Source organism: Phyllobates terribilis, unplaced genomic scaffold, assembly GCF_046119375.1.
Source record: "Phyllobates terribilis strain yellow unplaced genomic scaffold, ASM4611937v1 Scaffold_47__1_contigs__length_9908305, whole genome shotgun sequence".
Classification (NCBI taxonomy): Eukaryota; Metazoa; Chordata; class Amphibia; order Anura; family Dendrobatidae; genus Phyllobates; species Phyllobates terribilis.
This window is the reverse complement of record NW_027362807.1, coordinates 364,648-425,595: the sequence shown is the minus strand read 5'-3', so window position 1 is coordinate 425,595 and position 60,948 is coordinate 364,648. Positions and strand designations below refer to the sequence as shown.

Genomic DNA, 60,948 nt, shown 5'->3' with positions numbered 1-60,948 from the left:
CTAGGTTCTTCAAAGTAGCCACCTTTTGCTTTGATGATAGCTTTGCACACTCTTGGCATTCTCTTGATGAGCTTCAAGAGGTAGTCACCGGAAATGGTCTTCCAACAATCTTGAAGGAGTTCCCAGAGATGCTTAGCACTTGTTGGCCCTTTTGCCTTCACTCTGCGGTCCAGCTCACCCCAAACCATCTCGATTGGGTTCAGGTCTGGTGACTGTGGAGGCCAAGTCATCTGGCGTAGCACCCCATCACTCTCCTCCTTGGTCAAATAGCCCTTACACAGCCTGGAGGTGTGTTTGGGGTCATTGTCCTGTTGAAAAATAATGGTCCAACTAAACGTAAACCAGAAGGAATAGCATGCCGCTACAAGATGCTGTGGTAGCCATGCTGGTTCAGTATGCCTTCAATTTTGAATAAATCTCCAACAGTGTCACCAGCAAAGCACCCCACATCATCACACCTCCTCCTCCATGCTTCACGGTGGGAACCAGGCATGTAGAGTCCATCAGTTCACCTTTTCTGCGTCGCACAAAGACATGGTGGTTGGAACCAAAGATCTCAAATTTGGACTCATCAGACCAAAGCACAGATTTCCACTGGTCTAATGTCCATTCCTTGTGTTCTTTAGCCCAAACAAGTCTCTTCTGCTTGTTGCCTGTCCTTAGCAGTGGTTTCCTAGCAGCTATTTTACCATGAAGGCCTGCTGAACATAATCTCCTCTAAACAGTTGTTGAAGAGAGGTGTCTGCTGCTAGAACTCTGAGTGACATTGACCTGGTCTCTAATCTGAGCTGCTGTTAACATGCGATTTCTGAGGCTGGTGACTAGGATAAATTTATCCTCAGAAGCAGAGGTGACTCTGCACATTTGCATACACATACACTGTATATACAGTACAGACCAAAAGTTTGGACACACCTTCTCATTTAAAGATTTTTCTGTATTTTCATGACTTTCATGTGTTTGGGGTCATTGTCTTGTTGAAAAATAAATGATGGTCCAACTAAACGCAAACCGGTTGGAATAGTATGCCGCTGCAAGATGCTGTGGTAGCCATACTGGTTCAGTATGCCTTCAATTTTGAATTAATCCCCAACAGTGTCACCAGCAAAGCACCCCCACACCATAACACCTCCTCTTCCATGCTTCACGGTGGGAACCAGGCATGTAGAGTCCATCCGTTCACCTTTTCTGCGTCGCACAAAGACACGGTGGTTGGAACCAAAGATCTCAAATTTGGACTCATCAGACCAAAGCACAGATTTCCACTGGTCTAATGTCCATTCCTTGTGTTCTTTAGCCCAAACAAGTCTCTTCTGCTTGTTGCCTGTCCTTAGCAGTGGTTTCCTAGCAGCTATTTTACCATGAAGGCCTGCTGCACAAAGTCTCCTCTTAACAGTTGTTGAAGAGATGTGTCTGCTGCTAGAACTCTGTGTGGCAGTGACCTGGTCTCTAATCTGAGCTGCTGTTAACCTGTGATTTCTGAGGCTGGTGACTAGGATAAACTTATCCTCAGAAGCAGAGGTGACTCTTGGTCTTCCTTTCCAGGGGCGGTCCTCATGTGAGCCAGTTTCTTTGTAGCGCTTGATGGTTTTTGCAACTGCATTTGGGGACACTTTCAAAGTTTGCCCAATTTTTCGGACTGACTGACCTTCATTTCTTAAAGTAATGATGGCCAGTCATTTTTCTTTACTTATTTGCTTTTTTCTTGCCATAATACAAATTCTAACAGTCTATTCAGTAGGACTATCAGCTGTGTATCGATCAGTCTTCTGCATAACACAACTGATGGTCCCAACCCCATTTATAAGACAAGAAATCCCACTTATTAAACCTGACAGGGCACACCTGTGAAGTGAAAACCATTTCTGGTGACTACCTCTTGAAGCTCATCAAGAGAATGCCAAGAGTGTGCAAAGCAGTCATCAAAGCAAAAGGTGGCTACTTTGAAGAACCTAGAATATGACATATTTTCAGTTGTTTCACACTTTTTTGTTAAGTATATAATTCCACATGTGTTAATTCATAGTTTTGATGCCTTCAGTGTGAATGTACAATTTTCAAAGTCAAGAAAATACAGAAAAATCTTTAAATGAGAAGGTGTGTCCAAACTTTTGGTCTGTACTGTACATGATGCAATTTTGTTGTTCCTTCAAGGTCAATTGACTGATTACATGATTTGAAAGGTCCTTGAGCTAGTCGGGTGGAAGGTTCTTCGGCTGCTCACGCAGGACGTGCAGCCTCTGTGCAGGTACCTTCCTCTCTTGCTCTGCACCAAGCAGTTAGATAAGTGTGGGGATGAAGGAGACAGAGCAGTTCTTTCAATGGTCAGGAAGGACGCTGTGTCATTGTTCTCCTCCGTCACAGGATTTTTTCTTGCTAAAAGTGTGTCTTATATTCCAAAAATACAGTCAGTTTTAAAGTAATATCTTTCTCATTTAATTATACAACCGTCTGTTATCTGTTTTTGTACAGTTTGTCAATAACATATATAGTTTCTCTCCCCGTCTTTGTTGTTTTTGATGGTTAACAGAATACGATTTTCCAGAAAATAATTTTTTACACTCTAAGTATGATAATAACTAGCCTCTATGTGGGATTTTTCATGTTTAACGGAGTTGTCCACTACTTTGACAACCCCTCCTCATTCCTCATGTTTGATCCTGTTAAAATGAAAAAAAATTAGACAAACTTCCCAATCCAGCGGTGTCAGCATTTATGTTCCCAAGGCTCATGTGAGGTTGTTGGGAGCCTGGCGCCCAATCAGTGCTGGCGTTAATGTTTGGTTTGTTCGAAGGTGGGGACAGTAAGAGGAAGTCGGAGAGCAGCTGCTGCCCTGGCTTCCTGTTGATGTTCAACCTCACATGAGCCGTGGAAATGCGAGTCTCAACACAAGTAGAACGGCACTGACACTGAAGGTGATTATGAGTGTTTTTATTCTAACGAGGTCAAACATGAATGACAAAGGGTTGTCCTAGTAGTTGACAACTCCTTTAAGTTTTCAGTTAAAACAATTTCAACATTCTGAACATGAAAAAGGCTTCTCCCCTGTGTGACTTCTCTGGTGTATAACAACATCTGATTTCTGGTTAAAACATTTCCCACATTCTGAACAGGAATAAGGCTTCTCCCCTGTGTGAGTTCTCTGGTGCTTAACAAAATTTGATTTCTGTGTATAACATTTCCCACATTCTGAACAGGAAAAAGGCTTCTCCCCTGTGTGAGTTCTCAGGTGCTTGACAAAATTTGATTTATCGTTAAAACACTTCCGACATTCTGAACATGAATAAGGCTTCTCTCCTGTGTGAATTATCTGGTGTATTACAAGATTATTTTTCCAGTTAAAACATTTCCCACATTCTGCACAGGAAAAAGGCTTCTCCCCTGTGTGGGTTCTCCAGTGACTATTAAGATACCCTTTCTGGTTAAAACATTTCCTACATTCTGAACAGGAAAAAGGCTTCTCCCCTGTGTGAGTTCTCTGGTGCTTAACAAAATATGATTTATCGCTAAAACATTTCCCACATTCTGAACAGGAAAAAGGCTTCTCCCCTGTGTGGGTTCTCTGGTGTATAAGAGCATCTGATTTCTGGTTAAAACATTTGCCACATTCTGAACATGAAAAAGGCTTCTCCCTTGTGTGACTTTGATTTTCCTTAGTAGTTGGTAATAAATCAGAAGACAGGACCTGTTTCAAAGGATCAGATGACAGATCTTTGTTGTGAAGGAATGATGGTATATCTGGAGTAATAGCATTCACTGCAATTGTATCCTGTGGGATCTCAAGAACATCTGATTTAAAAATTGAAGATGTCAGCTGTTCCTCTGATCTCCTGGTACAGTCATCTGCCAAGAATAAAACCAATTATTAGTTTTGAACAAAAAATATCCTTGAATTTTATATTTTTGAACATTTCACCAAAACAGTGACAGTTCATAATCTAATAAGAAACTGTGAAGACCTGGGGTCTTCCGTGGGCACAATACTACTCAGGCAACACAGGGTGAGGGTAAAACAGCGTGGCAATACTTTGTTGAACTACTAAACAAACAATAAACACATAGAACAGTCTCAGGAATACCCAAGGTAGTGCAAAATTACAGTCTCACTCTTCCGCTGGCCCGCCTCGGAGTAGAACAGCTGCGACTTTGGAACATCCAGGGCCAACTATCTCAACCAGTGGCCCTCCGCTTTAGGTGGGCCCCCACACAGAAGAGGTAGCGGCAAGCTTAGGAAGCTGACATTTCATCGAGGAATAAGGCCAGGAGACCTGAGGGTCCCACCCTGGTCTCCGAGAATTTCCATGGGGCCAGATGACTGGCGGGTCCCAATCTGGTTTCTCCGAAAGTCTCCATGGGTTCCAGGCGACCGGAGGGTCCCACCTGGCAACCCCAAACAACATATACATAGGGCCAGGTGACTTAACCTGGTCTCCTCAAATGTATCCATGGTCTCTGTGATGGTCAATGGAGCAGATTCGTATCCTTCCAGTCAGGGCAATGTACCCTTAGGCCGGAATCATGTATAATTCAAATCTGTGTCTCTCTGGATGGAGCCATGCTACCAAGCTGATGTCCTGAAGTCTCTTTGATCTATGATTCTCTCTTTCAACTCTGACTGCTACAGAGGCATACAAGTGCTTCTCACTAAACTGGAATATCAAAAAGTTAATTTATTTCAGTTCTTCAATACAAGTAAAACTCATATTATATAGAGTCATTACAAACAGAGTGATCTATTTCAAGTGTTTATTTCTGTTAATGTTGATGATTATGGCTTAAAGCCAATGAAAACACAAAAGTCATTAGTCATTATCTCAGTAAATTATAGTAATTAACAAAAAAACACCTGCAAAGGCTTCCTAAGCGTTTAAAAAGGTCCCTTAGTCTGTTTCAGTAGGCTCCACAATCATGGGGAAGACTGCTGACTTTACAGATGTCCAGAAGGCAGTCATTGCCACACTCCACAAGGAGGGTAAGCCACAAAAGGTCATTGCTAAAGAAGCTGGCTGTTCACAGAGTGGAAGGAAAAAGTGTGGTAGAAAAGGAGGACAAGCAACCAGGATAACCGCAGTCTTGAAAGGATTGTTAAGAATAAGCCATTCAAAAATTTTGGGAAGATTCACAAGGAGTGGACTGCTACTGGAGTCATTGCTACAAGAGCCACCACACACAGACATATACAGGGCATTGGCTAAAAGTGTCGCATTCCTTGTGTCAAGGCACTCATGACCAATAGACAATGTAGATTCATCCAATAAGATATCAGTATTCTAGAAAGCCAACAGCATCATCATTAGCCTTCGCTTTCTTTAAGATGCCCATCATAATTTTATTTCAAGTAATTTTCTAACTTGTCAGCACATTCTACGTATGCTGTCACTTGGCTTTGTAAATTACAGATCTGGGCAGGTAACGGTCAGCGTTTTATAATCCCAGAGCGTAGGTGGATTGTCCAGGTTTTAAGTTCTATAGAAAAGGGCTTTCAAATCCCAAAGTCATTTGAAAAGTTTTGGGTGGAGAATGTTGTGGTTTAGAGGCAAAATGGTGATCACACGATTGTGATTCAGCCGACCCTACACTAATGATAAATCAACCACAGCCGATGACTGAGAATAATCAGTGACTTCTCTGCATTTAGTGGTCAGCACTCACCTGGGTAGTCATATGTAGGAATTTCCTCTTTACACCACTCATCACCCCTCACATATGTCTCTGTAATATTAATATTGGTCAGATCTTCACCCTGAAACCAAAAAAAAAAATCTGAGAGAGAAGAAATCACATCTACGATCAGCTCTAATCCTGCCATCTCCACCTTTCTCATTACACAAGTATAAAACATATAATACTGGTGGATAAAACAAGACTGAGCACAAGACCTTCACAGCCATTTACACATCATAGGGGAGAACACATGACACCTTCTCTCCATCTACCTGATGATCCTGAGGAACATTGGGATCTTCTTGTTTACAGTCCTGTGGAAGAAGAGGATGGGGACATCTCTCTGGTGTTGTCCTCTTACTGGATAGATCTGGAGGAAACACATACAGGGACTGAATTCATTCTTTACATACAGATAATTATAGGCCGTGTGTATTTAGTCCCGTCTATTACCTGGTGATGTGAGGGGCTGAGGAACATCAAGTAGCATGATGCCCTTGTACAGATCTTTGTGTCCTTCTAAATACCCCCACTCATCCATGGAGAAATAGACAGCGACATCCTGACACCTTATAGGAACCTGACACATACAGTACAGACCAAAAGTTTGGATACACCTTCTAATTTAAAGATTTTTCTGTATTTTCATAACTATGAAAATTGTACATTCACACTGAAGGCATCAAAACTATGAATTAACACATGTGGAATTATATACTTAACAAAAAAGTGTGAAGCAACCGAAAATATGTCTTATATTCTAGGTTCTTCAAAGTAGCCACCTTTTGCTTTGATGACTGCTTTGCGCACTCTTGGCATTCTCTTGATGAGCTTCAAGAGGTAGTCATCGGAAATGGTCTTCCAACAATCTTGAAGGAGTTCCCAGAGATGCTTAGCACTTGTTGGCCCTTTTGCCTTCACTCTGCGGTCCAGCTCACCCCAAACCATCTCGATTGGGTTCAGGTCTGGTGACTGTGGAGGTCAGGTCATCTGGCGTAGCACCCCATCACTCTCCCTCTTGGTCAAATAGCCCTTACACAGCCTGGAGGTGTGTTTGGGGTCATTGTCCTGTTGAAAAATAAATGATGGTCCAACTAAACGCAAACCGGATGGAATAGCATGCGGCTACAAGATGCTGTGGTAGCCATGCTGGTTCAGTATGCCTTCAATTTTGAATAAATCCCCAACAGTGTCACCAGCAAAGCACCCCCACACCATCACACCTCCTCCTCTATGCTTCACGGTGGGAACCAGGCATGTAGAGTCCATCCGTTCACCTTTTCTGCTTCGCACAAAGACACGGTGGTTGGAACCAAAGGTCTCAAATTTGGACTCATCAGACCAAAGCACAGATTTCCACTGGTCTAATGTCCATTCCTTGTGTTCTTTAGCCCAAACATGTCTCTTCTGCTTGTTGCCTGTCCTTAGCAGTGGTTTCCTAGCAGCTATTTTACCATGAAGGCCTGCTGCACAGAGTCTCCTCTTAACAGTTGTTGTAGAGATGTGTCTGCTGCTAGAACTCTGTGTGGCATTGACTTGGTCTCTAATCTGAGCTGCTGTTAACCTGCGATTTCTGAGGCTGGTGACTCGGATAAACTTATCCTCAGAAGCAGAGGTGACTCTTGGTCTTCCTTTCCTGGGGCGGTCCTCATGTGAGCCAGTTTCTTTATAGCGCTTGATGGTTTTTGCAACTGCACTTTGGGAACACTTTCAAAGTTTTCCCAATTTTTCGCACTGACTGACCTTCATTTCTTAAAGTAATGATGGCCAGTCATTTTTCTTTACTTAGCTGCTTTTTTCTTGCAATAATACAAATTCTAACAGTCTATTCAGTAGGACTATCAGCTGTGTATCCACCAGACTTCTGCACAACACAACTGATGGTCTCAACCCCATTTATAAGGCAAGAAATCCCACTTATAAATCCTAACAGGGCACACCTGTGAAGTGAAAACCATTTCCGGTGACTACCTCTTGAAGCTCATCAAGAGAATGCCAAGAGTATGCAAAGCAGTCATCAAAGCAAAAGGTGGCTACTTTGAAGAACCTAGAATATAAGACATATTTTCAGTTGTTTCACACTTTTTTGTTAAGTATATAATTCCACATGTGTTAATTCATAGTTTTGATGCCTTCAGTGTGAATGTACAATTTTCATAGTCATGAAAATACAGAAAAATCTTTAAATGAGAAGGTGTGTCCAAACTTTTGGTCTGTACTGTACAACGATACCGTCATCCCCCAGATCCCTTCATAGCATTACTGGATAATGTCCCAACATTCCCAGCAGTATCACCTCTCCAGTCAGCAGCTCAATCACCTTGTAGGTGAGTTCTAGGATCTTCTGGTCATTGATGTCCTCATGCATCAGAGGGTGAGGTAGAGGCCCAGTGATTAGGCTCAGGAGTCTTCCCCATCCTTCAGAAACAGGGTCCTGACAGCGCTCACTAGAGGTCTTCTTCACTATTGTGTAATTCTGGTTATGGAGAGACAAAGTAATAAATCTCACTACAGACATTTCCAGAGTCCTCACCTCTCCAGTCCTGTCCATCTGTTATTCCCATAGATAAGAATGATGTAATGTGACGTTATCAGAATATCTCACCTTTCCAGTAAGCCGGAAGAGGATCTCTAGGGTGAGGTGTAATATCCTCTCAGCCATCTTGTTTCTGTCCATATCCAAATTTGATGGGTAAATCAGGAAAATTCTCTTATCTTGAAGATCTTCACTGAGAGGATCTGATATTGTAGAGATCTGAATGAGAAGATGAGCCAATGTATAAACACTAAACTATGGAGGGCACCATCCAAATCAAAAAGGGGATCAACATGCTGCACACCACATAAATACACGTGAAAAGAGGAAAAGAGGTGTGCTATGAAGCAGTGATCACCCAACAATACTTCAATAAATTATCATACGTTATAATAAGTTACAATAAATTTTATTCATTACAGATATAAATACATACAAACAATGTCAAAAAACCCAAATAGTTAAAACACAAGTAAAATCAATATAGTGGGATTACCCACTAATTTGAAGCCCACCTGCTCCAAAAAAACATCCCTAGTTACAACAGAACAAGCAGTACCATAATACAACAAGTGCCAGTATTATCCCTGGTGATCAATATCGTACACATGCATATTAGCTATGACTGCCTGACATTAGTATTCAAGGAGGTGTACTATAGTCCAAACAGATGAAGAGGGAAGTATGTACCTACTACAGCAGAGTATATATTGAAAAATACAAAAAGTCCCAAGCATAAATGAAGTCCATATAGAATATCCGAGCTGGCAAGTACTATATACTCACATACCACAAAAAATACTATTCAGGGTATAAATAAATACAAAACCCTTTCATGCTGTAAGTATCCCTCCTGCACACAACAGCGCTAAGATCAATCACCTCCCTGAGCACAGAAACCTATGCTGGGATGATGCAGGCGGGCATTCAGTGCCCAACGTGTCACCACTACACGTGGCTTCATAGACCCCTGATGAAGCCACGTGTATTGGCGACACGCGTTGGGCACTGTATGCCCGCCTGCATCATCCCAGCCTAGGATTTTGTGCTCAGGGAGGTGATTGATCTTAGCGCTATTGTGTGCAGGAGGGATACTTACAGCATGAAAGGGTTTTGTATTTATTTATACCCTGAATAGTATTTTTTGTGGTATGTGAGTATATAGTACTTGCCAGCTCGGATATTCTATATGGGCTTCATTTATGCTTGGGACTTTTTGTATTTTTCAATATATACTCTGCTGTAGTAGGTACATACTTCCCTCTTCATCTGTTTGGACTATAGTACACCTCCTTGAATACTAATGTCAGGCAGTCATAGCTAATATGCATGTGTACGATATTGATCACCAGGGATAATACTGGCACTTGTTGTATTATGGTACTGCTTGTTCTGTTGTAACTAGGGATGTTTTTTGGAGCAGGTGGGCTTCAAATTAGTGGGTAACCCCACTATATTGATTTTACTTGTGTTTTAACTATTTGGGTTTTTTGACGTTGTTTGTATGTATTTATATCTGTAATGAATAAAATTTATTGTAACTTATTATAACGTATGATAATTTATTGAAGTATTGTTGGGTGATCACTGCTTCATAGCACACCTCTTTTCCTCTTTTCACGAAGATGAGCCAATGTAACATCATAAAAATCCTGTGTAATAATACAATTACTGTAGATAATAAGGTGAAACCTGAGATTTATTATTTTACGGTATTTAGTTTTCTTCTTTACAACTACTAATAAAACCTATATATTTTAGGCCACAGATAACAAGCAGTTTCTTCCTCGGAGTCTGCAGCCGAATACGTTTCTTATAGATTCATCTTCCATAACGCTAATTCTCATCTCATTTACCAACACTGGAATCGGCATTAGCAGGAGATATTCATTACATGAGAAATTACTACTTCATGAGGAAAACAACATCTTCATTTTCTACTTTGGTTCTAGAAACATATTTGACCGAAGTCCGTCACTGACAACATCATCATCCGTCTATATGAATGTTTCCAGTCTTCCCCAGTCTGTAATCTTCTATCATGTTAGATCTCATGTCTGATTCACACACAGAAGTTTGATGCATTTATAAAAGCTTTATTGTTTGCAAAAACACCACAGACAGAAATTATTTGACACCAAGTCTCCTTGTACAGTGTATTATGTGGTTTATTTCTGGCCTTAGGCTTTCTTATATTACAAGAAAAACACCAGAAAAAAAAAACAGAAATTAAAATGTTTCAAAAGAAAATTGTCAACAAAAATTCTTGTAAAACAAAAAAAAACATGCAAAAATCATAAGACACATTGTTATTTTTTAACACGTTAAACGTTTGTTTAAAATAAAATTCTTTTGGGCTCCAGAACATAGATGTTCACCACAGGGATGGCACAGGTGCGGCTATAATAAAAACCCTGTCAGTTTAACCACTTGCTGCTGTCAAAAGCAAACATGGCATCTCAGAAGGTTTGACTTAGTTCGGCTGAATGCCCAAGTACTCCACAGTATGTGGCTGCCTAGTTACTATGATATTTAAAGCGCACCTGTCAGCAGGATTGTGCTCAGTAATCTACATACACAGTCATGTGGGCGACATTACACTGATTAATATGACACCTTTGTTAATGAAAAACCTGCCTCCTATTTTACCTAGCCCCGCACTACTAGATGCATTATGTAAACTAGGCAGGTCATTGAAGGCACAGTGAGCTGTCATAAGAGTATACAGATGAATATGTAAGCAGAGCACCAGATAGAGCACCCCCCACAGGCCGCCCTGAAGCAAATGTATATCATTATCTCCAAACTGAAAGTAAAGATAACACAGCAAGCACAGGACGGATTTCATCACCACAAGTATCATTTTAATCAGTGTAATGCCACCCACCAGACAGTGTATGTAGTTTACTGAGCAGGCCGATGAAAAATCCAACAACCTTTATTGGGACTAGGAGAATATAACACCAAACATAGCTATAGTTCCTTAGAGTCTTCAAGGTAGACACACAAAAAGGGACAAATCCGGGGCGCCACCCGGTAATCCAACGCCAAAGAAAATACAACAACAGTCTCAGACTAAGTCCTCAAATCCAGCAGAGTGGCAAGACATCACAATCCCATGTGGCAACTGATCTCCAATCGTTCATACACGGATTTCCAATAGTCCATATACGGCACCAGGATCTGGCCTCAGCAACAGATCCTTGCCCTTCGCACAGCACCAACTAACTTCAAACATGTATCTTATTGTTCTCCTTCTCTTGGGATCAGCCCCCTGGTTGGGTAGAGATACCCACACCCCACCGCCTTAAACATTTAGTCCAGGCAATTCAAAGAATGAAGAATCTTCTGCAACTCCAGTCTCCAGCAGGTCTGCAGACTTGTGTATTTAAGGGAATCCCCCAGAAGACAGGAACAAAGACACACATGCCCCCACCAGATGCAGGACAGAAAATGATGACATAGGCCTGATTACAGCATGGTCCATGAAAACAGGCTGGGGGGGACACTGTCACAGGTTCTATCTGTTTATTTCCTGTTTTGTGGTTCAATAAAATATTGCCACACTGTTTTACCCTCACCGTGTGTTGTCTGAGTGGTATTGTGCCCACAGGAGTCCCCAGGTCTTCACAAAATATACTTCTCAAAAAAATAAAGGGAACACTCAAATAACCCATCCTAGATCTGAATGAATGAAATATTCCCATTGAATACTTTGTTCTGTACAAAGTTGAATGTGCTGACAACAAAATCACACAAAAATCATCAATGGAAATCAAATTTATTAACTAATGGAGGCCTGGATTTGGAGTCACCCCAAAAATTAAAGTGGAAAAACACCCTACAGGCTGATCCAATTTTGATGTAATGTCCTTAAAACAAGTCAAAATGAGGCTCAGTATTGTGTGTGGCCTCCACGTGCCTGTATGACCTCCCTACAACGCCTGGGCATGCTCCTGATGAGTTTGCGAATGGTCTCCTGTGGGATCTCCTCCCAGACCTGGACTAATGCATCCGCCAACTCCTGGACAGTCTGTGGTGCAACGTGACGATGGCGGATGGAGCGAGACATGATGTCCCAGATGTGCTCAATCGGATCCAGGTCTGGGGAACGGGCGGGACAGTCCATAGCTTCAATGCCTTCATCTTGCAGGAACTGCTGACACACTCCAGCCACATGAGGTCTGGCATTGTCCTGCATTAGGAGGAACCCAGGGCCAACCGCACCAGCATATGGTCTCACAAAGGGTCTGAGGATCTCACCTCAGTACCTAATCGCAGTCAGGCTTCCCGTGGCGAGCACATGGAGGGCTGTGTGGCCTTCCAAAGAAATGCCACCCCGCACTATTACTGACCCAAGCCAAACCGGTCATGCTGAAGGATGTTGCAGGCAGATCACTCTCCACGGCGTCTCCAGACTCTGTCACGTCTGTCACATGTGCTCAGTGTGAACCTGCTTTCATCTGTGAAGAGCACAGGGCGCCAGTGGCGACTTTGCCAATCCTGGTGTTCTGTGGCAAATGCTAAGCGTCCTGCATGGTGTTGGGCTGTGAGCACAACCCCCATCTGTGGATGTCGGGCCCTTATACCACCCTCATGGAGTCAGTTTCTGACCGGTTGTGCAGACACATGCACATTTGTGGCCTGCTGGAGGTCATTTTGCAGGGCTCTGGCAGTGCTCCTCCTGTTCCTCCTTGCACAAAGGCGGAGGTAGCGGTCCTGCTGCTGGGTTGTTGGGGTTACAGCCCCCACCATGTATGCCTTTAAATCAGAGATATATGTCATACAAAATAGTTAATAAATAACATTTCTCACATGTCTGGTTTACATCAGCACAATTTTTGAACCAAAATTTTTTTTGGTTTGGTCAACTTTTAACCCTTATAACTTCCTGTGATTTCTCATCTTCCAACAAAATTTACAAACCCATTTTTTTAGGGACCACATCACATTTAAAGTCACTTTGAGGGGTCTATATGACAGAAAATACCCAAAAGTGACACCATTCTAAAAACTGCACCCCTCAAGGTACTCAAAACCACATTCATGAAGTTTATTAACCCTTCAGGTGCTTCACAGGAATTTTTGGAATGTGGAAGAAAATAATGAACATTTAACTTTTTTTCACAAAAAGTTTACTTTAGACCCAATTTTTTTTATTTTTGCAGGAGTAATACACAAATAGTTAAATATTTATACATACATACACACACATGTATCCTGAACCACAAAGGAGCAAGTATGTACAAGTAGAATGAGGCCAAGTGTATAAAGCAATATACCTAGTGCCTAGTGCAGCATGTCAAAGAACCTGGGGTAGCCTAAAAATAATAACATATAGGTGAGCTTTATTGTATAGCATAAGAGGATTATAGATATAAAGTGTCCCTACACAGGCGGCGAGCCAACTGATGGGACCAGGGAATGAATCCCTCTGGTAAAGATACAGAGTCAATGACTAATGAAGGAAGTGTAATGTAAGGTACGGAGTATTCCAAAGAGAGGGAAGGGGAAGGGGAAACAATGGACACAACACCAGATCAATGGCAGACAGTGTTATATATAAGAAAGGGGCTTAATGACCGGCTGTGGAGAGAAGTGCCCAGAAGATGCTGGTTAGATGTTAGAGGACGTGTTCAACATGAGGGCCAGGTCAAAACCTGTAGACAAGCAGACAAGATAGGTAATATGCCTTATACTTCTGCTCTAAGGGGTCCAGGGTACCGAGCATGGCGCCCACTCTGTACCCTGGACCACTTAGGTAATATGCCTTCTATTGATGAGCGAGTATGTTTTGTTAACCCTTTCGCCGAGTATACTTGGCCGAGGACCGAGTATTTAAAGCTTGCTCGGGCTTTAAGTTAAGTTTTCGTCGCTCCGTGAACATGATTTGCGACTGTTTGACAGATTTAATACATGTGAGGAATGCCTGTTTTTCCAGCATTCCTCATATGTATTAAATCTGTCAAACAGTCGCAAATCATGTTCACGGAGCGACGAAAACTTAAAGCCCGAGCATGCTGAAGATAATAGGTGCTCGGCCGAGTATACTCGGCGAAAGGGTTAACAAAACATACTCGCTCATCACTAATGCCTTCTATAACCTCATGTTCGGTGTTTCTACTTTGGGTTTTGGCTTGTAAAAATCAGATTTCATTTGAATAGATTCTGGGCTCCATTAGCTGAGCCCCTGAGGTGGCAGAAACACCCCCCCCCCGGTGACCCCATATTGGAAACTCCACTGCCTAAGAAATTCATCCACGGGTGTAGTGAATAATTTGAACCCATACGTGCCTTACAGAATTTTATAACATTGAGTCATGGAAATATGGCATTTTAGTGGTAAAAATGCAATTTTTGTATTTGCTACAAATTTGTCAGGTACACAAGGGTTAATAGGTGAAACTGAACCCCATAATTTATTAAATAATGTCTCCTGAAAGCGGTGATGTCCCATATGTCGTCAGAAATTAGTTAGCCCACACCTCAGGGGCCACTCATTGCCATGGTGACTCGATGTCATCATAACAACACCTGGGTGACCAGAGCTAACAAGTTATTTAGGTCATGTGCAGTGCACGATCTACCTAACTTGTGTCAGTGCAGCACTGACAGTTATAAAGCAAAGCTTATACTTACATACACACACACATATATATATATATATATATATATATATATATATATACACACAGTTGTGGTCAAAAGTTTACATACCCCAGCAGAATTTTTCATTTTTTGGCCTTGCTTCAGGGAATATGAATGATAACAAAAAAACTTTTTTTCCACTCATGGTTATTGGTTGGGTGAAGCCATTTATTGTCAAACTACTGTGTTTTCTCTTTTTAAATCTTAATGACAACCAAAAACATCCAAATGACCCTGATCAAAAGTTCACATACCGTGGTGATTTTGGCCTGATAACATGCACAGAATTTGACCCAAATGGGTTTGAATGGCTACTAAAGGTAACATCCTCACCTGTGACCTGCTTGCTTGTAATCCGTGTGTGTGCATAAAAGCTGAGTGAGTTTCTGGGATCCAGACAAACTCTTGCTTCTTTCATCCAGCCACTGACGTTTCCGGATTGTGAGTCATGGGGAAAGCAAAATAATTGTCAACTGATCTATGGGAAAAGGTAGTTGAACTGTACAACACAGGAAAGGGATACAAAAAAATATCCAAGGAATTGATAATCCAGTCAGCAGTGTTCAAACTATGATTAGCAAATGGAAAATCAGGGGCTCTGTAAAAGCCAAACCACGGTCAGGTAGACCAACAAAAATTTCGGCCATAACTGCCAGCCAGGAAAATTGTTCGGGATGCAAAGAAAAACCCACAAATAACATTAGCTGAACATCAGGACTCTCTGAAAACTAGCGATGTGGCTGTTTCAAGATGCACAATAAGGAGGCACTTGAAGAAAAATAGGCTGCATGGTCGAGTCACCAGAAGAAAGCCATTACTGCACAAATGCCACAAAGTATCTCACCTAGAATACGCCACTACTACTACTGGAGGCAAATTTACACTCATCAGCCCGGATGCTGCGCATGGGACGTACTTGGACGTTCCAACATAACAATGATCCAAAACACAAGGCCAAGTCGACATGTCATTGGCTACAGCAGAACAAAGTGAAAGTTCTGGAGTCGTCAACTCAGTCTCCTGACCTCAATATCATTGACCCACTCTGGAGAGATCTCAGGCACGCAGTTCATGCTATACAGCCTAGGAATTTACAGGAACTGGAAGCTTTTTGCCAAGAAGAATGGGCAGCTTTATCATCTGAGAGAATAAAGAACCTCATCCACAACTACCACAAAAGACTTCAAGCTGTCATTGATATTAGAGGGGGCAATACACGGTATTAAGAACTGGGGTATGTGAACTTTTTGATCAGGGTAATTTGGATGTTTTTGGATGTCATTAAGATTTAAAAAGAGAAAACACAGTAGTTTGACAATAAATGGCTTCCCCCAACCAATAATCATGAGTGGAGAAAAAGTTTTTTGTTATCATTCATATTCTCTGAAACAAGGCCAAGAAAGGAAAAATTCTGCCGGGGAATGTAAACTTTTGACCACAACTGTAAGAGATTTCAAGAATGTGGAATGTTAATTGGAAGATATAAGAACTCTAATCATCAGGCAGTAATGGGCAAGCTGAAAGGATATATAGGAGAGATGAATGTATGTGATCCCTATGGTATGTTATTTTATTATTGTATGTACTGGTTTCTTGTTTTGTCAAAAAAAACCTAAATTAAAAAAATCTCAAAAATGTATTGGATTAAAAAAGAAAAAGACTAAGAAAAAGGCTTCTCCACTGTGTGGGTTCTCTGGTGCCTAACCAAAGTTGATTTCTGGTTAAAACATTTCCCACATTTTGTACATGAAAAAGGCTTCTCCCCTGTGTGAGTTCTCTTGTGCTTAACCAAAGCTGATTTCTGGTTAAAACATTTCCTACATTCTGAACATGAAAAAGGCTTCTCCCCTGTGTGGGTTCTCTGGTGCTTAATCAAATCTGATTTCTGGTTAAAACATTTCCCACATTCTGAACATGAAAAAGGCTTCTCCCCTGTGTGAGTTCTCTGGTGCTTAACCAAAGATGATTTATCGTTAAAACATTTCCCACATTCTGAACATGAAAAAGGCTTCTCCCCTGTGTGAGTTCTTTGGTGCTTGACAAAATCTGATTTATAGTTAAAACATTTCCCACATTCTGAACATGAAAAAGGCGTCTCCCCTGTGTGAATTCTCTGGTGCTTAACCAAAGCGGATTTATAGTTAAAACATTTCCCACATTCTGAACATGAAAAAGGCTTCTCCCCTGTGTGAATTCTCTGGTGCTTAATCAAAGCAGATTTATCGATAAAACATTTCCCACATTCTGAACATGAAAAAGGCTTCTCCCCTGTGTGAGTTCTCTGGTGGATATTAAGATGTGCTTTCTGGTTGAAACATTTCCCACATTCTGAACATGAAAAAGGCTTCTCCCCTGTGTGAATTCTCTGGTGCTTAACCAAAGCTGAATTATGGTTAAAACATTTCCCACATTCTGAACAGGTAAAAGGCTTCTCCCCTGTATGAATTCTCTGGTGCTTGACAAAATCTGATTTCTGGTTAAAACATTTCCCATATTTGGAACAAAAAAATCTATTCTCTGCTGTGTGTATTTTTTGATGTTTAAGAAAATACTTTTCAAGAGTAAAACTATTTCCATTTTCTGAACATGAAAATGGCTTCTTTCCTTTATGAGCAGTTTGTTTTTTAATGCTTATTTTTTTATTTTGATTTTCCTTAGTAGTCGGTAATGAATCAGAAGACAGGACCTGTTTCATAGGACTAGATGACAGATCTTTGCAGTGAAGGGATGATGATATATCTGTAGTAATGGCATTCACTTCAATTGTATCCTGTGGGATCTCAAGATCATGTGATTTAAAAACAGAAGATGTCAGCTGTCCCTCTGATCTCCTGGTACAGTTATCTGCCAAGAAAAAAACAATTATTAATTTTGAATAAAATATCCCTGAAATTTATATTTTTGAACATTTCTACTTAAAATGTCTGTAGAAATGACAAGTTATTGACAGAATGACAGTGAAACGCGAAAACCTCATAGGATGAACCAGTAGAGCGTGGTGTTCAACTGCTTGTTCATTCTGTCTCCAAAATATGGAATAAGAAGCCATCAAACAATGTTATGTAGGCAAAAATGATACCAAATAAAAACTTCTTCTTATCCATAAATCAACCCAGCAAAGTCCGCTCTCCCAAAGTCAAATCTCCCCCTCACTTCTGAGCCTTGCAGTGCGCCCAAACCACATTCAGCATCCATGTATTTGACATTACTATAGTGAGAAGAACCCACTTAATTTACGGTGTGTGTCTCCTGGAGCACAATCTGGACACTATGTGTTGGGCAATAAAATGGCCAATGTGCAATTTTCACTCTCCAACATCCACTGCGTGCTAATTTCTGGAAAGAGCCTGTGGAATCAAAATAATCGCTACGTCTATAGAATAATTCACTGCGGGTTATAATTTTCAAAATGGAGTCACTTTGTTATATTAAAGAAGTTCTCCAGTACTTTTTACAATTGCCCCAATGTCCCCCAATGTATTTATCATGTGACCATAAGTCTTTTTGTAATTACCTTCTGCAGTCCTTCTTGCCTGTGCGCAGTGCTATCGCTGGCCGTTCTCAGGCATCACGTGACCCCCGATAGCGTCACTCACAAGCAAGAAAGACAGCAGAAGGTAATTACAAAGATTCTTATGGGCACAGGGTAAATACATTGGGGGACCTTGGGCAACTGTAAAAAGTACTGGACAACTTCTTTAAGGCTTCTGTAAATAGTTTCTTCCATCTCCTCTGGGATCTGCTCCCCTAATGTCTGCTTCTGTCACCAGGAGCCGCCTTAATCATTCTGCAGGTAGCACTGGTGATGGAGGAGACGTTGGAACCAGAAGCTCTGGGCAGCACAGGCTCTGTCCAAACACTAAGATTAGGGTTGCTGGGACCAGTAGTACCATCCAGTCTGGCAGTATGGGTGTGTGTGCTGTCCAGCTGGAGTAATCTGCTCCCTGCTTCAGCCATTTGGAGAGCACCACACCCTACTAAAGCTGGAAGCATATTGCTGGAAGCTGCCAGATACAGCCTTGTTCTCCTCTGGTTCAGTCCTCTGTGCTCAGCTCCCGGCTTGTGTATTTGTTTACTGACTACTCTTGTGTCTTCTGATTTTGTACTTTCTCTGTCCTCCTGGTTATGACCCGGCTACCTGACTATTCTTTTTGGGGTTAAAGGGTGATGAGCAAAGCAATCCATGGGATCAAGAAAATGGCATATATAGCACCAAGCCTGTTTGTGGTAGCCATCTTTTGAGCTGCCAGGTGACCATGAACAGTGTCCCCAATACATTGGGTCTGAAATATATTCCAGCAAGATCTGCATTCAAATAGTTAAATGGCGCTCCTTCCCTCCTTATTCCTTCCCTTGTGCCCAGACAATAGTGTACAACCTTATATAGGGGATTGTTGGATTCAAGAGAAGTTGGAAAATAATTTGTAAGGTCCATTTGTTTCCTATTATCCTTTGTGAAGAATTCCAAAATTATCACCAGATAAAGTGACACACGTCAGATTTGAAAAATGGGCCCTGATTAGGAACATAATACTGGCTGCAGGAAGGGGTTAAATCAGAGGATTTTGGGAACTAACTGCTGTAGTCAAAAACTGTGAGTATAGACAATAACATCTACTGAAATGATCAAACTCGACAGTCTCCATCAGTAAGTAGTGAGTAACTAGTGGTGAAACCTCTCTGGGGTAATTGGAGTATGGGACTCGATGGCTCCTGACAATCTAAACTATCGTAAGGGACAATATTTTCTATCAGATGAGTTTCAAGAAGAAATATTAGACGTTCAAAGAGAACTTTTTATAATACTGCAGAGCTGAGGGGTCTTAAATTTAGACCTCGGGCATTGGGAAGAGACAATGGAGATCTTTCTTAAAGACTACCAGGGAGTTACAGACTCACATAAGTGAGGAAGGCCGATCCCACCACAATCAAACTATTACATAGAATGAACTTGTAAAAAAAGAAAGAATATAAAAACATGTAACATCCCCAACAACAACGTATGTATGAGGGGAGAAATCCAACACTAAACTGGAGTCACACTCATTTATGGTGGACCATTGGAGCTACTATGAATCCTGACCAGGAGAGTAGAGAAAGTATTAGCACCCCCATTTCAGGAGAGATTGTGCAGTAATCTGAATTTCTTAGGATCGAAAACATAATGGAATTTATGACGTGGAGTGAATCCATGAAACCAGGGCTGGAGCCAACACATCTCCTGCAGGCGTGAATAAATGTATATTACAGCCATCAGCCACGCACAGCTTAGAGATATATCATGGCACAGGTGTAATGCTTTTTATGTAGTTTAGCACAATCCTGTTTGAATTTAGTTGGTTTAAAAAGAAATTGAAAAGTCAGGATAAAGGGAAACTCTGTTGTTATTGTACAGAAATTCACACTTGGCCTCACTGCACATTTAATGTTGTTGATAATAAAAGCGAAGTTTGGCCAGAAAGACTGGACCTGGTCTTGTAGGGACTATATGAGGACATTCAGCAGCACAGAAGGTAGATTCATCCAATAAGATATCAGGGATCTAGGAAGCCAACAGCATCATTACCCTCCGCTTTCTCTTACAGGTCCATCATAATTTTGATTTTCTCACTTGTCAGCACATTCTACGTACGCTGTCATTTGGCTTTATAGTTTACAGATCTGGGCAGGTAACGGTCAGCGTCTACTAATCCCAGGGGGTAGGTGGATCCTCCAGGTTGTAAGTTCTACAGAAAAGGTCTTTTACAATTACACAAAGTAATGTGAACATTTTCGGATGGAGGAAAATGTTGTGGCCTAGCGGTAAAATGGTGATCACACGATTGCGATACGGCCGGACTACACCACCGATAAAGCAGCCACAGCCGGTGACTGAGAAGAATCTGTGACTTCTCTGCATTTAGTGGTTACTACTCACCTGGGTAGTCATATGTAGGAATTTCCTCTTTACACCGCTCATCGCCCCTCACATATGTCTCTGTAGTATTAATATGGGTCAGATCTTCACCCTGAAACAAATATTATAAAAGTCACAGACAGATGAGAAGTCACATCTATGATCAGCTCTAATCCTGCCATCTCCACCGTTCTCATTACACAAGTATAAAACATATAATACTGGAGGATAAAACAAGACTGAACACAAGACCTTCACAGCCGTCTACACATCACAGGGGAGAACACATGACACCTTCTCTCCATCTACCTGATGATCCTGAGGAACATTGGGATCTTCTTGTTTACAGTCCTGTGGAAGAAGAGGACGGGGATATCTCTCTGGTGTTGTCCTCTTACTGGATAGATCTGGAGGAAACACATACAGGGACTGAATACATTCTTTACATACAGATAATTATAGGCCGTGTGGTTTTAGCCCTGTCTATTACCTGGTGATGTGAGGGGCTGTGGAACCTCCATCATGATGTCCTTGTACAGATCTTTGTGTCCTTCCAAATACTCCCACTCCTCCATGGAGAAATAGACGGCGACATCCTGACACCTTATAGGAACCTGACACATACAATGATACCGTCATCCCCCGATCCCTTCATAGCTTTACTGTATAATGTCCCAGCATTCCCAGCAGTGTCACCTCTCCAGTCAGCAGCTCAATCATCTTGTAGGCGAGTTCTAGGATCTTCTGGTCATTGATGTCCTCATGTATCAGGGGGTGAGGTGGAGGCCCTGTGATTGGGCTCAGATGTCTTCCCCATCCCTCAGACACAGGGGCCTGACAGCTCTCACTAGAGGTCTTCTTCACTACTGTGTAATCCTGGTTATGGATAGACACATTAATACATCTCACTCCAGACATTTCCAGAGTCCTCACCTCTCCAGTTCTGTCCATCTGTTATTCCCATATATAAGAATGATGTAATGTGACGTTATCAGAATCTCTCACCTTTCCAGTAAGCCGGAAGAGGATCTCTAGGGTGAGGTGTAATATCCTCTCCACCATCTTGTCTCTATCCATATCCATCCTTGATAGGTGATTTAAAAAAATTCTCTTAATATAGAAGCTCTTCACTGAGGGGATCTGATATTGTAGAGACCTGAATGAGAAGAAGAGCCGATGTGACATCCTAAAGAATTCTGTGTATTAATACAATTACTGGAGACAATAAGGGAAATATATCAGTAGATGTGTAGATGTTGTATTCTCTAGTCTTTTATGGACTGGAACATAAGTTGAATTGCTGACTTAGACATCTCCTCCATACTTCCAATCACTGACTAAGTTGGCCACTGCTTCAGTAAGAATCACCCAGAAACCCAAGCAGCAATGGTATTTTTATTATTTTTACAACATTCTGCTTTTGTCCCTGACGTACTAATAAAACCTATATATTTTAGGCCACAGACAACAAGCAGTTTCTTCCTTGGAGTCTGCAGCTGAATACGTTTCTTATAGACTCATCTTCCATAACGTTAATTCTCGTCATATACATTACACGTGACATGAGAAATAACAACTTCAAGATGAGGACGACATCTTCATCTTCTAATACGGCTCTAGAAACAAATTTGGCCAGAGTCCGTCACTGACTACATCATCACCAGCCGTCTACATGAATGTTTCCCGTCTTTCCCAGGTTGTAATCTTTTATCACATTAGATCTCATTTATAAGAGCTGGTTTGTACGAACACCAAGACAGGAGTTATTTGATGCTAATGTCTCCTTGTACAGTGTTTTTTTTCCTGGATATCATGTTTCTAAAAGCATTTTCCTGTAGGTTTCCATATATTACATGAAAAACACCAAAAAAAGAAAACCAAGTGGTTAATACATAAAATAAAATTGGGGTTGGCGGGACTGTGACAACATTATACAGTATGTGGGTAGATGGCGGTACTGTGGGAACATTATAGTGTATGTGGGGGGATGGCGGTACTATGGGAACATTATACTGTATGTGAGGGGGATGGTGGTACTTTGGGAACATTATACTGTATGTGGGTAGATGGCGGTACTATGGGAACATTATACTGTATGTGGGAAGATGGCGGTACTGTGGGAACATTATACTGTATGTGGGTAGATGGCGGTACTGTGGGAACATTATACTGTATGTGGGAAGATGGCGGTACTATGGGAACATTATACTGTATGTGGGAAGATGGCGGTACTGTGAGAACACTATACTGTATGTGGGAAGATTGCGGTACTGTGAGAACATTATACGGTGTGGGGAAATAGAGGTACTATGAGAGCATTATATTGAGAGGCTTAATGACCGCAGTCGCTCCTGTGACCGGGCCCAGCCAACATCAACCGCTGCTGCAGCTGGATGTGTGTTCTCGGACTGACATTCAGCTTAGTGCCACAATACACGCTGCTGACCAATCAGAGGCCAGCAGCTGACATCGGCATGTACGTCATTAGAGGCGCGTGGAAGTAACATCGTGCTCTCCTGTCGCTTCCAGCTGAAGTCAGCGGCAGCTCCAGAAAAGAGACACCACGCGGCGAGGGAGCGGAGAGAAGGTGAGTATAATGTTTTTTGTTTTTTTTTTAAAATCAGCGAGTACACGGTGCCCTGGGCCATACTACTAGATGTAAGAGTATGAGCTGTGCATTATACTACATGGATGACTATGGGCTGTGCATTATACTACTACATGTAAGACTAAGGGCTGTGCATTATACTACATGGATGACTATGGGCTGTGCATTATACTACATGGATGACTGTGGGCTGTGCATTATACTACTACATGTAAGAGTATGGGCTGTACATTATACTACATGGATGACTGTGGGCTGTGCATTATACTACTATGTATGACTATGGACTGTGCGTTATACTACATGTATGACTATGGGCTGTGCATTATACTACATGTACGGACTATGGGCTGTGCATTATACTACATGTGTGGACTATGGGCTGTGCATTATACTACATGTACGGACTATGGGCTGTGCATTATACTACATGTGTGGACTATGGGCTGTGCATTATACTACATGTGTGGACTATGGGCTGTGCATTATACTACATGTATGGGCTGTGCATTATACCACATGTATGGACTATGGGCTGTGCATTATACTACATGTGTGGACTATGGGCTGTGCATTATACTACATGTGTGGACTATGGGCTGTGCATTATACTACATGTATGGGCTGTGCATTATACCACATGTATGGACTATGGGCTGTGCATTATACTACATGTATGGACTATGGGCTGTGCATTACACTACATGTACGGACCATGGACTGTGCATTATACTACATGTACGGACTATAGGCTGTGCATTATACCACATGTATGGACTATGGGCTGTGCATTACACTACATGTACGGACCATGGGCTGTGCATTACACTACATGTACGGACCATGGGCTGTGCATTACACTATATGTGCAGACCATGGGCTGTGCATTACACTATATGTACGGACCATGGGCTGTGCATTACACTACATGTATGGACTATGGGCTGTGCATTATACTATATGTATGGACTATGGGCTGTTCATTATACTACATGTACGGACTATGGGCTGTGCATTATACTACATGGATGACTATAGGCTGTGCATTATACTGTATGGAGGATTATGGGGAGTGCATTACACTTCTGTTATGGGGCCTCATCACTTCTATGTTCGCCCCTGGTGAGTGTAATAGTTTATGTTTTTCTATACACTAAAGAACAGAGGCAGAACAGGGGACATATACCAGGTTGGTGTCAAGGAAAAGGGACATACATATACAGTGGGTACGGAAAGTTTTCAGACCCCTTTAAATTTTTCACTCTTTGTTTCATTGCAGCCGTTTGGTAAATTCTAAAAAGTTCATTTTTTTTCTCATTAACCCCTTTACAACCCAAAGTGGTTTGCACGTTAATGACCAGGCCAATTTTTACAATTCTGACCACTGTCAATTTATGATGTAATAACTCTGGAACGCTTCAACAGATCCCCCTGATTCTGAGAATGTTTTTTCGTGACATATTGTAATTCATGATTGTGGTAACATTTCTTCGATATCACTTGCATTTATTTGTGAAAAAAAACTGAAATTTGGCGAAAATTTTTCAATTTTCAAAATTTGAATTTTTATGCCCTTAAATCAGAGAGATACAGTACAGGCCAAAAGTTTGGACACACCTTCTCATTTAAAGATTTTTCTGTATTTTCATGACTATGAAAACTGTACATTCACACTGAAGGCATCAAAACTAGGAATTAACACATGTGGAATTATATACTGAAAAAAAAGTGTGAAACAACTGAGAATATGTCTTATATTCTAGGTTCTTCAAAGTAGCCACCTTTTGCTTTGATGACTGCTTTGCACACTCTTGGCATTCTCTTGATGAGCTTCAAGAGGTAGTCACCAGAAATGGTCTTCCAATAATCTTGAAGGAGTTCCCAGAGATGCTTAGCACTTGTTGGCCCTTTTGCCTTCACTCTGTGGTCCAGCTCACCTCAAACCATCTCGATTGGGTTCAGGTCTGGTGACTGTGGAGGCCAGGTCATCTGGCGTAGCACCCCATCACTCTCCTTCTTGGTCAAATAGCCCTTACACAGCCTGGAGGTGTGTTTTGGGTCATTGTCCTGTTGAAAAATAAATGATGGTCCAACTAAACGCAAATCGGATGGAATAGCATGCCGCTGCAAGATGCTGTGGTAGCCATGCTGGTTCAGTATGCCTTCAATATTGAATAAATCCCCAACAGTGTCAGCAGCAAAGCACCCCCACACCATCACACCTCCTCCTCCATGCTTCACAGTGGGAACCAGGCATGTAGAGTCCATCTGTTCACCTTTTCTGCGTCGCACAAAGACACGGTGGTTGGAACCAAAGATCTCAAATTTGGACTCATCAGACCAAAGCATAGATTTCCACTGGTCTAATGTCCATTCCTTGTGTTCTTTAGCCCAAGCAAGTCTCTTCTGCTTGTTGCCTGTTCTTAGCAGTAGTTTCCTAGCAGCTATTTTACCTTGAAGGCCTGCTGCACAAAGTCTCCTCTTAACAGTTGTTGTAGAGATGTGTCTGCTGCTAGAACTCTGTGTGGCATTGACCTGGTCTCTAATCTGAGCTGCTGTTAACCTGCGATTTCTGAGGCTGGTGACTCGGATAAACTTATCCTTAGAAGCAGAGGTGACTCTTAGTCTTCCTTTCCTGGGGTGGTCCTCATGTGAGCCAGTTTCTTTGTAGTGCTTGATGGTTTTTGCAACTGCACATGGGGACACTTTCAAAGTTTGCCCAATTTTTCGGACTGACTGACCTTCACTTCTTAAAGTAATGATGGCCACTCCTTTTTCTTTACTTAGCTGCTTTTTTTTTGCCATAATACAAATTCTAACAATTCTATTCAGTAGGACTATCAGCTGTGTATCCACCAGACTTCTGCACAACTGATGGTCCCAACCCCATTTATAAGGCAAGAAATCTCACTTATTAAACCTGACAGGGCACACCTAAGAAGCGAAAACCATTTCTGGTGACTACCTCTTGAAGCTCATCAAGAGAATGCCAAGAGTGTGCAAAGCAGTCATCAAAGCAAAAGGTGGCTACTTTGAAGAACCTAGAATATAAGACATATTTTCAGTTGTTTCACACTTTTTTGTTAAGTATATAATTCCACATGTGCTTTAAGTGTGAATGTACAATTTTCATAGTCATGAAAATACTGAAAAATCTTCAAATGAGAACGTGTGTTCAAACTTTTGGTCTGTACTGTATGTCACACAAAATAGTTAATAAATAACATTTCCCACATGTCTACTTTACATCAGCACAATTTTGGAACCAACATTTTTTTTTAATTAGGGAGCTATAGGGGTTAAAAGTTGACCAGCGATTTCTCATTTTTCCAACAAAATTTACAAAACCATTTTTTTAGGGACATCACATTTGAAGTCACTTTGAGAGGTCTTTATGACAAAAAATACCCAAAAGTGACACCATTCTAAAAACTGCACCCCTCAAGGTGCTCAAAACCACATTCAAGAAGTTTATTAACTCTTCACGTGCTTCACAGGAATTTTTGGAATGTGGAAAAAAAAGAAATTAACATTTAACTTTTTTCACAAAAATGTTACTTTAGACCCAATTTTTTTTTATTTTTGCAGGGATAACAGGAAAAAATGGGCCCCAAAATTTGTTGTGCAATTTCTCCTGAGCATCGGGTTGTCATAGCAACATCCTGAAAGCCGCGGCAGACAACGTTGGACGCCGGCAGGAGAGGTGAGTATCGGCGATCACCTCCTCTTGCCCCCACAATGCTGCGATCGACTTTGATCGTAGCATTGCGGGGTTTAATGTGGCGGGGGCTCCCAGCACATAGCATTGGGTGTCAGCTGTGACAATCAGCTGACACCCGGCGGCGATCACGCCTGCACAGCCTGTGTGCGGGCGAAATCCACAGGACGTACTAATACATACTTGGCTCTTAAAGCCCAGGGTGCGGGTACGTATTAGTACGCCCTGGGCTTTTAAAGGGTTAAAGTACACTCTGCACCCCATCTTGACTGAAAAAAAAAAATGTAGAAATTTTTGCTAATTTATTAAAAAAGAAAAACTGAAATATCACATGGTCATAAGTATTCAGACCCTTTGCTCAGTATTGAGTAAAAGCACCCTTTTGAGCTAGTACAGCCATGAGTCTTCTTGGGAATGATGCAACAAGTTTTTCACACCTGGACTTGGGGATCCTCTGCCGTTCTTCCTTGCAGAACCTCTCCAGGTTGGATGGTGAACGTTGGTGGACAGCCATTTTCAGGTCTCTCCAGAGATGCTCAATTGGGTTTAGGTCAGGGCTCTGGCTGGGCCAGTCAAGAATGGTCATAGAGTTGTTCTGAAGCCACTCCTTTGTTATTTTAGCTGTGTGCTTAGGGTCATTGTCTTGTTGGAAGGTGAACCTTTGGCCAAGTCTGAGGTCCAGAGCACTCTAGAAGAGGTTTTCATCCAGGATATCTCTGTACTTGGCCGCATTCATGTTTCTTTCAATTGCAACCAGTCGTCCTGTCCCTGCAGGACGTCCTGTCCCACCACCATGTTTCACTGTTGGGATTGTATTGGGCAGGTGATGAGCAGTGCCTGGTTTTCTCCACACATACCGCATAGAATTATCACCAAAAAGTTCTATCTTTGTCTCATCAGACCAGAGTATCTTATTTCTCATAGTCTGGGAGAACTTCATGTGTTTTGAGCAAACTCTATGTGGGCTTTCATATGTCTTGCACTGAGGAGAGGCTTCCGTTGGGCCACTCTGCCATAAAGGCCCGACTGGTGGAGGGTTGCAGTAATAGTTGACTTTGTGGAATCTTCTCCCATCTCCCTACTGCATCTCTTGAGCTCAGCCACGGTGATTTGGGAGTTCTTCTTTATCTCTCTCACCAAGGCTCTTCTCCCACGATTGCTCAGTTTGGCTGGATGGCCAGGTCTAGGAAGACTTCTGGTGGTCCCAAACGTCTTCAATTTAAGGATTATAAGGCCACTGTGCTCTTAGGAACCTTGAGTAATGCAGAAATTCTTTTGTAACCTTAGCCAGATCTATGCCTTGCCACAATTCTGTCTCTGAGCTCCTTGGGCAGTTCCTTTGAGCTCATGATTCTCATTTGGTCTGACATGCACTGTGAGCTGCGAGGTCTTATATAGATATGTGTGTGCCTTTCCTAATGAAGTCCTATCAGTTTAATTAAACACAGCTGGACCCAATGAAGGAGTAGAACCATCTCAAGGAGGATCACAAGAAAATGGACAGCATGTGACTCTGAGCAAAGGGTCTGAATACTTATGACCATGTGATATTTCAGGTTTTATTTTTTAATAAATTTGCAAAAATTTCTACATTTCAGTTTTTTTCCAGTCAAGATGGGGTGCAGAGTGCACTTTAATGAAAAAAAAAAAATGAACTTTTTAGAATTTACAAGATGGCTGCAATGAAACAAAGAGTGAAAATTTTAAAGGGGTCTGAATACTTTCCGTACCCACTGTATATATCAGGATGGGGGGTGGTCGAAATCTCGTAACGGCACACTAGTTATGCCTCTGCTTATACTGTGTGGGGGGATGGCGGTACTATGGGGGCATTACACTGTGTGGGGCATCATACATACTGCATAAGGGGCATAATGGGGGCATTACACTGTGTGGGGCATCATACATACTGCATAAGGGGCATAATGGGGGCATTACACTGTGTGGGGCATCATACATCCTGCATAAGGGGCATAATGGGGGCATTACACTGTGTGGGGGGCATCATACATCCTGCATAAGGGGCATAATGGGGGCATTACACTGTGTGAGGGCATCATATATATTGCATAAGGGGCATAATGGGGGCATTACACTGTGTGGGGCATCATACATCCTGCATAAGGGGCATAATGGGGGATTACACTGTGTGGGGGCATCATACATCCTGCATAAGGGGCATAATGGGGGATTACACTGTGTGGGGGCATCATACATCCTGCATAAGGGGCATAATGGGGGCATTACACTGTGTGGGGGCATCATACATACTGTATAAGGGGCATAATAGGGGCATTACACTGTGTGGGGGGCATCATACATACTGCATAAGGGGCATAATGGGGGCATTACACTGTGTGGGTGCATCATACATCCTGCATAAGGGGCATAAGGGGCATAATGGGGGCATTACACTGTGGGGCCAGTAAAGGGGTCCTGTACTATGAGAACAATACGTTTCCTCCCTTCCTGTCTCCATAGTTGGGTCGTATGTATCTATTACAGGAAACAGAACAAAAACCTTATGATTCTTATAAAGGGGCAACACAAGACCCCAAAAGAGTCTCGGTGCTGAAGGGGTTAATGCCCCCTGCGCCCAGTAATGGGGTCTCCACATACCTCCACCTGCAGAGCCGCCACCACATATATCGCTGCTCTGTGCGTACAGGACCTGTGATGAGGTCACAGGAGGGGAGGAGTCAGGGGTCACATGATCAGGGGCCTCAGTGGATGCAGGACTCTGCTGTGCTGGTTGTCATGGTGCTGGATGAGCTGAAGTTTATGTGTGGGGTCAGGAGGGGTTTACAGTGTGGATGTAGCAGAGCCGTGTGTACGAGGTGTACGGAGCGGAGCCGCGTGTGTACGAGGTGTACGGAGCGGAGCCGCGTGTGTACGAGGTGTACGGAGCAGAGCCGTGTGTGTACGAGGTGTACGGAGCAGAGCCGCGTGTGTACGAGGTGTACGGAGCAGAGCCGCGTGTGTACGAGGTGTACGGAGCGGAGCCGTGTGTGTACGAGGTGTACGGAGCAGAGCCGCGTGTGTACGAGGTGTACGGAGCAGAGCCGCGTGTGTACGAGGTGTACGGAGCAGAGCCGTGTGTGTACGAGGTGTACGGAGCAGAGCCGCGTGTGTACGAGGTGTACGGAGCGGAGCCGCGTGTGTACGAGGTGTACGGAGCGGAGCCGCGTGTGTACGAGGTGTACGGAGCAGAGCCGCGTGTGTACGAGGTGTACGGAGCAGAGCCGCGTGTGTACGAGGTGTACGGAGCAGAGCCGCGTGTGTACGAGGTGTACGGAGCAGAGCCACGTGTGTACGAGGTGTACGGAGCAGAGCCGCGTGTGTACGAGGTGTACGGAGCAGAGCCGCGTGTGTACGAGGTGTACGGAGCAGAGCCGCGTGTGTACGAGGTGTACGGAGCAGAGCCGCGTGTGTACGAGGTGTACGGGGCAGAGCCGCGTGTGTACGAGGTGTACGGAGCGGAGCCGCGTGTGTACGAGGTGTACGGAGCGGAGCCGCGTGTGTACGAGGTGTACGGAGCGGAGCCGCGTGTGTACGAGGTGTACGGAGCGGAGCCGCGTGTGTACGAGGTGTACGGAGCGGAGCCGCGTGTGTACGAGGTGTACGGAGCGGAGCCGCGTGTGTACGAGGTGTACGGAGCGGAGCCGCGTGTGTACGAGGTGTACGGAGCGGAGCCGCGTGTGTACGAGGCGTACGGAGCGGAGCCGCGTGTGTACGAGGCGTACGGAGCGGAGCCGCGTGTGTACGAGGCGTACGGAGCGGAGCCGCGTGTGTACGAGGCGTACGGAGCGGAGCCGCGTGTGTACGAGGCGTACGGAGCGGAGCCGCGTGTGTACGAGGCGTACGGAGCGGAGCCGCGTGTGTACGAGGCGTACGGAGCGGAGCCGCGTGTGTACGAGGCGTACGGAGCGGAGCCGCGTGTGTACGAGGCGTACGGAGCGGAGCCGCGTGTGTACGAGGCGTACGGAGCGGAGCCGCGCGTGTACGAGGCGTACGGAGCGGAGCCGCGCGTGTACGAGGCGTACGGAGCGGAGCCGCGCGTGTACGAGGCGTACGGAGCGGAGCCGCGCGTGTACGAGGCGTACGGAGCGGAGCCGCGCGTGTACGAGGCGTACGGAGCGGAGCCGCGCGTGTACGAGGCGTACGGAGCGGAGCCGCGCGTGTACGAGGCGTACGGAGCGGAGCCGCGCGTGTACGAGGTGTACGGAGCAGAGCCGCGTGTGTACGGAGCGGAGCCGTGTGTGTACGAGGCGTACGGAGCAGAGCCGCGCGTGTACGAGGTTTACGGAGCAGAGCCGCGTGTGTACGAGGTGTACGGAGCGGAGCCGCGTGTGTACGAGGTGTACGGAGTAGAGCCGCGTGTGTACGAGGTGTACGGAGCAGAGCCGCGTGTGTACGAGGCGTACGGAGCAGAGCCGCGCGTGTACGAGGCGTACGGAGCAGAGCCGCGCGTGTACGAGGCGTACGGAGCGGAGCCGCGTGTGTACGAGGCGTACGGAGCAGAGCCGCGTGTGTACGAGGCGTACGGAGCGGAGCCGCGTGTGTACGAGGCGTACGGAGCGGAGCCGCGTGTGTACGAGGCGTACGGAGCAGAGCCGCGTGTGTACGAGGCGTACGGAGCGGAGCCGCGTGTGTACGAGGCGTACGGAGCGGAGCCGCGCGTGTACGAGGCGTACGGAGCGGAGCCGCGTGTGTACGAGGCGTACGGAGCAGAGCCGCGTGTGTATGAGGCGTACGGAGCAGAGCCGCGTGTGTATGAGGCGTACGGAGCAGAGCCGCGTGTGTACGAGGCGTACGGAGCAGAGCCGCGTGTGTACGAGGTGTACGGAGCGGAGCAACGCGTGTACGAGGTGTACGGAGCGGAGCAACGCGTGTACGAGGTGTACGGAGCAGAGCCGCGTGTGTACGAGGCGTACGGAGCGGAGCCGCGCGTGTACGAGGTGTACGGAGCGGAGCCGCGCGTGTATGAGGCGTACGGAGCAGAGCCGCGTGTGTACGAGGCGTACGGAGCGGAGCCGCGTGTGTACGAGGTGTACGGAGCGGAGCAACGCGTGTACGAGGTGTACGGAGCAGAGCCGCGTGTGTACGAGGCGTACGGAGCAGAGCCGCGTGTGTACGAGGTGTACGGAGCGGAGCAACGCGTGTACGAGGTGTACGGAGCAGAGCCGCGCGTGTATGAGGTATACGGAGCAGAGCCGTGTATGTACGAGGTGTACGGTGAGCTGAAGTTTATGTGTGGGGTCAGGAGGGGTTTACAGTGTGGATGTAGCAGAGCCGTGTGTGTACGAGGTGTACGGAGCAGAGCCGCGCGTGTACGAAGTGTACGAGGTGTACGGAGCGGAGCCGCGCGTGTACGAGGTGTACGGAGCGGAGCCACGCGTGTACGAGGTGTATGGAGCGGAGCCGCGCGTGTATGAGCCATATGGAGCGGAGCCGCGCGTGTACGTGGCGTACGGAGCGGTGCCGCGCGTGTACGAGGCATACGGAGCGGTGCCGCGCGTGTACGGAGCGGAGCCGCACGTGTACGAGGTGTACGGAGCAGAGCCGCGCGTGTACGAAGTGTACGGAGCAGAGCCGCGCGTGTACGAAGTGTATGGAGCACAGCCGCGCGTGTACGAGGTGTACGGAGCGGAGCCGCGCGTGTACGAGGTGTATGGAGCGGAGCCGCGTGTGTACGAGGTCTACGGAGCAGAGCCACATGTGTACGAGGTCTACGGAGCAGAGCCACATGTGTACGAGGTCTGCGGAGCGGAGCCGCGTATGTTTGAGGTGTACGGAGCCGCGCGTGTACGAGGTGTACGGAGCCGCGCGTGTACGAGGTGTACGGAGCCGCGCCGCGCGTGTACGATGTGTACGGAGCGGAGCCGCGCGTGTACGAGATGTATGGAGCGGAGCCGCGCGTGTACGAGGCGTACAGAGCGGAGCCGCGCGTGTACGAGGCGTACGGAGCGGAGCCGCGCGTGTACGTGGCGTATGGAGCGGAGCCGCGCGTGTACGAGGCGTACGGAGCGGAGCCGCGCGTGTACGAGGCGTACGGAGCGGAGCCGCGCGTGTATGAGGCGTATGGAGCGGAGCCGCGCGTGTACGAGGCGTACGGAGCGGAGCCGCGCGTGTACGAGGTGTACGGAGCGGAGCCGCACGTGTACGAGGGGTACGGAGCGGAGCCACGTGAGTAGTGTAGCAGTCCTATGTATCGTCAAACTCAATTTGACAGGTGCCACGCCTCCTATTAAAGTGTATCAAAGTGTGTAGCCGCACCCCTCCTCCACATCCCCTATCAGGTCCTGTGTTGTATCTTCAGCATTCTCATTTTATATGAGTTTTATAGCCTCAACATTTTATTCTCATTTTATATGAGTTTTATATCCCCATACTGTTAATTTGATAGTGTGGATCTTATTGCTTGGGCATATTAACTATATGGCCAAGTTACAACTACCGCCAAGTATATAAAGTGTGTGTTTTATATGGATGTAAAAAGCAAAGACACAGTAAAAGTATTAAAAGATTTTATTGTTCTAAAAATAAATACATCTCAAAGACATTTCAATAATATAAAAATCCTTACAGAATAGTATAAAAAGTATCACAAGTACAATTAATATACATCATTACAATTCTTACAAAATAATATAAAAAGTGTTACATTCACATGTACCAAACTGCATGTAATAATAATAATATACATCATTACATTTCTTGCAGATTAATATAGAGTGTTACAATTCAGTCAGATCATTTATCCAATACATCACTTACATCGTGAGCCACATGGATTGTAGTAATGGTAAAGACCTTTTTTTAGGCAGCAAAGTTCCTTGTGCGATACCTAATGATGGAGAGTGTAAAGATTGAATAGCGCGGGTTGGTGTGGATAGCGTCCGGGGTGTAGATACATTGCTACCTTCACTGAGGCTGAGTTCACACGATGCGTATTTCATGCGTTTCCGCGGCGTTTTTGCAGTTGCTCAGTGCCTGGATCCCCTTCCCTGCTGCACTTCAAGCTCACTTGCCATCTTTGAGCCTGTTACAGAAGAAGAAGTTACCCAGCTCCTCGCTTCTTCTCAGCCTATAACCTGCAACAGTGACCCCATTCCTTCACATCTCCTGCAGTCTCTCTCACCGGTGGTCACCGCTCACCTGACTAAAATATTTAACCTCTCTCTTTCTTCAGGTATCTTTCCCTTTTCATTTAAACATGCCATCATAACCCCTTTATTGAAAAAAACATCCCTGGACCAGAACTGCACTGCTAACTACAGACTTGTCTCTAATCTTCCTTTTATCTCTAAACTCCTGTAACGCCTGGTCCACTCCCGTCTAATCCGCTATCTCTCAGATAACTCTCTCCTCTACAATCTGATTTCCGCTCTTTACACTCCACTGAAACTGCCCTCACTAAAGTTTCTAATGATCTACTAACAGCTAAATCCAAAGGTCACTGCTCCCTGCTGATTCTCCTGGATCTCTCTGTAGCATTTGACACTGTGGATCACCAGCTCCTCCTCACTATGCTCTGCTCTATAGGCCTCAAGGAAATCGTTCTCTCCTGGTTCTCCTCCTACCTCTCTGACCGCTCCTTCACTGTATCTTTTACTGGCTCCTCTTCCTCTCCTCGTCCCCTTACTATCGGAGTTCCGCAGGGCTCAGTCCTAGGCCCCCTTCTCTTCTCTCTATACACTGCCCCTATTGGACAAACTATCAGCAGATTTGGGTTCCAGTATCATCTCTATGCTGATGACACCCAATTATACACTTCTTCCCCTGACATCACCCCTACCCTAATACAAAATACCAAGGATTGTTTGTCTGCTGTCTCTAACATCATGTCCTCCCTCTATCTTAAACTGAATCTCTCCAAAACTGAACTTCTTGTGTTTCCCCCCTCTACTAACCTAACATCGAAATTACCTTGGAGGGCTCAACCATAACTCCCAAGCAGCACGCCCGCTGCCTTGGGGTCATTTTCGACACTAACCTTTCCTTTACTCCCTATATCCGATCACTCACTTGCTCTTGTCACCTACATTTTAAAAACATCTCCATAATCCGATCTTTTCTCACCTTTGAAACTGCTAAAACTCTGACTGTCGCTCTTATTCACTCTTGTCTGGACTACTGCAACTCTCTTCTGATCGGACTCCCTCTTACCAAAATTTCACCTCTCCAATCCGTTCTGAATGCGGCAGCCAGGGTCATATTTCTGTCCATCCGCTTCACCGATGCCTCCACCTTGTGCCAGTCATTACACTCGTTACCCATTTGCTACAGGATCCAATATAAACTCATTGCTCTCACCCACAAAGCTCTCCACAGTTCTGCACCACCTTATATCTCCTCTCTCATCTCAGTCTATCGTCCTACACGTGCCCTCCATTCCACAAACGACCTAAGACTAACATCCTCCATAATCTGAACCTCGCACATCCGTCTCCAAGACTTCTCTCGTGCTGCGCCAATTCTCTGGAATGCTCTACCCCAGGTGATCCGATTGATGCCTAGCCCCCATATCTTCAAGCACGCTTTAAAAAACCATCTATTTAAACAGGCCTACCACCTCAAATACCCAGTAAATTAACTTCCCTGTTCCCTCCTAAATACTATTCAGAATCTGCTCCCAACTGTTTCTGTCTCTACACCCTCCATGCACACGATAACTGCACTCGATACTTGATTATTGCACTTAAACATATGGGTTGATGACCTGATCATGCAGCTATATATGAAAATCCTGATTTACTATAATTGCCAGATCTGAAAGAACAAGCACTTTTCACCTATTGTGTCCCCCCTTTTCCTTGTAGATTGTAAGCTTGCGAGGAGGGACCTCACTCCTGATGTAACTGTTTTAACTGTCTCACCTTGTATTGAATTTATTGTCTGTACATGTCCCCGCTTAATTGTGAAGCGCTGCGGAATATGTTGGCGCTATATAAATAAAAATTATTATTATAATTATTATTATTATTATTATTATTATTAAAAAGCACCATGTACTTTGTGTTTAAAGTTATTGTGCGGTTTTTCTTACCCTGACAAAACATGTCTTGTATCAGGTAGAAAATGCTGAGATTTCTGTGGTGTTCATACTTGGTAAATGCTTTTTCTATCTCACAGTTTTCGCTAGTGCTCTCCATGAGATCATCAACAATAGTCAAATTTACCTTGTCAGGAGGGAATAAACCATCATCGACAAATGTATGTGGCAGACCCTCTACAAATCTAATGTGGGGAAAAGAGAGAGAGATTTCATCATATAGTTTTTGCCAGCACGAATAAAACCAAACAATACTATCGGGTTTGTGAGAAAAATGAGTTTCAATATTATGTAACAGCTGTTTTACAAAATGGCTCTTTCCAGAATTAGACGGGCCTGCTAGAATGCAGGAGAATGGGTGTTGTAGCCGTGGATCCATCACAATCCCCAACTAATAGCCAAATGGCAGGGTGGTGAAATCGTCTAATAGGCGCCGCTTTGTGTAAACGCACTCTTGTGTTTTGCGCAATGGCCTTGTTTCAATGTACCAGTACTTTTTATTTCTCACAATGCCTGGCTGTTCTACGACAATACGCTTCTGTATTTCTGTGTCAGAATTACGCGGGTAGTCCAGAACTAAATCTTTCAGACTGCTAAAATTAATAGATTGAGTGTTTCCGACATTTAGTGTTATGCCCTTAACTTTTAAGACTGTTTTACCAGTGTTGAGTTTGTATCCGTAAGTTTTGGGACCCGCAGATACAAACTCTGTGATGTGAGTGTCATCGAGTATATCACTGGTCAGTTCCCCCAGGTAATCGCCTAAAGTCGGCTGCCACTCACCTTCCCTCTGCACAAAAATAACTGAATCTGTGTCGTTATAAAGACACCTCTCCTGCAGCTGGTCCAGCAGAGAATAGAGCTCTAGCCGGGCATACGCGGTTGTAAAACACGCTATAAAAATGTTTGTGTTTTTGTTGACGGTGTGATGGCCTTTTGCATATTTCCAGTTAATGGTCGCAGTTTCATCATCAATGTAATGTAACATTGAAATGTCGTAGTAAGGTAGAAACACATACTTAAAAAGCTTATCGGGGTCACTAACAATGCTGGTACATGATAAATTAGATCGCAGACCAAACTTTCCCCATAAAGAATTTAAGAAAAGTTTAGAGATTCTTCTCTTAGCCGGATTCACACCTATATTTTCAGGCCGTAATTGTACACCTTCTTTTTCAAGAAAGGCGTCAATGTACTGCTTTTTTCTTGACTACATCAGTGCACCAGCTAGGATAACCTGAGGCCTCCTGCTTATCACAAAGATGTAATTTAATGTAGAGCGCAAACAGATCATCAGTTGTGTTAGGAAAATGCCATATTTCATAGATGTGAGCAATCCTGTACCCCTTTTCTACAGCCATCTCAAGTTCTATAGTGCACCATGTACCGGTCAGGGCGCGTTCTTCATCACTATGAGTGCAAACCTCGGTCTGCAAACTTACAGCAGATGTGTAGCAAAGGGGAAACATTAATTTTTTGTTGAGTTTTACAGGCAGCACAGGGAAAAACAAATTTCTTGGCTGGTAGACCTTGACTTTAGCAATACCAAAGTATTTTTTAATGAAGCCGAAATTGTCATAGAGGATATCTGAGTGACCTACAGGGTATGTTTTAGTTTTGTTTACAAAGGGATACAGACTGCTGAAATCATAGTAATGCAATGTCTCTCCATCCTCCAAGCGGTGATAGAGTTTAGTGCCGTTGGTTCGGCCGCCATAAAGAGCATCTCGTGGGTCTAAAGGTGTTGGGAATTCCAATTGGAGAAGAAATGTTTGAAGGTTAGAATCTTTTTCAACCATTTCATTCCAGTCATGCTCCCACATCACTCTTACTGTGTACCCGCAGCACTGTAAGTAACGCTTTTTAGCTAAAAATGCAGAATATAACAGCCCATAGGAAGTATTTGTTACCTTATTTGTGTCATTATAACACATGGGGCAGCCGTGGTAAAAAAAACCCTGAAATTCAAATGCTACGTGTTGCTTGTTAACATAGGTGTACCCGTCTAGAAAATATTTCCCGACTTGTTTTTCGCCACCTCTCAAAGCATGCCGAATGACAATGTTCTCAGAGAGTGCTACATACATGAGCCACTGTATAGCGGGTGATGAGTAGCGCTTTTTTGTCTTGTGATAATTATCACCGGGTAAAATGGTAATGGTCTTTTTTGGAAGAAATTTAAACCGGTACATTAACAGGTGGATATGGCAGAAGAAAGGTGTATAGATATCCGCGCTTCTCCGTATGAAAAGATGATCTGGTGATCAGAGGGTTAATGGAAATATTTTTTATTAATTAACTACATTCATACGCATTTCACGGACGTCCTGTCCGCTTCCTCAGTGAGTAGCTGATGGCCGGAAGACCTCCCATTTATAGGGCACCTCCTCCAAAATGGAGGTGCCCGTGCAAGGTTGTTGCTTTGTGTGCTAAACTTTGCTTCAGCCCTCAGGTCCTCCTACCAGTCCAGTCCGCCAGCCTGACTACCAGTCCAGTCCACCAGTCCATAAGACATATTTTCAGTTGTTTCACACTTTTTTGTTAAGTATATAATTCCACATGTGTTAATTCATAGTTTTGATGCCTTCAGTGTGAATGTACAATTTTGATAGCTATGAAAATACAAAAAAATCTTTAAATGAGAAGGTGTGTCCAAAATTTTGGTCTGTACTGTATATTAAAAGTAAAATTTTAGAAAAATATTACACCAATTGGATTTGACAGTGAACAAAAAGATGTTATCATTCTAGTAGTTTTTGTTCCCTCTTTTTAACCTTTTTTTTAATGTGTTGTTCTTTTAAGAAATATATTAATAAAGATTGATACACTTTTTTTTTAAAAAATGGTGTATACTTCCCATCTATGATAGGTTGTCTTTAATTATGGAAGTGCCTTAAAACTGTTTTGGCCTTATTTAGGTTGAATTTACTGTTTAGTGTGGTTGATCAGATATAAATTGTCAGTCTGACATTTGCACAAGTTGAGGTTTTAAGTTCCGTTTTTGGTGGAACAGGAAAATAAAAAAAAGAGGAAACAGATGTTAACCCTTTTACCCCCGAGGGTGGTTTGCACGTTAATGACCAGGCCAATTTTTACAATTCTGCCCACTGTCAATTTATGTGGTAAGAACTCTCTAACGCTTCAACGGATCCCCCTGATTCTGAGATTTGTTTTTTCTTGACATGTTGTACTTCATGATAGTGGTAAAATTTCTTCGATATCACTTGCGTTTATTTGAGAAAAAAATCTGAAATTTGGCAAAAAATATAAAAAAATTCCCAATTTTAAAAATTTGAATTTGCCTGTCCTTAACCTTCGTCAGGCTGCATAATTTTACAACGTTAACAGGCTGCAGAGGTACAATTGTACCTTCATATATACCTCCACTGTGGGAAGACTTTCTCCTTTACTTGGTTTCAGAAACTAAAGTTCATTCAGCTACAAATGTTATGCTGATATCTATTGGCCAGTTTTGTTACTGCTCACTTATGCTGCTGTCAATTAAGTTGATTCAAACTGGGAGTGGCTTCTACTTCTCTTCCTGCCTCCCTCCTCTCAGTAGCCATTTTGCTGTTCATCTCATTGCTGTGAGCACACACATTTCTAGGCTTGTGAAGTCTTCAATTTCTTGGATACGAAGGTAGGAAAGTCTCACAGCATCTAACAGCCAGTTATACCTTCATTCGCCTTATGTGGGGACAGAACAGTCAGAAATTGTCTTTGAGCCTGGACTTGGCTTACATATATTTTGTATGAAACTTATCACTATAGGTATGATTTTTATACGAAAAATGGATAATAATTAGTATCTACATATTGTTTTACGATGTTTTACTTATATTCAGCACAAAATAAAGATGGTGGCTCTGTTACAATTTTCCTATTGGTCGAAAAAACAGTCGAAGATGGAATGAAAATTCTGAAACCGTATACGGTTTACATAATATATAAATGACATTTATAAATAATTATCACTAGAAATAATTTACTTTTTTATCTGCACTTTAGAATCGAGTTTCATTCTACTTGCCACGTGTTACTGAACTAAATTACAAAGCCAAAATTCATCTACCAAGTCATCATGAGTGATAGTGATGCTGGATCTAGTTTCCGCCATAATCCAAGAAAACGTGTTTGCAGGTTAGTATCATTTTGTGAAAAGCCAATAATGTAGTATTGTGAAGTATTTCGGAAAATTATTTATTTTTCATTTTTTCATATTTACAGATTTACGTCTGATGAAATAATGCGAATGCTAGAAGAATCTGATTCTGAGCATGAGGAAGAACCATATGTTGCATCTGATGATGAAAACTATGTACCACAAGTGGATGTTACTGAAGAAGATTCAGACATTGAACAAGAAATGGTCATAGAGCAGGAAAAAGAATATGACTCAGACGAAAGTGTTGAGGATGAGTCTGTGCCTCAAAGTGCAGGCGACATTTGGACTGCTAAGGATAAAACTCAGTGGTGTAGTGATCCACTGCCAAATGCACAAACAAAATCTCGTAATGTCCTACGACAAAGAGGTGGCCCTGCAGCAATCAGCAACCTGTATACAGCAAAAGAGCTATTCAAGTCAATCATGACTCCCGAGATGTGTGACATCATATTACGAGAAACGAATCGAAAGGCCAAGAGAGTTTGTGATGCTTACAACAACGAACTGGTACAACGTTTTCCTGATTCTTCTGAACGGCCACCACAAAAAACATTCAAGCAATTTACTGAAACTGAACTCCATGCATTTTTGGGCAGACTGATTGCTGCTGGTGTGCACAGAGACAACAAAGAGAATCTGGAGGAAATGTGGAATGTTGCTGGTCTGCCTCTTATACGTGCAGCCATGTCTCGTGACCGCTTCAAGGTGATACTCAGATTTATGAGATTTGACAACGAAAATACACGTGCAGAACGTGTGCAAACAGATAAAGCTGCACCAATACGGGACATCTGGATAATGCTGAACAGAAATCTGGAAAGAGCCTACAAGCCATATAATTGTATCACCGACGACGAGCAATTACCTTCAAAACCAGCTAAATATGATATAAAGATTTTATGGGCTTGTGACTCGTCAAACGCCTACCCATTACAAGGTCAGCTCTACACTGGGAAACCAACTGATGGTCCTCGACAAGTAAACATTGGTGAACGAACAGTATTGGACCTAGTGAGCTCGTATAAAGGCTCTTGAAGAAATGTCACCACCAATAACTTCTTTACAACCATGGAACTAGCTAAGGTATTGAACTCCTGGAACATGACACTAGTTGGTACAGTGAGAAAAAAATAAAAGGTTCCTACCTAGCAACATGCAGCCTGCCAAAGAAAGGCCTGTAAACTCGACAAATTTTGCCTACAATCATGATGCAACAGTCTGTTCATATGTACCAAAGAAGAACAAATCAGTCGTGCTTCTATCATCTATGCACATGACGGGAGAAGTTGAAGAGACACTAGCAGCCAAACCAGAGATAATAAAATACTACAACAAAACAAAAGGCGGAGTTGATGTTATGGATAAAATGTTGGGAGAGTACACTGTGAAACGACGAACATTACGTTGGCCTCTGGCATTTTTCTACAATATGATTGACGTCACTGGGTTGGCATCCTACATCATCTACAGAGAACACAATCCAAGCTTCAGGACAAAGGATCAACGAAGAAAGTTCCTGAAAGATCTCGCAAATCAGCTGTGTATGCCTGCAATTGAAGATCGTAGTACAAACCGAATGATGATGAGAAACCATTTTCTTCGAGGTGCAGTAGAAATGGTGCTTGGACGATGCATTCTGGTAGCATCGCAAGCAGCAGCTGGCCCTCAAATACCTCATGGTAGTCGTGGACCCTCCCCTGTTGTTGGCAGTTGCTATGTCTGCCGAGACCTGAGGCGAAAACAACGTAAGACTAGAAAGTCTTGTGTGGTTTGTGTGAAACCCATTTGCGATGAACACTCGGTAGCAAAGACAACATGCATTACTTGCGAAGAAAATCAATAAAAAAAGTTTCTTACATTTTCTTTTATAATGTAAATGAACAGTTTTTTTACTTGTTTATAATAATAAAATAGCATTATCATAAAAAAAAAAATAATATTCTTTTTTCTTTGCATTATCTTCATTCAAAATATATGAGGGTACATTTGTACCTATGCAGCTTGTTATGGATGCAAAAATATCTCGACCCCTTATCTCGGAAGGGGGTGGAGATATTTTATTGAAATTTGGCCAATATATTCTGGACCAAAACTGCAGAGATGTCACGAAATTTCAGCCCTCTACGGCTTTTCGAAAAAAAGTTATTGCAATTTTAAAACGGAATAGTTACAATTGTACCTACTCAGCCGGACGAAGGTTAAAACAGAGATATGTCACACAAAATAGTTAATAAATAACATTGCCCACATGTCTACCCCTTAAGGACCAGAGCATTTTCCGTTTTTGCGTTTTCATTTTTTGCTCCCCTTGTTCCCAGAGCCATAGTGTTTTTATTTTTTGGTCAATATGGCCATGTGAGGGCTTATTTTTTGCGGGACGAGTTGTACTTTTCAACGCCATTACTAGTTTTACCATATCGTGTACGGAAAAATGGGGAAAAAATTCCAAGTGCGGTGAAATTGCAAAAAAAGTGCAATACCACAGTTGTTTTTTATTTATTTTTTTTACTACGTTCACTGAATGCTAAAACTGACCTGCTATTATTATTCTACAGGTCATTACGAGTTCGTAGACACCAAACATGTATGGGTTCTTTTATATTTAAGTGGTGAAAAAAAAATTCCAAAATTTGGTAAAAAAAAAAAATAGTGCCAATAGACCTGTAGCGTCTCCATTTTTCGGGATCCGGGGCCAGGTGAGGGCTTATTTTTTGCGTGCCAGGCTGACGTTTTTATTGATAACATTTTGGGGTAGATCTGATGTTTTGATCGCCCGTTATTGCATTTTATTGCAATTTTGCAGCGACCAAAAAACGTAATTCTGGCGTTTAGAATTTTTTTCTCATTACGCCGTTTACTGTTCGGATTAATTCTTTTTTCATATTGATAGATCGGGCGATTCTAAACGCGGCAATACCAAATATGTGTATGTAGGGTTTTTTTTATATATATTTTATTTTGAATGGGTGAAAGGGGGGTGATTTAAACTTTTATATTTTTTTAATTTTTTTTTATATTTTTAAAAACTTTTTTTTTTTCACCTTTTGCATGCTTCTATAGTCTCCATAGGAGACTAGAAGCAGCAACTATCTGATCGCCTCTGCTACATACAGGGGATCAGCAGATCCCCTGCATATAGCAGAATTGGTCCTGTGCTATGAGCGCCGACCACTAGGTGGCTCTCATAGCGACCAGCTCATGACAACCACAAGCGTCTGCTGCAGACCCTGGGTTGTCATGCCCACCCATCGGTGACCCACGATCACGTGACGGGGTCGCCGATGGGCGGAGCTTAGGACGCGCTTCCCGGAAGTGCGCGTTAAATGCCGCTGTCGGAGATTGACAGCGGCATTTAACATATTAACAGCCGCGGGTGGATCGCGATTCCACCCTCGGCTGTTGCGGGCACATGTCAGCTGTAAGAATCAACTGACATGTGCTCGGTTCAGTGCGGGCAAAGAGGTTAAATTATTTATTTATCATGAATCAAAGAGTGAAGGCATATCAGAAAAACATCAATGGCTGAACAATAACTGTAAATAGGATTTTACAGGAAAATCGAAATTAGAGAGCAAAAAGAAGTGCCAGCTGTAGCAAGATAAAGGTTAGACTGAGTTCCGTCAAAGAATAGGGAAAACTTAGAAAAATTATTCAGATTTTTTCTATAAACACGAATAAAATAAAATCAAATGTAACAATTTTAGATGATTCTATAATAATGAGATTAACAATAGAGTCAGAGTTAACGAGTCTAGTCATTTCTAAAATCTTAGGTAAGGGAAGGAATGAAGATAACTAGAAAATGGGAAGTCATAAAAAAGAAGGGAAGGAGGGAGGGAGATTTAGAGGGTGGTAAGGAATAGGTCCATAGATAAGTTAAAGATTTGACATTTCAATAAATAAGATCTAGATGATTAAGGGGATAAATTTTACGGATTTCCTAAAAGTTTCCCATGGAGACCAGATTTGAGCGAAAAAGGAAAAGTTTTGTTGTGCAAGGGCAGCCACCTCTTCAATATGATACAATTGGTCAATTTTAAGAATCAATTGTTTCTTGCTTGGGATGTTGGCTGTGCGCCAAAGTGTGGGAATAAGGAGTTTACTTGCAGATAAAATGCAGATGTCTAGTTTTGATTCATATTTTTTATTTGGGTCTATTGGTAGATTCAAGAAAATATGTTCAGGCGTTAGAACAACATGCATGTGAAGAACTTTCGACAGGATTTGAGATACGATTTTCCAAAATGCTTGTATGGTCTGACAAGACCACCAAACATGGAGGTATGAACCTTTTTCACTTTCACATCTCCAGCAAAGATCTGAGGTGGTAGGAAACCATTTGTGCGTCTGGAGAGGTGTGGTGTACCATTGGGTGATTATTTTGTAGTTATTTTCTTGGACTCTAATGCATTGTGAAGGGCCATGGGAGAATTTATAAATCTGTTTAATTAGAGGTTCAGTGAAAGTAGAACCTAATTCTTTTTCCCATTACAGCAAGAAAGCTCTTTTCGAAGAAGCATCTCTTGTAATCAAAATATTGTAGAGGGATGAAAGTACTTTTTTCGGGATTTTTATCTGTGAGCACATGGTTTCGAACACAGTTAGCCATTTTGTGGGATTTCCTTTAGTTATGATTTGTCGTATTGTCTTCTTTAAGGATTCGCAATGGATAAAGGTGTAGTTTGACATTGTGGGAATTGTCTTTTGTTCTTGGAAGGAGATGAAGGAGCCTTCATTATATAACTGATCAATTAGAGGTGATGTAGCAGAGGTTGTGTCTTTTCCTCAGTCTCTTGCTATGATGTCTGATAGTCAAGCTAGTGGGGACGGGGTTGGAGAAAGGTGGGCCGCAACTAATTTCCAGCATTTGGCCATTGTGCATGTAAGGAGGTTGTGGAATGTAATTTTATGCGTAAGTGTAGAGGGGGAAAGGATAATTGACCGCAATTGGATGGGAGACATATGTTCCTCTAAGGAGAGCCAGGGTTTCTCCTTTCGTTTCCTTACCCACTCAATAGTCCTAGACAGTGTGGCAGCTAAATAATAGTTTTATATATTGGGAGCCCCCATGCCTCCATGTCTCTTTGGTAATGAAAGGATGTGTGAGTTAAGCTTTGGTCGGTGTTTGTTTCAGATGTAGTTAAAGAACGCAGAGTTGATTTTGGAAAGGAATAATTTTGGAAGAGCGATGGGTAACATTTGAAAAAGGTAGATGAGTTTAGGCAATAGGATACTTTTAATAAGGTTTCTTCTACCAATCCAGGAGAAAAATGGGGCCTTCCATTTTTTTTGTTTGGTCTAGAATTGAAATAAGGAGTTGTTTGTAGTTCAGGTCAAAGAGATCTTTATTGGATGTGCTAATCTTAATGCCCAGGTATTTTATATATTTACTAGCTATTGAACCTGTTCTTTGCCTGGGTGGCGAGCATTTTTATTGGTATATGGTCTCCCATGCTGGTATGTGCTGTGCTGCCCCCATCCTGTCTCCACCATCCCATCCTGGTATGTATGGCACCCCTCATCCCCATCCTGGTATGCATGGCACCCCTTATCCCTATCCTGGTATGCATGGCATCCCTCACCCCCAAGCCTGGTATTCATGGCACCCATCACCCCCAATCCTGGTATGCATGGCACCCATCACCCCCAATCCTGGTATGCGTGGCATTCCTCATCCCCAATCCTGGTATGCATGGTACCCCATCCCTCATCCCTATCCTGGTATGCATGGGCCCCTCACCCACATCCTGGTATGCATGGCACCCCTCACCCCCATCCTGGTATGCATGGCACTCCTTATCATTATCCTGGTATGCATGGCCCCTCATCCGAATCCTGGTATGCATGGCACCCCTCATCCCAAATCCTGGTATGCATGGCACCCCTCATCCCCAATCCTGGTATGCATGGCACCCCTCATCCCCAATCCTGGTATGCATGGCTCCCTCATCCCCAATCCTGGTATGCATGGCTCCCTCATCCCCAATCCTGGTATGCATGGCTCCCTCATCCCCAATCCTGGTATGCATGGCTTCCTCATCCCCAATCCTGGTATGCATGGCTCCCTCATCCCAAATCCTGGTATGCATGGCTCCCTCATCCACCATCCTGGTATGCATGGCACCCCTCATCCCCCATCCTGGTATGCATGGCACCCCTCATGCCCAATCCTGGTATGCATGGCACCCCTCATCTCCAATCCTGGTATGCATGTTACCTCTCATCCCCAATCCTGGTATGCATGGCACTCCTCATCCCTATCCTGGTATGCATGGCCCCTCATCCGAATCCTGGTATGCATGGCACCCCTCATCCCAAATCCTGGTATGCATGGCACCCCTCATCCCCAATCCTGGTATGCATGGCACCCCTCATCCCCAATCCTGGTATGCATGGCTCCCTCATCCCCAATCCTGGTATGCATGGCTCCCTCATCCCCAATCCTGGTATGCATGGCTCCCTCATCCCCAATCCTGGTATGCATGGCTTCCTCATCCCCAATCCTGGTATGCATGGCACTCCTCATCCCTATCCTGGTATGCATGGCACTCCTCATCCCCAATCCTGGTATACATGGTACCCCTCATCCCTATTCTGGCATGTATGGTACCCCTCATTCTGGTATGCATGGCACCCCTCATCCCAATTCTGGTATGTATGGCCTTCTCATCCCAGAAACTTGGTATGCATGGCACCCAATCCCTCATCCTAGTGTGCATGGCACCCCTCTTCCTCATCCTAGTATGCATGGCACCCCTCATCCTCATCCTGGTATGCATGGCACCCCATCCCTCATCCTGGTATGCATGGTACCCCGAATTCCTTTCCTGGTATGTATTGTACCCGTCTTCCCTATTCTGGTATGCATGGCACCCCCCATCCCCCAATCCTGGTATGCATGGTCCCCTGACCCCCCAATCCTGGTATGCATGGTCACTTCACCCCTCAATCCTGGTATGCATGGCCCCCTCATTCCCCAATAATGGTTTGTGTGGAACCCCTCATCCTGGTATGCATGGTCTCCTCACCCCCCAATCCTAGTATGTGTGGTACCCCACAATCCTGGTATGCATGATTCCCTCACCCCACAATCTTGGTATGCATGGTCCCCTCACCCCCCAATCCTGGTATGCATGGTCCCCTCACCCCCCAATCCTGGTATGCATGGTCCCCTCACCCCCCAATCCTTGTATGTGTAGTACACCACAATCCTTTGGTAATGATCACGAGCTCTATTTCGAGCACCAGAAAAGCCGAGTTCGAAAACCACTAAGCACACACTCCATATTTCTCCCCAGCTACTGGTTAACATTATATTCATTTTTTTAATAATTATTTTTCTAATATCATAGAGAATAATTGTGGCAAATATTGTTAGAGACTAACTATAAACCATTGGGATATCATTCCCCTTTTTTCCAAATATATTCTATTCTGATCAATGAAACTCTTGGGTGGCAGACAGCACTGTTAAATAGAGTTGAGCCACCCCCGTAGTGTTCGGGTTCGGTTCGTCGAACACCGGTATGTTCGCCGAACTGTTCGTCGAACACCGTTAAAACCAATGGCAGGCGAACAAAAACACATAGAAACACATAGAAAACACCTTCAAAGGTGTCCAAAAGCTGACAAACTGCTCAGAAGACACAACTAACACATGGAAAAGTGACAAGTACATATAGTCATGCAAAAATAAAAGAGGTGGAGGAGTAAAAGGAGGGGGGGGGGACACAGATATAGGCATGTCATGCCCTTCTAAAACCAAGAAAGGCTGGAGTAAAAATCTAAAATCAGCCTACCAACACCCAGACATTGTGACAAGAAAATTAAAAAAAGAAATATCTTTAGGTAGAATGGCGGTTCCATTCAGAACACTTTCCTTACAAGACGTAGTGGTATCCCCGTTGGGAGTGGTGCCAAAAACGGAACCCAATACATTCGGACTAATCCACCATTTGTCATATCCAATGGGCAGGTCAGTAAACGACAACATCGACGCGGAACCAAGTACAGTAGTATATACTGTACATCCTTTGACAAGGCAATCAGGCGGGTCAAGAAGTTGGGAAGGGGCACCCTAATGGCCAAAACAGACATTGAGGGGGCACCTATTGGGCTGCTTCTGGGAAGGAGCATACTATATAGATCGCTGTTTGCCCATGGGGTGCTCCAGATCCTGCTCACTATTTGAGGCGTTTAGTTGCTTCCTCGAATGGGTTGTCATGGACGTTTCTAAGGGGCCACAGATTATCCATTACCTCGACAACATCTTATGCCTGGGCCCAAAAGATTCGCCACAGTGTGAATACACGCGGTAGTCCACCTGTGAGAAGGAGAGAGCTGGAGGGAGAGCAGACACCACAGAGCCGAGGGGTTAGATGGAGAACGGAAGAAGGAAAGAGGGCGAGGGAGGTAAGTGAGTACGGTGGAAGGCTGACCTGAGCTCCCCCACGTTCCTGCTGGACGGGGAACAGCCCTTGGAAGAAAAGCTGCTTGCGCTTCCCTTTGAGGTTACGAGCGTGAGCGGGCAGAGGGACTACGCTGGAGTGCGAAGCCGACACAGCCAGTCCGTTCCTGCCCGTGCGATCTCCGTGTCGCCGGGTTTGTGCCAGAGCCGAGGTGGACCCTGACGGCCAGCCCCCCCCTCCCAAAACAGGTGCCTGTCCACTGGTGGGTCGAGACCCCCCGCGGTGGAGGCAGGTCTAATCTCTGTAATTTAAATTGGCTCTGTAATTTGAATGAGTACACTTTGAATCCTTTTACAAGGATCTATTGGAGGGCAAGTCTGATGCCAGCAGCCGCAGTAATTCCAGCTCCAGTAGCGTCCACTAAAGCTGCTGCAGTTAAAAAGCTTTTATAAGGATCGAGCTTGGCGGAACACCGAAAGGCGTGCTACCGCCAGTCCCAGCCCCTCTGCCTTGGGGAGCCTCCCCGATGCTCTTCACTGAGTGTCCCGGGTGCCCGAAGCATTTCCTTTGAAAAAATTAAGTGTCCAAACCACAGGTGGTGTAGCTTGCTTAACAGCTGGGCTACTCCACTGACTAGCAGACACTGCTACTAGGCCCAAAGTATTGCCTGGGCTAGATGCAGTTAAAAATTTGTAATTAGATCTACAGGCGATGGCTACTCCGCTGACTAGCAGACACTGAAGCTTTGGAGCAGACCTCTGATTCCCAGGCTATAGTATGAGTAAACAGCTCTTCAGACTCAACCATCTGTGTTACACCAAGCCATAGTGTATGTAGTTTCTTACGGTTAAAAGGGGGGCCTCTACTTAGCTTTTGGTGACAAATGTTACAGATAACATGAGTTGGGTCATCCTTAGCGATCTCAAAAAATGCCCAGGCTATACAAGGTTTAGAGCCCATGCGACTCTGCTACTAGCAATACTAGCAAATGATTGGCTGGTTTAGATGAAGTAAAAAATAGTTATTAGATACACAGGCGGTGCAGCTTGCTTCACAGCTGGGCTACTACGCCCAAAGTATTGGTAGACTCTATACTAAATAAGGAAGGAGTCACTGACTGTGGTGGCCCCTCCTCGGGCCGTGGCGATTGGTCATCCCCTTTCGCTGCCCCTTACTCAACAAATTCACAAACATCTCCCGTCGGTTTGGAGTCCCATTATGCCCAACAAAAACCATAGGCCCCACAACAAAGCTATCGTTCTTAGGCATCGAAATCAACACCACAGCAAGGTTGTTCCGCCTCCCATGGGAAAAAATACCAAAACATTACACCTGATCGAGGGTTTTTGCGCAGTATGGAAAGTAACACTACAGCAGATGCAAGGTCTCCTCGTGTTTGCGAGCTGGGTGATGCCAGTCGGAAGGGTTTTTTCTCGTCATTTATCGCCCGCAACAAAAGGGGCATCAAAACCGAGTCATAGAATCAGAATCAGCAGGCTGCTACGGACGGACTTAGAGGTGTGGAAAACCTTCTTATAATCATTCGGTCACACATTATTTATGTCAGCAGAACAGTCCAACATTGAACTAAGATTATTCACCGGGGCGGCAGAATCAGGCGGATATGCAGCGATACTAAATAACCAATGGTGCACAAGCTTATGGCCTCTGTATTGGGCAGAACAAGTGCTGACAAAAAAACAGACACTCCTGGAACTCTTCCCAATAGTGGTAGCAATAGAAATATGGGGCGCGCGCATGGCTAACAAAAATATACGCTTCATAACAAAAAACACCAGCCTAGCGCACTGCATTAATAAGATGGCATCATCGTCTCTCCCAGTGCTAGGCCTACTACACCGGCTAGCATTCCTGTGCCAAAAACACAATATATGGGTCCGCGCTAGCCTCGATGCTGAGGCGTCTAACGCTGCTGCTAACGCTTTATCACAATTCAATTGGCAGATTTCCACAGAGCTCCTCCCCAACACCCACCCATCAGGCAACAGTTGCCCGCCCTCCCTATGGGATCTAGTGGCGAATAGTTGATGCCATTAATAAGAGCGTCAGTTGCCCCGTCGACATGGCAAGCATACGGTAAGGCATGGGAAGAGTGGACACGACTAGTAGCAGCCAGACGGGTTGACCAATGTGAACAAGCCAGATTACAAGTCACCATAGAATTTCTCCACCAGCTAATGATGAGGGGCATATCAGGGGCATCAGCGCAGCGATGGCTGACCGGAGTAGCATTTCACTTCCAACTACTGAATTGGGGAGATGTGACAAAGAGATTCATCATCAGACAATCCATAAAAGGGTGGAAAAGGGGTCAGCCAAGTCAGGAATGTAGACGTCCCGTCCCGTTTCACTAAAACTGATTTCTCACATCTTATCCCTAACACCATTAACATGACACTCACAATTTGAAGCAACACTACTGTCTACTGCATTTGTGATCGCCTTCTTCGGGGCGCTATGCATAAGCGAATTAGTCCCTCAATCCAAAATTAACACCAGTGGAGGCTTATTAAACCAGGACGTAGTCATAGCCAATAATGCAATATGTCTACGCATACGCAAATCGAAAACGGTTCCAGCGGGCAGGGGCACTTGGGTACTTCTACAACTCACAAATGGTATGCTGAGTCGGGTAACAATAGTAAAAATATTTATAACCATCAGATCACAAAGTAATTTCTTCCTATCACACATCTATGGAACGCCATTATCAAGATACCAGTTCCAAGCTATATTTAATAAATGCATAACATCGGCAGGGAACCACCCCAAAGATTATGGGACACACTCATTCCGCATAGGCGCGGCCACGGAAGCAGCAAGAGCAGGACTGTCACAAATGGAAGTTCAGAGGATAGGGAGATGGCGATCCACGTGTTTGGCGACAGACATAAGACCGGACTTGTTATCCTAACGTGGTTTGTTTCTTTTACAGGTGACGCTAAGCCAACAGTGTGGGTGATAGGCCACTCGTGTATATATATTGGGCAGAAAAAAGGGCGAAAGTCTGCCCAGGTGGGAGGAAATTAGAGTTTCATAACACATATTTCAACTGGAGAGGTATTAGAGGCCTGCAATGGCCACAGGTACTAATGGAGGTAATCAAGGTAGGGAGAGAGGCAAGAGGTCCGGTCATCTAAGTTATACAGGCCGGGGGAAACGACCTAGGTTATCACAAGAGCGCATAACTAATGGCAATAATGAAACTAGACACTGAGCGCTTCAGAGAATTTTTCACAAAAATAGTCAGAGATTGTGCCGAGCACGGTATGGCAAGGTGCCCGAGACATCACGGCCATCGAACGAACAAGGCGGCTAATAAATATTTGGATGCCAAAATTTATAAGAGACACAGGCGGACAACTGGAAGGAGATAAAGCAGGCCTCATACGGCCCAACTGTGTTCACTTAATGGATATTGGACTGGACATATTCCTGTCAGGACTCCAGGATGGAGTGGAACAAGCGTTAAGAGTGATGGATGGGGGTCAGAGTCCTGCATGCGAGTACGCAGGATCCTCCGTGGCCTGGAAATAGAAAGGACATGTTGGAGAGTTACACTTGTTGGCCAACTTGCCGTTGTGGAGACTGGAGACACAGGGCATGCTGCAACAAGCTGAATTATTTTAGAAATAAAATGCATTTCTAATGGAATGAGTATAAACGGTTAATAAAGCTGTGACCAACCCTCACACATCCTGTTGTAAGAGTTACATGATTGTATTGTCAATGAAAGGGGGACGGTAGGGGGCTGAGCGTCTGGGTTTGGTTGGGGGTCCCCACAGTCTGCGTAGGCTAGATGCAGTTAAAAATCATTATTAGATACACAGGCGGTGCAGCTTGCTTCGCAGCTGGGTTACTACGCTGACTAGCAGACACTGAAGCTTTGGAGCAGACCTCTGAGTAAACAGCTCTTCAGACTCAACCATCTGTGTTACCCCAAGCCATAGTGTATGTAGTTTCTTACGGTTAAAAGGGGGGGGACTCAACCCACCTGTAATTGACGATGCCAACATCACGTAAAACACAGCAAGGGGACTCCAAAAAGAGTCTCCATTTTTTCCAAAAATTTGCGGCACACACACCACTTAAGTGGCATCAATTGCCCCAGAGTTGCTTAAAACGGTTGGTGAGGTGATTTTAACAAATCCTCAAGCTTTTACTCTCCCCAGGATGACACAGGGGTAGAAAAGTCCTTGCGGATCCATGATTTGTTCATCTTTATGAACGTGAGTCTGTCTACATTGTCAGTGGACAGCCGCGTGCGCTTATTTGTCAGCACACCACCAGCAGCGCTGAACACACGTTCAGAGAGAACGCTGGCTGCGGGGCATGACAAGATCTCCAAGGCGTGAGTGGCGAGCGCCGGCCATTTATCCAGATTGGAAGCCCAAAAAGAGCAAGGGTCCAGTGACACAGTCATGGCTTCGATGTTCACTTGGAGATACTCCTGTACCATCGTCTCTAGGCGTTGACTATGTGTCTGACTTCTTGTCTCCTGTGGCCTTGCAAAGGATGGGCTAAAAAAGTGGTGAAAGGATTCCGCAAAATTGCTGTTACCAGCAGATACTGTGTTTCTTTTATGGTTTGAGTGCTGAAGACTCAACAGTCCCACGGTTGGAAAGTTAGAACTGTGAGATTCACTACGTGCACCACTGGTGTTTTGTGGAAAAGCACATGTAAGATTCTGCAACAGTGTCTGCTGATACTCCTGCATGCGTGAATCCCTTTCTATGCCAGGAATTATTTCGGCAAATTTACTTTTGTACCGGGGATCTAAGAGTGTAGCTACCCAGTAGTCAGGATTATTTTGAATTCTGACAATTTGAGGGTCATGTTGCAGGTAGTGCAGCAAGAAGGCACTCATGTGTCTTGAGCATTCAGGAGCACCAAGTCCCTGTTGTGTTGGTGGCGAGGTAAGAATCATGCTTCCTTCCTCTGCCCTCTCCCCCCAACCTCGCACAACAGAAATGTAATCAAGGTCTCCCTCATCTGATGAGTCTTCCATGCCCATCGCCAGTTCGTCCTCCACTTTTTCCTGGGCTCCTGCACCTTCCTCACTAGTTTGGCTGCTACCATGCGCCCTGGTTAATCCCTCTCCCCCACCCGCCCATGCCTGCCGCCTTGGTGCTGCCGACCGTCTGGACCTTGCAGATGTTAGCCCTTCCGCATACAACTCCTCCTCCTCTACTTCCTTCACCTCCTCTTGTCCCACTACCTGACTCCGAATTCTGTTTAACATGTGCTCCAGCATGTAAATCACGACAATAGTCATGCTGACAATGGCATCGTCAGCACTAAACATCTTCGTCGCCATTTCAAAACTGTGCAAAAGGGTGCATAGGTCCCGGATCTGAGACCACTCCTCCAGCGTGATTTGCCCCACCTCTGGATCTCGTTGGCCCAGGCTATAAGTCAGAACGTATTGCACCAGGGCTTGTCGGTCCTGCCACAGTCGCTGCAACATGTGCAGAGTTGAATTCCACTGTGTTGGCACATCGCATGTTAGCCGGTGAAGTGGCAGGCCCAACGACTTCTGTAGAGATGTAAGTCGCTGAGCTGCGGGATGCGAACGGCGGAAGTGAGCACACAGCGACCGTGCCCTCTGCAGAAGGCCATCTAGTCCGGGATAGTGGGCTAAAAATTGCTGGACAACAAGGTTCAACATGTGAGCCATACAAGGCACGTGTGTGATATTGCCCCGGCGAAGGGTCACACCCAGGTTTGCAGCATTGTCGCACACTGCCTTCCCTGGTTGCAGGTCCAGTGAAGACAACCATTCATGAAACTGGTTCTCCAGAGCTGACCACAACTCCTCAGCTGTGTGACTCATATTTCCCAGACATTTCAAAGTAAAAACCGCCTGATGACGTTGAGCCCTGCTGCCAGCATAGTAAGGAGGTGTGCAGGATCCCTTCTGCGCAGTTAGAAAGCGGGTGGCATGACCAGAAAGGCTTTGGGTGCAGGTGGAGGACCGAGAAGAGGTTGAGGAGGCAGAAGCAGTGGAGGAACTTCGAGATAAAGAGGATTGACGCACAACTCGTGGGGACGGCAAGACTTGGACAGCAGCCCCTTGTCCTGCTGTCACCATAGTTACCCAGTGCCCATTCAGCGACATGTAACACCCCTGTCCATGCCTACTCATCCAAGTGTCTGTGGTGAAATGCACCCTGTCACACACACAGTTTCTCAAAGAAGCGGTGATGTTGTGTGCGACATGCTGGTGGAGGGCAGGCACACCTTTCTTTGAGAAGTAGTGCCGACTGGGCATCTGGTACTGGGGCACTGCGACGGACATAAGGTCTCGAAAATACTCTGTGTCCACCAGGCGGAAAGGCAGCATTTCTGTAGCCAAGACCTTGCAGATGGTGAAATTCAACCTCTTAGCTTTCTCATGGCTAGGAGGAAATGGTCTTTTACTTGTCCACATCTGAGGGACCGAGGGCTGGCTGTTGTGCTTAGACGGGGTTGAGTAGGGTGTCCCCGGAAAACTGACGGTTTGTGTGGAAGATGCAGGCAGAAAAGTTAGGTTGCCTTGATCCAAAGGTGGTGCTCTCGATGTCGGAGAGCGCTCAACACCAGCTGGTGTTTCCACTTCCAAATGAAATGATGACCTGCCAATCACACTGGATGTTGCGGGTAAAGAGGTGGCAGGTCTGCGTCTCAAAACAGGTGTGACTGCTGTCCCCCCAGTCACAGAGGATGAAGAGGTCGCGGATGCACAAGATGGGGCAGACGGTGGTTGGCCCGGCCCGCTAGGCCGCATTGTAGCACAGTGAGCTTCCCACTGCAACTTATGCTTCATATCCATGTGACGGTTCATGCATGAAGTACTCAAACTATGGAGTTTTTGGCCTCTACTTAGCTTTTGGTGACAAATGTTACAGATAACACGAGTTGAGTCATCCTTATCGATCTGAAAAAATGCCCAGGCTATGCAAGGCTTAGAACCCATGCGACTTGAAGAGCCACCACAACTTGTGGTCAGAGGCAGAGTTGTGTTTGAGGATGCAGTTGTTGACGTGCTTCCAGTACTCTACGTCTCTGTCCAGGAAGGCGCAACCTGACCTTGTCGTCACTAGCATCCTCCTCCACCTCCTCTGCTGACCACATCGACTGGCTGACTGTAGGTTGACAGTAAGTGGGATCTGCAACCTCGTCATCATCACCCTGTGTGTTCTCACACCCGTCGTCCTCAGAGCCAACCTCTTCTTGCCCTGACAAAAAAACTCAAGTTGTCACTCCAATCAGGTATTTGAGTCTCATCATCGTCTTCCTTATTGTCTCCACCAACAGGAGTTACAGTTTGGGTACGAGGGTCTACATTATGCTCAGAACCTTCTTCATCTGGTCCTGGATCCGACTCATAAAGATTCTGGGCATCATTGCAGATCATTTCCTCATCTGGATTCACAGAAGCTCTGGAGCCGACCTCTGATTCCCAGGCTATAGTATGAGTAAACAGCTCTGCAGACTCAACCATCTGTTCTACCCCATACTCAGACGGGCAGCTGGAGACTTGGGAGCTGTGAGGAAGCAAGTGCGATTGGGGTGTCACTTCTGAGGACTGGAGTATTTGTGATGTTGAAGCTGAGGTGGAGGAGAGCCCACTTAAAGGAGCACTTGATATCCGTTGAAGCACCTGCTGTTTTTGTGCCTCATCTGGAATTTGTAGCGATGGGCGTGGCCGTATCACATCGTGATCGTATCACATTGTCCACTAAAAGAAGTAGACATCTTAGTTTGGCTGGAAGATGGTCTTTCTTCTGCAGATGTTACTGTTGCTTTAACACCTACCCCACGGACACAACCTTTTTTTCCCTTCCCAACACTCCTATTCCCCTTTCCACCAGCAGCAGGCCTTTTGACACTCATTTTGGTGGTTAACTAATTGCCAACTCTGGAGTTGTTTGCACAAAAAACGATGGATGGAAACCGAGCAGAGCTGAGTTGTCAAATTGTGGTACTAGCCCAAAAGGATTGGCTGGGTTAGAAGCAGTAAAACAATTTTATTAGATACACAGGTGGTGGAGCTTGGTATAGATGGCCTAATACAATGAATACCACACACTGCTACAGGCCCAAAATTATTTTCCAGGCAAGATGCAGCTAAAAATTATTATGAATTTGAAAGCTGGTGGAGCTTAGTATAGATGGCCTAATAGAATGAGTACCACACACTGCTACTATACCCAAAATTATTTTACAGACAAGATGCAGCTAAAAATTATTAGTAATTTGAAAGCTGGTGGAGCTTAGTATAGATGGCCTAATACAATGAGTACCGCACACTGCTACAGGCCCAAAATTATTTTCCAGGCAAGATGCAGCTAAAAATTATTAGTAATTTGAAAGCTGGTGGAGCTTAGTATAGATGGCCTAATACAATGAGTACCACACACTGCTAATATGCCCAAAATTATTTTCCAGGCAAGATGCAGCTAAAAATTATTAGTAATTTGAAAGCTGGTGGAGCTTAGTATAGATGGCCTAATACAATGAGTACCACACACTGCTAATATGCCCAAAATTATTTTCCAGGCAAGATGCAGCTAAAAATTATTAGTAATTTGAAAGCTGGTGGAAATTAGTATAGATGACCTAATAGAATGAGTACCACACACTGCTAATATGCCCAAAATTATTTTCCAGGCAAGATGCAGCTAAAAATTATTATTAATTTCAAAGCTGGTGGAGCTTGGTATAGATGGCCTAATACAATGAGTACCACACACTACTACTATGCCCAAAATTATTTTCCAGGCTAGATGCAGCTAAAAATTTTTATTAATTTCAAAGCTGGTGGAGCTTGGTATAGATGGCCTAATACAATGAGTACCACACACTACTACTATGCCCAAAATTATTTTCCAGGCTAGATGCAGCTAAAAATTATTATTAATTTCAAAGCTGGTGGAGCTTGGTATAGATGGCCTAATACAATGAGTACCACACACTGCTACTATGCCCAAAAGGTTTTACGTGGCTAGGTGCAGTAAAAAATTTGTATTACATACACAGGTGGTGTAGCTTGCAACACAGATAGGCTACTCCACTGACTAACACACACTGCAAGAGGCCCAAAAGGATTTGCTTAGCTAGATTTAGCCAAATGCTATGAAAAACACTTGCACAGCACTAAGACAGACCTGGCTGGCAAAAAGTGATAGGAACTGATGTAACCTAGCCCTCAAAAGGGCTGGAATTACAACTAGTCACTACTCCCAACCTATCTGTCTATTTAAGAGCACATACCTGCCTGCTAAAAGTGCTAGGAACTGCTGTAACCTAGCCCTCAAAAGGGCTGCAATTACAAACTAGTCCCTACTCCCTAAACCTTTCTGTCTATTTAAGAGAAAATTCGCTTGCAATTCAGTTACACAATATAGCGCTAACAGCAGCAGCAGTGCCGTCTGCATTACTGTGAAAAAATCCTGTTACGATTTTGGTGCACGAACAGTTATCGAACATAACCTCGAACAGCCGGATTTTTTTCAAACCGTTCGGGTTCGTCGAACGGCTCGAACACCGCCCAAAACAGCTCGAATTTGAAATTGGCGAACAGTTCGATTTGAACACAGCTCATCTCTAGTGGAGACTCTCCTCCGGACCCGGGTACCATAGAACCTGTAAAAAAAAGAATAAAATAAAAAATATACATTATACTTACCTTCTGATGGCCCCCGGTGTCCTTAGCAATGCGTCCTGGCTTGCCGGCAGCTTGCGGTAGACTTAAGGACCTGTGCTGACGTCATTTAGTCATGTGACGGGTCACGCGACGCTGACGTCGGCAGGTCCTTAAATCTTCCATGAGCTGCCGGCAAGCAGAGACATGGACTCCGCAGGCCATCAGAAGGTAAGTATATATTTATTTTTTATTTTTTACCATTCTTCGGTCACACTATATAAATCCATGCTGGTTGCATGGATTTATACAGTGTGACCAAGTTGTCCAGCACTTTCCAAGTGATGCTAAAATTGCTTTGAAAGCGCTTACCAACCCGCATGCGGAAATGCATGTGAAGAACGCTTCACATCCGCATGTCCCTGGCAGGAAAAATGCATTTACAATCCGCATGTGCAATCCGCATGCATTTTTTCTGCCAGGGAGATGCAGAAACACCCAGGAAAAATCCGGAGCATTTCTGCATCGTGGGCACATAGCCTAACACATCAGGTCTGGGCAGGGCCGGCGTCAGCACCCGGCACACCCGGGCAAGTGCGGGGGCCCTGAGCAGGCGGGGGGCCCACTTGCGGTCAGGCACCCTGCCGGGCTAAGGGCGGAGAAGAGGGTATCAGCACCCGCTCCCCCCCCCCGTTTGCTCAGGGACCCGGCAGTCAGATACTTACCTCTCCCCGTGCCTCCGCAGATCCGCTGTCTTCCTGCTGTGCGCTCCCTGTGACGTCTCAGGTAAGAGGGTGCGGTGACACCGTGCCCTCCCCTGAGCCATCACAGGCAGCGCAGAGCGGGAAGACGCTGGAGTGCAGACCTGAGCAGCAGCAGCAGGTGAGAAGTGAGGTGAGTATTTGATTTTTTTTTTATGTATGGAGTCATGGGGCATTATATGGGGGGGTGACATCCTGCATGGGGCATTATATGGGGGGGTGACATCCTGCATGGGGCATTATATGGGGCAATATATAGGGGGGGTGACATCCTTTATGGGGCATTATAAAGAGGGGGGGTGACATCCTGCACAGGGCATTATATGGTGGGGAAAGGGACATCCTGCATGGGGCATTATATGAGGGGGAAAGGGACATCCTGCATGGGGCATTATATGAGGGGGATAGGGACATCCTGCATGGGGTATTATATGGGGGGAATGACATCCTGCATGGGGCATTATATGGGGGGGGGAGTGACATCCTGCATGGGGCATTATATGAGGGGTGACATCCTGCATGGGTCATTATATGGGGAGGAAGTGACATCCTGCATGAGGCATTATATGGGGGGAATGACATCCTGCATGGGGCATTATATGGGGGGGTGACATCCTGCATGGGGCATTATAAGGGGGGAATAGCCCGCATAGGGCATTATGTGGGGGGGGGGGGACAGCCTGTACGGAGCATTATATGGGGGCCAGTATCCTGTACAGAGCATTTTATGGGGACCAGTATTCTGTATGGAGCGTTACATGGGGGCCAGTATTCCATATGGAGCGTTATATGGGGGCCAATATTCTGTATGGAGCGTTATATGGGGGCCAGTATTCCGTATGGAGCGTTATATGGGGGCCAGTATTCCGTATGGAGCGTTATATGGGGGCCAGTATTCCGTATGGAGCGTTATATGGGGGCCAGTATTCTGTATGGAACTTAATATGGGGGCCAGTATTCCGTATGGAACGTTATATGGGGCCAGTATTCTGTATGGAGCGTTATATGGGGGCCAGTATTCTGTATGGAGCGTTATATGGGGGCCAGTATTCTGTATGGAGCGTTATATGGGGGCCAGTATTCCGTATGGAGCGTTATATGGGGGCCAGTATTCCGTATGGAGCGTTATATGGCGGCCAGTATTCCGTATGGAGCGTTATATCGGGGACAGTATTCTGTATGGAGCGTTATATGGGGGCCAGTATTCCGTATGGAGCGTTATATGGGGCCAGTATTTTGTATGGAGCGTTATATGGGGGACAGTATTGTGTATGGAGCGTTATATGGGGGCCAGTATTCCGTATGGAGCGTTATATGGGGGCCAATGTTCTGTATGGAGCGGTATATGGGGGTCAGTATTCCATATGGAGCTTTTTATGGGGCCCAGTATTCTGTATGGAGCATTTTATAGGGGCCAGTATACTTTGTGGAGCGATTCGCCGGTTTCTGAGCTATTGTGGAATTTACAGTAGATATCGCTCATGTAATGTAAGAAGTGAAATCTTTGGCATTGTACTATATATATATTTCTCTGTGCTATCTGTGCATCATGAATTGTGGTATGTGTTACTGGGGCCCACTGAGACTCTTTCGCCCTGGGCCCAGAAAAACCTGGAGCCGGCCCTGGGTCCGGGCACCATGACTCCCAGGCAACCCCCGGTGGAGCCCAAGATTGCTTTGCCTGACAGGTTCTTTGGGGGGCGTGACATGTTTGTTTTCTTCAGGGAGGTCTGTAAGCTGTACTTCAGGTTATGTCCTATCTCCTCAGGAACCCAGGAGAAATGGGTGGGGATGGTAATCTCGCTTCTTTAGGGTGAACCCCAAGCATGGGCATTTTCTCTCC

General features: G+C 44.5%; 1 protein-coding gene and 1 long non-coding RNA gene across 2 annotated transcripts; one reads left to right on the top strand and one right to left on the bottom strand.

The window, feature by feature from the left end:
* Positions 1-2,080: 2,080 nt before the first annotated feature.
* LOC141191523 (uncharacterized) lies at positions 2,081-29,768 on the bottom strand. Its single transcript, XM_073661412.1, has 9 exons — positions 29,690-29,768; positions 21,750-21,900; positions 21,441-21,620; positions 21,235-21,358; positions 21,054-21,151; positions 20,766-20,856; positions 16,530-17,692; position 16,339; positions 2,081-3,297 (listed from the first exon to the last, which is right to left on the bottom strand). The coding sequence occupies exons 1-9, from the start codon at positions 29,713-29,715 to the stop codon at positions 3,014-3,016; spliced, it is 2,118 nt and encodes a 705-aa protein (XP_073517513.1). The 5' UTR covers positions 29,716-29,768; the 3' UTR covers positions 2,081-3,013.
* A 3,280-nt stretch (positions 29,769-33,048) lies between these two features.
* LOC141191573 (uncharacterized) lies at positions 33,049-40,505 on the top strand. Its single transcript, XR_012265436.1, has 3 exons — positions 33,049-33,256; positions 40,134-40,265; positions 40,353-40,505. It is a non-coding gene; the product is annotated as an uncharacterized lncRNA (long non-coding RNA).
* Positions 40,506-60,948: the final 20,443 nt, after the last annotated feature.

Bases quoted from the DNA above. Each gene is read 5' to 3' on its own strand.
- LOC141191523 (XM_073661412.1), bottom strand. From the start codon at position 29,715: ATGTGGTGGCGGCTCTGCAGGTGGAG. The intron at 21,359-21,440 runs GTGACACTGCTG...TGTATGTGTCAG, and splicing joins TTGAGCTGCTGACTGGAGAG to GTTCCTATAAGGTGTCAGGA. The intron at 20,857-21,053 runs GTAGATGGAGAG...TATTTGTTTCAG, and splicing joins ATGTTCCTCAGGATCATCAG to GGTGAAGATCTGACCCATAT.